The 61,743-nt window shown below is 39.0% G+C and overlaps 1 protein-coding gene across 4 annotated transcripts; it reads left to right on the top strand.

The window, feature by feature from the left end:
- Positions 1-20,318: 20,318 nt before the first annotated feature.
- Positions 20,319-45,056, top strand: RIMKLB (ribosomal modification protein rimK like family member B). 4 transcript variants are annotated; one of them, XM_081127141.1, is made up of 7 exons: positions 20,319-20,397; positions 20,598-20,679; positions 33,400-33,631; positions 37,105-37,335; positions 39,224-39,310; positions 40,086-40,289; positions 43,703-45,056. In XM_081127141.1, exons 3-7 carry the CDS (start codon positions 33,457-33,459, stop codon positions 44,164-44,166), a joined length of 1,161 nt encoding a protein of 386 aa, XP_080983267.1. In that variant the 5' UTR covers positions 20,319-20,397; positions 20,598-20,679; positions 33,400-33,456; the 3' UTR covers positions 44,167-45,056. The 4 variants fall into 4 exon arrangements, with proteins under 4 accessions (XP_080983267.1, XP_080983269.1, XP_080983268.1 ...); XM_081127143.1 differs by lacking the exon at positions 20,319-20,397 and having other exon boundaries at positions 20,488-20,679; positions 33,404-33,631; XM_081127142.1 differs by lacking the exon at positions 20,319-20,397 and having other exon boundaries at positions 20,590-20,679.
- Positions 45,057-61,743: the final 16,687 nt, after the last annotated feature.

Below are 61,743 nucleotides of genomic sequence, written 5' to 3'. Positions count from 1 at the left end.
TATGGGGCCATAACCCCATCATAAGTTGAGGAGCATCTGTATTCAATAAGTTTCTGAAATCTGGAGGGATTAGGCAAACAAAAGTAAATGTTTCAATTCTGTTTACAAAGATTCACATTACAAAATCGATGAGAGTCACAGATAGCTTAAGAGGGAAAAAAAAAAGTTTTCTTAAATTTGGAAAATAAAACATTAAGGAACCAGAAATATTTCCAAAAAAAAAAAAAATATTGTAAAAATAATCATCATCCCCATTAGTTCATTCAATCCTATGTTATAAATTTAGGTTCTTCTTGAGTCCAGTTTTTCCATTTGTTCTAGAAATTCTTACCCAGGTTAGTGATATGATCTTAAAGTTACCAGAACTTTGCATTCTAGAGCACTTGTCAGAATCCTTTCCGTGAATCTCTCTGAATAGGAAGCTACTTTTGCAATAGCATCAGAGTAAAACAACTGTCTATAAGTGACAAATAGACTTAAACAACAACAAAAAAAGCTATGGTTAAAGATCTGTTGAGAGCTCATTTGATAAGGAAACGTGGCATATAACAATTTAAGATAATAATTGAACAATGAGAGTGCTGACAAATTTCTATGAACTTCACTTTCTGGACTATCCATATCAATAATGTAGACCCCCACACATATAAACTAAGGTTCACCACCACATATCCAACAATGCTTCCCACTTAATTTACATACCAAATAAACCTAATTAGTTCAATATCTCCCCTACATGAGGTGAGAGACAAATCCTTTGATATTCCAGGGACCCTCTGGGATATTTCAATGTTAGTTTTAGGTCAAAACGACTCCATTTAGAATTTGATTCTTGGAATTTATCAAAAACATCAAAAGATTTGAACATTTGATTAACTAGAATCCCAAATCATTATGAAATAATACTTCATTTTCTATTTAAGTGAAGGGATAATACAAGATTTTAAAGACAAACTGTTAACATAAGAAACATTCAAATCTGTGAAGAATTTTTGTGAGTTTATTTGAGCAAAACTGTCAACATAAGCTGAGAAGCAGAATCTAAACGGATTGAGATAAAGCTCCAGGGAATGGCAGTTTTCATTTTGTTTCATGCATTACAATCAAAAGGGGAGATGTAAGTGGGTTACATGAAATCCACTGGAGATAAATTAGGGAGGAGGGAGAAAGCAAAGTGGGGAAACCTCTTGAATTGGATAAAAAGTAAAATGATGGACATACACTTTTTTTACTTAGGTGGGTGCAGGATAGTTAAATACTCAGAAACCTAAGCATATACGTTCTTTTTTACAGGCAAAAGGAAAGAAACCATTATGTGTACAGTTGATCCTGGAAAATATATGGAGTTTGTATGATGCTTGTCTTTTAAATGCCGTCTTTTAAAGGTTAACAGTCAACAATGAACTCAATAACAATGAGGCAATTTGTGGTCTCGGAAGAGCAGTGCCTGTGCTTTGAGGGGTCAGGAAAAAGGAAAATTACTTTGACATTCCAACGATATGTTATCGTAGATGCAAAAAGACAATGGACAGGCTTAGTTAAGGTAAAGATTGACTTTTGTCAGGGAAGATAGACCTTTGTCAGCCTAAGACATGACTACCCACCATGAACTGCTTTTTAGTTAAAAAGTTTTAATTTCAAAGCATCCTTTGTGGTTATTTTAGGTCTCTGAGTTTGCAAGGCTGCCACACAGGCCTACCTCGAGCTGGTCAAGTTAGCATGTGGTTCCTTTTCGTCCACACATATAGAAGGTTACATGGTTGTGAACAAAACTCAGCTCTTCTAATATTGAGAAGACTCAGTTCTCCCAAGTAATCAAAGTCCTAAAAAGATACAAAATCTTTGCTTTCTAGCCGAATTACTTAAAAGGTAAGATTACTTTCAAAATCTCTTATCAAGAGCAGATCAATAGTCCAAATAGCATTTGTCCTTTTAACAGAAAAAATTAAAATCTAATTTTTATTAGTGTACTTTTAAAAAATATATATCTTTTTTTAAAAAAAAAAAGCCCGGCTGGGCGTGGCTCAGCGGTTGAGTGTCGACCTAGGATCCAGGCAATCGGGGTTCGATTCCCGGTCGAACATGCCCGGGTTGCGGGCTGCAGCCGATCAATGACTCTCTCATCATTGATGTTTCTGTCTGTCTGTCTCTCCCTCTCCTTTCCTCTCTCTGAAATCAATAAAGATATATTTAAAAAAAAAAGTCTTTATTGATTTCAGAGAGAGGAAGGGAGAGAGAGAGGAGAGAGAAACATCACTGATGAGAAAGTCACTGATCGGCTGCCTCCTGCACAGCCCACACTGGGAATCGAGCCTGCAACCCGGGCATGTGCCCTGACCGGGAATCGAACCCTGATCTCCTGGATCCTAGGTCGATGCTCAACCACTGAGCCATTCCCGGCCAGGCAATTTATTCCAGTTTTAGCCAGCTTGACAACACATAAAATTCCTTTCCTAACCTAATGAACAAAATAAATGAGCAAAATAGGAAAACACTCATAGGAAGATCAGACTGACAGCTGTCAGAGGGGAGGGGTTAGGGTGCTGAGTGAAAAAGGTGAAGGGATTAAGGAAAGTAACAACCCCACAAGCTGATAGACACAACAATATGGTGATCACCAGAGGTAAATGGGGTGGGAGCAGGTAGAAGAGGGTGAGGGGGGATAAATGGTGACAGCCAGAGACTTGACTTTGGGCGGTGAACACACAATACAATATACAGTTGATGTTTTATAGAATTGTATGCTTGAAACCTATATAATTTAATTAACCAATGTCTCTCCAATAAATTCAATATTTTTTTTTCCTAAAGATTTTGTTTGACAAATCTTATACAACTTTTTTATACCAATTCCGTTTTTGTCCTATACTTTTTTTATTTCCCATTCTGGAACAACCAGTCATTCAACTTATAGACAAAATTACTCTTTTCCCTTAACAAACACATGTCCTTTGTACTTTTCCTTATTAAAAAAACAAAAAACCAACACACATTTTACTTTCCTTACCTATTTTTCCTACACAGTTTTTTTTCAGCCTTATTATTTGTAGTAGTTTAAATTACATATATTGAGCCCGGTTGGCGTGGCTCAGTGGTTGAGCATCAACCTAGGATCCAGGAGATCACAGTTCGATTCCCAGTCAGGGCACATGCCGGGGCTGCAGGCTTGATCCCCTGTTGGGAGTGTGCAGGAGGCAGCCAGGCAGTGACTCTCTCATCATTGATGTTTTTCTCTCTCTCTCTCTCCCTTCCTCTCTCTGAAATCAATAAAGACATATTAAAAAAAATTACGTACGTTGATTATAATTCTTAACCCTTAAAAACCCTAATTTCTTGTGAAAACTAAGTAAACAACTGTGGAATGTTTGTTAGACTAGGATTCTGTGGATTGGATACATTTCATAATTTCTATATGTATATTTTTCTTCCTGATGAATTTTTCAATGTGGCACAAGACCTGTTTACTGATAAACCCAAATATCTTTAGTTTCTTTGTAATAAGAAGCCAAAAGTAAGCAAACTCATATTTAATAATTGTTTCAGTATTTTATCTTATTTAAAATGACCTACTCAACGAATATCTATCATTTAACTTAGTATAATTTTAAGGTTTCAAGTTACCAAAAAATTTTGGAAACTATTTTTAAGTAGACATACCATAAAACATAAATATTGCTGAAAAATTTATTTATAAACTTATATCTTATTTACATCTAATTTACCTGTTCTTAACAATTATATTTAGCTTACTCATGAAGATTTCATGAGACTATTAAACAGCTAAACATCATCTCATGTTATTTTCCTTGTTGACAAATTTTGGTAACGTGAATTTATGACTAGTACTCTCAGGTAGACTAAAAGTTGTACGTCTGTATTATATTTAGTGCTGAAAACTATGAAGACATTGTTATCGGACTAAAGGAGTTAGTTTGGCTGCATGCATCAAAGCCCAGTAAGATAAGAAGTGGAGCTTGCAACAAAGAAAGTAAGGGTTTATTAGCTGAGGAAGTGGCACCATGCCCAGAGTCACAGGTGAATTAGTGCACAAAGATGTGGCTCCACCATGGCTTCCTGGGATTGGGTTATATAGGGGGGAAATCATTAATCATGGTGACTAAGGGAGTTAGGGCGTGGTCTCTATTGATTGGTTAGTGCTAGGGTAACCATCTGGTCCTGATGTCAGCAATGGCATCATTCTATCTGGTTTTGCAAGGATTTGGTCGGTAGGATGTTCCATTTGCCCGGGTTCAGAACTGAAACACAACCGAGGCCTAGATGTTATCTTCCTCTGTGGTTACTAGACACTAGGCTTTGTTTGTAAGATTGTTTGACGCTGACCAGGCTTCATTGTTTCTAACCAGGGCTTAATGATTAAGGGAATGAACATGCAAGGGAGGCAGGTAAGTCAGGGTGCTGGATGAGGCCGGTTTGAATCAAAAGAAAAGAAAGGAGAAAAGATCATATTCAAGAAATGAAGTTTATGAATGGATACAACATGTGTGCTTTATTTTTAAATTAAAAAAAAAAATTTATTTATTGATAAAAGAGAGGAAGGGAGGGGGGAGAGAGAGAGAGATTAATTTGTTGTTCCACTTAACCCTTAACCCTTAAAAGCCTTTAGGATGGAGGACCTAGCTTGGCTTTCTCTCTTGAGCATGCCATGTCTTTCCCCATCCTCTGCCCACAGGCGAATTTTCCTTGCCTCTCTTTCCTAAGCATCAATGAACCTTCTTTTGCCTCTGTAACTTTTTTCCTGAGCCCATTTCTTCTATGGCTCACAGCTTCTACCTCTGTGACTTTGTAAATAAACTTTCTCTTATAGTTTGAGTCTTGCCTCTGAATTCTTTCTTAGCCAGAACTCAAGTACCGAGGTTGCTGAACAGAGGTCCTGTCTGACTCCACTGGTCTAACACCTGATGCTGTTTCACAGCCAACAATACTACTCTCCCAAAATCCAGAGCTTCTCCCAAAGCCAATCAAAAGAAAGACTTAGACAACTCCCTCGAGAGCTGGCAACAGTCCGTGGCGCTGCAGTCATAAATGGAGTGCAACCCACATGTTGTCCAGCCATATCTAGTCATAAATGTGGTGCAACTCACACCTCTGTTCAATTCAGACTCTTGTGAATTTGGTTTTGGAGTACCCATTGATTACTGATTCTTTATCTCCCTGGGACAGCTACTGCCTTCTTGTTTTTCTTATTTGAGTCCTGAGAACTTAGCTTGGCTTTCTGCCTGCTTCGGTCATGCAGGTTATTAATTCTTGTGTGTACAGGCAACTGACAAGACAGAGATGTGAGAGGAAGAAACTTTCCTCCACCCTTGAAGGTTCTTTTAGCTGGTCTAATAATTAAATCTTCATGAGACAAATTAAAAGGAGAAAATAACCAAATTTAATTACATACATATATGTATGGAAACCCCACAGAGAGAGTCAGAGATCCCCCTCCCCCATACATGAGAGATTCAGGGACTGAAAGTTAAAACGAGGTATATATGGCATTTTGCATGAAGGATGAGGTGAGTCGCCTTGGGGCTTCAGAGAGGAGGAAGGTCATTGCAGGAAGAGTAGATGTTCATTTGTCCTGCCCAATAGACAAGTAAAAAAGTTTATCTCTGATAATCTCTTAGTGCAGGGCCCCTCATTTAAAATTTTTTTCGGTAGCTGGGGGCCAGTGGGAGTGGGGTGGGAGGCAGAAGTTTCTCTGCAGGCCACATACCACAGAGGCACATCTTGTGACTTGTTCTGAACATCTACAGAAAGGGCAACATGAAATTTTACCTTCTTCTCTCAACCAGGCAACACAGATAAAGATCTGAGAGAGATGACTTTGGTAAGAACTCTCACCCTTTGCCAGCTTCTGCATGTTCTCAGGGTCCCATCTGCAGGCCCTAAAGAAAACAGGGTGTCCCAGTGGGTCTTGTTTTGCCACTAGAAACTGTAGAGGAGAAAAAATAATTTCCCCTCTACTTTTTATAGTGAGTTCTTAGCTAATACCCCTTTTTCTTTAAGGCACCTAAAAAATGGATCCAGGTTAAAAGTTTCCCACTGTGGCCACTGTAATTCAAGGCTATCTTTTGTAAGGTTAACCTACTTGCTTGGCCCTAAAACAGAATTTTATTCACCTGAGGCCTCACCCTGGACCCAATCCAGTTTAAGTCCGACGCAGTCTGACCCCCAACCTAGTTGGGTTTCTAAGTTGGACACTGTCCAACTCTGGCTGGTTTCTGGACTCAGCCTGGAAAAAGAAATGCTCAAATAAAGTCACACAACTCATAACACTAAAGTTAGAGAGCTAGGATCTGAGAGGGGCTTACCCACAACCACCAGACAGCAAAAAAGCAGGGAGCTCACTGGGCTCAGTGGGTACCTACACCTGGTTGCTTGTTGCTCCTGAGGGTCATTCAGGGTCTCCTTTGGTTCCTTCTTCTGATACTAGAACTGTTAAAAGATAAACTTAGGTATGTTAAAAATTTTAAGAGTTTACTTGAACAAAAATAGATTCAAATTGGGCAGCACCAAACTGGAAGTGTTTAGGAACCCTCTACCCATAGGCGCTCTGAGAGACTTCTACAGAGAAAAGGTGAAAGCAAGGAAATTATTGATTTAAGCCTAGCTGTCTGTCCTTAGCTTTTTAAAAAAAATATGTTTTTATTGATTTCAGAGAGAGGATGGAAGGATAGAGAGATAGAAACATCAATGATGGGAGAGTCATTGATCAGCTGCCTCCTACACGCCTCCCACTGGGGATCCAGCCCACAATCCAGGCATGTGCCCTGACCTGGAATCAAACCATGACCTCCTGGTTCATAGGTTGATGCTCAACCACCAAGCCATGCAGGCTGGGCTGTCCTTAGCTTTTGATTTCCTAACCTAGAGTCATTTATAGGCTTCAATTTTGGCTTGCTTACATAAGCCTCCTCAGCGTTAGAGCCATCTCAATCCAATGGCCTTTCATTTAATTGATTTAGCATTTTAAAATGCAGATTTAGGGAGAGTTCCTTGGAAGAATTGTAAGGAAGTCAGTGGTCATCAAAACCATCCAATGCATATCAAAACCATCCAATGCATATCAAATAAAGATTCTTAAGCTCCTTCTTTGGGGATTTCAATTTGGTATGTCTATAGTCAGGGTAAGAATCTCCACTTTGCAACCACCTCCAGGCGGTCTTACTAAATGTGGGCTTTCTTACTTTATACTAGAATTTCTCAAATGTAAGCATGTGTCAGAATCTCCCAAGGACATGATTGCCAGATAAAATACCAAATAAATATGAGTTTCAGATAAAGAACAGATAAATTGTCAGTATATTTCAAATACTGCAATATCTGAGACAAATCATCTGTTGTTCTAACTGAAAGTCAAACATATTTTCTCTCCAAGCATCACAAAATACAAATTAGTAGTTTAAATCTTCCTTGTTGCAGATATTTGAGATAATTGTCTATTTTGTCTTTTTAGGAAATTTCAAAATATACAATCTATCAGAAGAATATTCTTTTTATCACTGATTCTCCTATTAATCTTCTCCAAGAATGTTCTGTCCTACTTTTAGGGTCACCTTGGTAACTTACTGCTTAAAAAAAAGCTCAAGAAACTGTTATAACTAACTTTTCATACTTTTGTCTTGTTTCTTTGTTTCTCTTTTTCGTTTGACACTTACTGCTCTATTTCCTCTCCCCTCCTCTGCTCTCCACTATTTCCTGCTGAGGTCTGTTTCTCTGTTTTTATCCAAATTGTCTCCACTGAAATTTTTACCAGGGTTTCCTCTCTTCCCCTTTCTTCTCTCTTTTTTCTGTTTTCCTTTTTCTCTTCCTTTTTTCCTTCCTCCCTGCCCTCTCCCCAAGCCTTCCATGTCAAAATTATAATCCGTAGAATCAAGTCAGGGCACTAGGGAACAGCCTACAGTATTGTGTTCCAGAAGGAGAGCCCGTTCTGACAGTCCTTTGGCTACAGCAAGTTCCCAGTCAGGAGGAAAGAGAGCGTCACAAAACAATTGCTTTGCCCGAGGAGCTGTTGGGAGGGTGATGGATGGCACTGCAGTTACTTCAAGAACTGCAGGAAGAGGAGGGGAGCCATTGCCAGGCAGCATGAGGGGAGGAGGGTGCTGCGAGAAAGAGCCAGTCAGGAACAGTTTATGCAAGGGGTGGAGAATGCAGCCTGTGTGTGCTGCCTGCAAGGCCTTTCTGCAGATACTGTGTCTTTGTGAGCTGATGGCAGAGGCCATGTGCATGCGGAATGTATGCGGATGCGTGTGTTGCTGATTTCGGATCATGGGTCTTTGTGGACTGCTGACTGCAAGAAACGGGAATGTATTGTTGAAAGGATTTTGCAGTCAGAGTGCTTGTTTGTGGTTGTGTGGTATGTGTGACTGACTTTTTGCCAAATGCGCTGTTCCAATTCCAGCTCTGAAAGTTTAGTAAAAGTCTGGCTGACTAAGCCAAGACACAACACGGTCAGAAAGAAATAAAGAGAGAAGCTGTTGCAACAACAGAAAAGAAAAAGGAGATTTGGAGAAAGGGGGAATGAGAAAACAGAAGATGAACAATAGAAATTCCTTCCTTAGAGAAGGGACAGATTTGAGGGGGGGGGAGAACAAAAACATTGTTCTGGAGATAGGCCCTCTAGACCCTAGTTCTTCTGGTGCCCTGAGATAAGGTAGTTCCTAGTGTTTATCCCGTATCTCCTTCTAGACATGGTTTATCCTAACATATATATTGCAGGTGTAATTTTGTTATACCCAGGATATTTAAACACTTAACGATTACCCAGAAAGGAGCATTAAAGGTTCTTAGATGAGAAAAAAGAGGGTTTTTGTGGTTGCTGTTGTTAGGCAGGAGAGCTAGTGGATGTCATGGAAAGACATTCAATTTTGATCAGAGATTAATTCAACGGAATTTGAGAATTTCTTTTTGGTGATTAAAATAATATGTGCAGAGTATGACATATTTCAAAAGTAGGGGTGTTGAAATACGCTCTATCTCCACCCACATTTCAAGGATAGTTATTGATATTACTATGATTATTAGCAAAATTTAACAGGGACCACCTATACCTGGAGTGAAGATTTAACTTAGTGGGACTTCTGGTCAAGGTGGGGATGTAGGTGACTACGGTACTTGCTTCCTCCCACAACCACATCAAAATTACAACTAAAAGTTACAGAACAACCATCATTCAGAACCACCTGAAATCTGACTGAATGGAAGTCTGACAACGAGGGAATTAAACAAGAAGCCACACTCAGACTGGTAGGAGGGGTGGGGACACAGACTGGGGACACACCACATGTGGCAGATAAAAATTGGGAGGCATATCTTGGCTACAGAGGTACTCTCTGGGGAGGAAGGGGTCCCAGCCCCACACTAGGCCCTTCAGCCCAGGGTTCTAGTGCCGGGAAGAGAAGTCCCCATAACTTCTGGCTGTAAAAACCAGCGGGGATTGAGGCTGAGGGAGAAGGAGGGCTGCTGGAGTCCCAGGCAGCTCCTCTTAAATGGCTCATGCACAGACTTCCTCGGATTCTCTTCCTGTGAGCTCCAGCACTGGGGCAACAGCTTGAAAGAAACCAGAGACATATCAGGAGGAACTGAAGTATCTGATTTTAGGGCAAGGGCTGGAGGGACAGCTTTCTCTCAGACAGAAGTGCTGGCAGAGGCCATTGTTCCTTTGGTGGGCCCTCCTCCCACAGAACTAAGCTGGTGCTATTTACCTCCACTTTGATATTCAGTCTCCTGGAACATAAAGTACAATATATCCAAACTAAAGACAAAAGAAGAAGCATTTTATGATCAAGGGATATTAACACTATGAGAATCTGGCAAAGATACATGGGGAAATTGACACAGGTAAAAGTTTGCATGACCCCTGCTCAGCAGAGGGTGAATAATACCTAACCTATCCCTCAATCCTACTCACTGTCAAGGAACCCAATTCATGGTAGCTGTACATCAGAAAAAGCAGGTTGTATTGGTGAAATTGTGGATAGAGAATGTTAGACTATTCACTTATAGGCCACTTGCCTGTTAAAAAAATGCTACCATTCAATTCAAGGAACTGTCACTATGTGCCAGACACATCCTTAAAAATTCATAATGCAGCCCTGACCCGTGTGGCTCAGTTGGTTGAGTGTGGTCCTGTGCATCAAAGTGTTGCAGTTCGATTCCCGGTCAGGGCACATGCCCAGGTTTCAGGCTTGATCCTGCAGGAGGTGTGCAGGAAGCAGCTGATCTATGATTCTCTCTCCCTCTCCCTTCCTCTCTCTAAAAATCAATTAAAAAAAAAAAAAATTCATACTGCATACAACATTCTTTTAAGGAAAAAAAGAACTATGTTGTGTGTGTGTGTTTTTTTAAAAAAGCCAATAATATTGCTTAGATTATTATATAAGAAAGTAGTTACATGAATAATGATCACATTTATACTTCATATGTTTATATGAAGCAATGAGGAAGCAGAAATTATTTTTGGCACTTTCATAATGAGAAAGCAAGGCCCAAAAGGCAGTTTCTTAGATTCAATCATAGTCTTTGTTTCATGGTTGATATATTTAGACAGGTATGGATGCACATCTCCTTTGGATAGCAGTGTATCCTTAGAAGTATTTTAAGTAGCTTGTCTTGGCTTAATCATGCAACATTCATTTTTTAAAAAATATGTCTTTCAGAGAGAGGACGGGAGAGGGAGAGAGAGAGAGAGGAACATCAGTGATGAGAGAGTCATTGACCGGCTGCCTACTGCACGCCCCCTACTGGGGATCGGGCCCTCAACCCAGGGATGTGCCCTGTCCTGGAATCCAACGGCACTCTCCTGGATCATAGGTTGATGCTCAACCGCTGAGCCACACCAGCCAGGCACACCACTCATTTTTCACTAGTAAATTAAAATTCTGCTGGAGGCTTTGGGGTCAGTTGAATTTCTTGGGAAGACATTATTATAAGTAACCTAGCATTTCTGGAGTCAGGTGAATCTGATTTGAAATCGCAGCTTTATTTTCTAGTGGCAGGGTCTTGTTGCTTAACCTCTATAAGCCTCAGTGTTCTCATCAACAAGATGGAAATTAAGGACTTCGTTAAGTTACAAGAATTAATGAGGTAACTCACATAGAATGCACTACATAATAAGTGCTCAATAAACAGTGGCTGTTACAATATAAGGCTTAATAACCAAAATAGTCAAATATCAATGTTTAGATATGTGTGGTAATAGTACCAAGAGTTATAAATATTTACTGCATATCCCTATGAGTGTGAGACCAACCCTATGGTGAGTAATATCTTTGAGATGAAATTAAAGTGCATTCTTTGCCTAAACCAAAACACCTCCAGATTTTTGCTCTCATGCCTAGACACATTAGGATCAAGGGAGAGCTTTTAAAACTGCTTCAAGCAGAAAATCTGGAATTGGGATCCAGGCATTAATATTTTTTAAAGCACTCCAGAGAATTCTAATGTGCAGGCAAACTGAAGACCAAGGTTTAGACAACAGAGATATAAGAATTAGCTATATATGACCCTACTGAAATGTACATGTGATCTAGACATTTCAGTTAACCAGTCAGATTACCTTGTTAGCATATGATAGATTTGCAGCAAGAAGCATTTTTTTAAAAATCCTCACTTGATATGTTTTTATTAATTTTGAGAGAGAGAGGGAAAGAGAGAGGGGGGAGGGGAGGAAGGGAGACAGAGAGAGAGAGACATGGATTGGTTGCTTCCCATTTGCACCCTGACCAGGGATCGAACCATCAACTTTTCGGTGTACAGGACAGCGTTCCAACCAACTGAGCTACCTGGCCAGGGCAAGAAGCATTTAAAAAATTTATTGGTGATGATATTAGGGGAATATGAAGATATTAGGAGAAAAGTGAAGGTTTGATGAAAACAAATCTCCCAGATCCAATCAGTTCTGTGTCTCTGATTCTACTTGTTCTGCATTGGTGTGTATCTACATCAACCAGAAAAGCGTAACTCGCCTATTATCTAGAGTGCATGTCAAGCAGAAATCTCTAAGTCCCCCTGTAGACACACCATCTGATGCAAATCTTTACCTCCTGGGTTTAAAGACACAGAAACAAGCCAGGAATTGATCAGAACTAAAAGTATAAAGAAAGAATTGTAAAGAGGAATGAATCCAGGATTGTTACCAGTACCTAGAATAGTGTTCTTTATGGGGGACCTAATGTGATTACTGTAAAATGTAAGTGGCTGGAGGAAGGGTAGTGGGTGTCTTATATCGGACCCTACACTAGCAGATAAGGGACAGTAGGGGCAGCTGCAGTAGATCCAGCTCGCCCCACGGCTTCCTCTCCCGGAGCCAGCCGGCTAGAACCAGCCCGACAACAAGTCTTCACAGTCGGAATAGCTAAACACCGATCTAGCCTTTCTCCACCCACATCCCTCCTCCTTTCCCTCCGCTCCATTTCTGCACGTTCAACCCAGCACCTCTCTACTATGCTAAGAAAATGCCAATGCCAGACGCAAAGGAGGATGGTGTGGGGAAGGGAGGAAAGGCAGCATATTGGCTGAATCAGAGAAGGAAGGGATGTGGGAAAAGAAGACTGAGAAAGAGTGACGTAGGTTTTCCTCCTCCTTTAGTTGTACTTTATTGTTAGCAATATTTCTTTTTCTCTACTACAGAGGAATAACCTGGGACGCGAGTTTAAAATGTAGCTTCCTTAGCCCTCACCCCTGACCTTTTGAATCAGCCTGTGTATTTGCCTTTTTTAAAATATATATCTTTATTGATTTCAGAGAGAGGAAGAGAGAGATAGAAACATCAATGATGAGACAGTCGTCATTGACCGGCTGCCTCCTGCCTCCTGCATGGCCCTGGACTGGGGATTGAGCCCACAGCCCAGGCATGTGTCCTGGCCGGGAATCGAACCGTGATCTCCTGGATCCTAGGTCAATGCTCAACCTCTGAGCCACGCCCGGCTGGGCTGTATATACATTTTTGAGCCGAAGTCAAAGCTTATACCATCAGCCATAAGTCTGCGTATTTAATAAGCATACCAAGTGATTCTTAAGTACAGGAAAGTTTAAAAATAGCATATTTAAAAAATGTTCTTTGATTTTTTTTTAGTTATAGTTGACATTCAGTATTATATTAGTTTTAGGTGTACAGCATAGTAGTTAGACATCTATATAACTGACAAAGTGATCCCCCGATAAGTCTAGTACCCACCTGGCACCATACATAGTTATTACAATATTATTGACTATATTTCCTATGCTGTAGAGAATAGTGTCTTAAAGGGACAAATAACCATTTGTAAAAATGTTCTTGATTTAAAATACTCATAATTGATAAGCTCATTTTGGCCTCAAACCTTTTAAGGTTGAGCAGATATTGTTAATCCCTTCTGACAGAAGAGAAAATTGAGCCTATAAAATAAAATCATTGGTGGTGATTTCCTAGTCTCCTGCTCTCTCATCCAGTGGAATGCCTTAAATGTATGTCAATCTGGGAAGACTGGAAGAAAAGAGCATGGAATAAATAAATGTGGAAAGGCAGTGTATTCTCTCTAAAGATCAAAGGAACCATTAAGCAATAACGAGAAAAAAGAAAACAAGAACACCCTCCCCCCCACACTCGGTGCAGGGAAATATGACTGAATTGGTAGGCATTTCAACCACAGAAATGATGGTATTTAAACCACACAAGGGCTGTGAGGATCTGTCACACATCTGTCACCAGCAGCACCCTGAGTGATTAACAACATTGACAGGCTAAATGATGGAAGAATTCTGGAAGCATCCTAATGGCCTATACCACTATGATCGTCCTGGTTCTCTCTGCTGTCTTTTGCATGTTGGGGAGTTAGACTAGGGAGCACTGTTCACTAGTCCAAGTTCATTTAGTTATCTTCAGTGCCAAGAAACAGTGCAATTTGCATCTGTTCTGTCCCATTCTTATAGTCCCTATTTTTTCATTCTGTTTTCAAATCATTTTTGCTTTGTTGGTTTTTAAACCCATATTGGTCACTGAGCTAGAATTTCTTTTAATCTTCCTTGCTTTTCCTGTTACCTTTCTTCTATCAGCTCTACCTGAATCCCCAAACTAACTCTTCTCTTGATTTTTCTTCTCTCCCTTAATGCCTTTCAGTTCAGGTGTCATCCTAACCGCATGGCATAAAATCAAAAGAGACAGTAAAAAGAAAGAAAGAAAAATGTGGAAAAAAAAATCTATGTTGAGTGACACAATGGAATTACTAAGCAAATCTCTAATATATTTGTTTCTATCCTTTGTGGTTGTTTCCATGAATTTTTCTGGACACCTTAGACCAGACAATTTAGGCCAAGATAAAGGATTTGTAACACTGGCTTGCGTAGTAAATAAATGGTGAATGAGGAAATTGCCATAGAAATATTTGAAACATATAGTTGTATATCTGCCCCCAATCTTATAAAGCAATAACACGTCTTAGAACATAGAACCTTCTCAGAGCTTTTACATAATTAAAGTTTAATACTCTTGATAACTCTCCTGGGTTTGAGAATCTTCTATTTGCAAATGAGCAAACTGAGGAACAGAGAGGCTGAGTAACTTGTCCAAATTCGTAGCCAGCAAGTGGCAAAACCATGATTTGAGTCCAAGCATCGAAGTACATGCTCTTAACCACTTCTTTGCCTGTTTCCCCCTCCCCCACTTCTTAGTATGTAAAGTTTTGTTTAGATATCAATGCCTGCTGTTTTTGCTGTGTCTCCAGTATCACATACAAACATTTGAAAAATAATGGTACATATATAGTAGAATTTGTCACAAAGGATCTAAGAGCTCATTAACCAAGCATGCCTATAAAGATCGAACACAAAATTATTACTAATATGTGTGTTCTCCAAATATGTACACATTCTATTGTAATTAACGAAGCACAAACCCAGTTAAATCATAAATGAATTTGCTAAAGTCGTAGAAAACTTTTTTTATGGTATGCTTTTTCTCACACTTGCAACACTCACAATACAACTACTATCTTGTGGGAGGCTGAAATGTTTTGAGGTTTGAAAAAGGATCCACTGACATGCTGGACAAAAAGGGTTTAGCAGAGAAAACAAGGCTGAGTGCCTAATAGAAAGGGCGAAAGTAGGTCAGTGGCCCCTGGCAGCCACAGCTGGTAGAGAGTGATGTCACTGAGAAATGGGGGTGGGCATAGGCAGTGGGATTTAAGGTAGGGAAGCAGAGGCGCAGAGATGAGGAATTTACAGAGGCCGGCTTAAGTCGGCCTTTTACGGGCTGACTGCAGAAACAGCTGAAGCACCATTCCCCCCTCGCCTCCTGCTTTCTCCCAGGCCTCCTCCCCTTCCTCGGCATCCCCAGCAGACCCCCTCTGCTGGAGACAAAGACACCCTAGAAAGGAATGAGGAGAAAAATAAGCCTGGGAAAGAACTGTTTCCACAACAGGAGAGAGTGGTGAAGAAAAAACTGAAGGAGAATTTTAATCAAAGCCAGGGAAACATGATGGAGAGGGAGAAATAACAAAGAAGGAAGGGAGATAAAAAAAAAACACAGTAGAAAGGACTTGGGGTGGTGAACACAAGATGTACAGATGATAAATTATAGAACTGTACACCTGAAACCTATATAATTTTATTAACAAATGTCACCCCAATAAATTTTTTAAAAAGTAGAAGAAATGGAGGAAAAGATGGCTAAATGAAACAAAAGACATCCATGAATGGAGCAAAAGTAGTACTAGAAATATAATTCTAGTAATTTCTAATTACTTAGGTTTAAAAATGAACTGAGCAAAGAGCTGAGAAAGGGGTCATAATGGCTGCAATGTGAAATAATAAAAAATATGTAGTGCTGCCCGGCCGGGCGTGGCTCAGCGGTGGAGCGTCGACCTAGGATCCAGGCGATCGGGGTTCGACTCCCGGTCAGGGCACATGCCCGGGTTGCGGGCTGCAGCCGATCAGTGACTCTCTCATCACTGATGTTTCTATCTCTCTCTCTCCCTCTCCCTCTCCTTTTCTCTCTCTGAAATCAATAAAGATATATTCAATAAAAAAAAAAAAAGGAGTGCTGTGACAACAAAGCAAAATGGAGATGCTCTTGGCTAAGACTTTGGCCCCAGCCCACACCCAAGGTCAGAGAGACGCTGCCTCTGTCTTTATCTATCTAGCTCTAGAAGAAGTTCCCGTGACTAAGTTAAATCTCATTTTCATTTTATTTTTTTAGGTTTACAGTTCTGTTTCAGTCACTCAGGGTCAGAGACTTCAGCTCCATGCGTGTCATGCTGGGCTTGAAGCAGTGTTTGGCATCTTTCACGAGAGAGCTGTTGACAATACCATACTTGTCATATTTCAAAGTCCAAATCCTTCCGTGTTTCAACACTTAGGCAACCAGGGTAAGTCCATGGCACTAACAGTTGGTGTCAGCCTCTCTCACACTTTCGGCATCCTTTTCAGCTTGTAGCTGGAAGGAGGCAGAAAGTTCACTCTCCCCGTAGCATTTTGCATCATCTTGAAATGCTGAGTGGTTTTTTTAGTGGGAGTCTTGGTCAGGATACCATGACCTCTCTATGCTCTATGCTACCTTTGCTGAAGAATGAGGGAGGAGCTCAAGGAGGGTAAATTCAGGGACAGCTCTTCTCGGGGGCGTTACAAAATGTGCCTCTAGCTGTGCAAAGTTGGTGCAGGGCAAAGAATGGAGCCTTGTAGTCAGGAGATCAGAATTCCAGATGCAGCTCCACCTTTATTGTGGGACCTCTGTCCCTCTGAGCCTCACTTTCCTCTCTGCTTAGGAAAAAGTGCTTAAAAAATACTGCCTTGCCTTATGCCCTGAGGTGCCTAAAATGAGGATCAAAATGAGAGTAAAGTGCTTAACAAACTGAAAAGTACCAGATGAACATGTTGATATGGACATAGCACTCGTGGACTTTCTTGTATTCAGTATGAACTGTCTTTGAACTGCCCGTAGCAGGCAACAGCCTGAGGGGCCCATCCTACCAAAGATGTCAAATATTCAAGGTAGTACCAGACTAGAGGATAACTGGAATTCTAGAGCTGGGTGGGGTGAGGTTCTACAAAGCTGTATGGCCTTCAAATGGGAAGCTTCCTGGCAGTAGAATCTGGAATAGAAATACTGCTCCTCTTTCTAGCATACTGCTTCTCTCTTTTTAAAAAAATTAATTTTTTATTTTTCAATTACAGTTGACATATGGCATTATATTAGTTTCAGGTGTACATCCAGAGATTAGACATGAAATAACATACTAATGATTATCCTGAAGAGTCTCTCACCCATCTGACACCATACAGTTATTAGAATATTATTGACTATATTTCTCATGCTGTACTAGTCTGTAACAACCAATTTGTACTTCTTAATCCCATCACCTTTTTTGGCCCATCTTCCCAATCCCCCTCCCAGCTGGCGGCTGCCAAAATTTTCTCTGTATCTCTGTTTTTGCTCTGCTTCTTTGTTTTTTAGATTCAATTGTTAATACATATGTAACTGTCTTTCTCTTGCTGCTTTTAAGATTCTCTCTTTATCTTTAACCTTTGGCATTTTAGTTATGATGTGTCTTGGTGTGAGCCTCTTTGGGTTCCTCTTGTTTGGGCCTTCTGCACTTTCTGGACTTGTATGGGCCTCTCTGCACTTTCTGGACTTGTATGTCTATTTCCTTCACCAAGTTAGGGAAGTTTTCTGTCATTATGCTTTCACATAGGTTTTCAACTTCTAGCTGTCTCTAATCCTTCTGGCACCCCTATGATGTGAATGTTGGTATGCTTATGTCCCAGAGGCTCCTTACACTATGCTCGTTTTTAAAAATTCTTTTTCTTTTTGCTGTTCTGACTGGGTATAATTCACTTCCTTACATTCCAAATCGCTGATTTGATTCTCAGCTTTATCTGCTCTACTGTTGGTTTCCCGTATCGTTCATTTCTGACTAGTCCTTTTGCAGGCTGTTGCCGTTCTCACTAAGTTCCTTGAGCGTCCTTACAACCAGTGTTTTGGACTCTGCATCTAGTAGATTACTCGTCTCCATTTTTGTTTAGCTCTTTTTCTGGAGTTTTGTCCTGTTCTTTCCTTTGGGACATGTTTGTCTCCTCATTTTGGCAGCTTCCTTGTGTTTGTTTCTATGTATCAGGTAGAGCTGCTCTGTCTCCCAGACTTGGTAGAGTGGCCTAATGTAGTAGGTGACCTGTAGGGTCCAGTGGTATAGCCGCCCTGATCACCCAACCTGGGACCTCAAGGTGTGCACTCGCCCCGCCCCCACCCCACCCTGTGGGCTGTGTACACCCTCCTCTTATAGTTGAGCCTTGGTTGCTGTTGGCATGGCAATGGGAGGAATTTACCCCCAAGCCAGTCACCTGCAAGGAATGGTTGCGACCACTGATCTCCAGTTACCAACAGCCCACAACTGTGGAGGATCAGTGGTGCAGGGGCCCACCCCACAGAGCAAGACTTACTTCAGCGGGGCTCTGGTGCCTGCCGGGTCTTCCCCGTGTGTTGCTTGTGGAGGTGGTCAGGTGGTGGTGCTTTGAAGTGTCCTGAAGCTGTCCATTGGGTTCGCTGGCTCTGAGGTCTCCAGGGAGGTGCAGGCCAAGGTCAGTCATTGCCTGTGTCCTTCCTGGGACCACCTACCATGAGCTACAAAGCCATCTGCAGATGGCTGCTACCTGGGCTGGGCTTGGAGGTGCCCAGGGGAGGCCAAGCTGTGCGCCAAGGCCGGCTGCTGCTAGTGCTGGGCCTGGGGCCCCTTAGAGAGAGGTATATAAGGTATGGGGCTTGCTGAGGCCAGACGACGCTTGTTTGATTTTAGGAAAATCTGAAGCATGAGCCAAGATGGGCCATTTGTATAGAAAAGCCACTGGAAACCCATTGGGCGAGCCCTCACGTTGGAGCAGGGCCTCAGGGAATCGGTCACCAGGGCAGAGCAAACAGTGGGAGCCAGGCTGACGGAATCTCAGCTGTGGTGCCAGCATCAATCGCTATGTACTCTCACTCATTTACCCCTTATAACAACTCAAGAAGCGGGTAACTATTTTTATAAAGTATTTTTAAACTTTTATAGTTGAGCAGGTTAAGATACTGAGAAGTTGCTTCCGAAGATCAGGTAAGGTTAAGTGGAACTTGAGATCTGACCCAGTCTGGCAGTTTCACCCTAGTTTTCCTGAGGAAAATCATCAGAAGCAGCACACCCAAAAGGCTGGGAAGGGAGCACTGGGGAAAATCTGCCGCTAAGGCGACCGAGAAGGGAGCTGTGACCTGCGAGAAGGCAGACTGCGAGGGCACCGTTTTGTCTCCTAGCCGGCACCTCTGACGGGAATGAATGGCAGGTTGTTTGGAAATGAATCCCATGCGAAGCAGCACAGTCCTGTTACCTTCGGCTTCATTCTTTATGGCATAGAAAAATTACAAGAGTAGTAATGTAGTTGAACATAATCATATTCTCAACCTTTTATTTTTATTTAGTTTGAGAATTTACAAAACGCTCTTAAATAGATCATCTCATTCCCTCTCACCCAGCCTTGGAATATGCGCTCATCTTTTCAAGGCGCAGAGGAAGTTAAGGGACCCATCTCCCCGCGGCGATTTCGGTTTCCAGGCCGGCGGCACCCCGCACCCTGCCTGTGTCCTTACAGCGTGCATCTTGAAAGCTCGGAAGACGGGCGATGGAGCCTAAACATCTGCCTCACAACACACAGAGGCATTGTCTTTACTCCGTGCAGGCACGAGGACCTTAGCGATAGCCATGATTTTTGTCCCCAGATCTTTGCCTCTCGGTGCCAGGCAGAGGCCGTCAGAAAGGCTGCGAGGGAGGCGGGCAGGGCAGGGCAGGCAGGGCAGGGCTGGGCAGCGGGCAGAAGCGCCCACTCGCGTCCCGGCGGCTCGGGGGGCTCGCGTCAGGGTTCAGTGTGGATGACCGCGGCCGGAGAAGGGACTGCGAAGGCGGGAGGGCGTACAACGGAAGGGATTCATCTCGCGGTGTGTTCTCCAGTCAGGAACAAACCTCGCTCCCCCACCCGTTTTCCTTCCTCCGTGAGGACGGTTTGGGGCGGGTGGGAGAGCGCGTCCTCGAAGCGCTCTCGTGCTCCCGTGTCCCTCTCGCGCGCGCTCCTGCGCCTCGCCGCATCCCCGGAGGTCGGCGATGGCCGCCCGCGGGGACCAGCGGCCCGGAGGGCGGGTCCCGGCGCAGGTGCTAGAGCCGCCGGGCGGCCGGGCCGCCGGCCTGGCCGAGAGCCCGCCGGCCGCTGTCCCCCGCCCGCCGCGCCGCCGAGCCCGGAGGGCGGGGCCGGGGCGCGCGCGGGGCTCTGCACGCGGCTCCTCCGTCTGGGGCAGCGCGGGGCAGCCTCCGCCGGCGTCGCGCGCGCAGTGTGAGCGGGGTCGCGCGCGCGCGCGCACGCCGGCGAGTGAGGGAGCGAGGAGCGGCTGGGTGCGAGTGTGTGAGTGTGTGTGGGTGTGTGTGGGGGTGGGTGGGACGGGGTGTGTGTGGGAGTGGGGGTGAGGGCGAGCCCGAGCGACCGCGAGGCTGTGAGAAAGTGGGGAGTGTGCGGGAGGGCGCCCGGCCTGGCTGCGGGAGCCGCGGTGGCGGAGAGAAAAGAGGCGGCTCCCGACCCCCTCCCCCTTCTCCTCGGACCTTCAGCCCGCCCGGCAGCCCGCGCTTCCCTCCGAGGCCCCTGCCCGGCTCCTCTGGCCAAGATCAAGGGAGGCGCCGCCGGAACCAGGTGAGCGGTCCCGGCGCTTCCCTCCGCCGGCGCCGGGCTGAGGTGGAGGCGCGCCCGCCCCGCGTCCCTCTGCCTCAGTGGCGAGCTCGGCCCGTGGACTCGGCGGCGAGCGGGGGGCGGGCGGGCTCGGCCGCGGCGGGGACCGGGCTGTGCGCGCCCGCCGGGGCCCGGGGCTGGTGAAGGCCGGGGTCGATTCGGACGGAGCCGGAGGCGGTGGGGAACGAGGTAGAACCTGGGACTGCGCTGCCGGGAGGGGCTCGGTGATGGGTGTGCGTGCGGCTGGGACGACCGCGCCGGAGGGGCGGCGACCTCGGGCGTGAAGTATGGTTTCCCTGCGGTGAGGGGGTGTGGTGACCCTGGGAATGCGCTGTGCTAACCTGTCCCCCGGGTGGTCGTCTCTGCTGCCCTGCTTTCATCAGACGAATTCCTGTGGTGTGACCGGAGGAGGAGGATGTGGCGTTCCTCCTGCAGCCCTCATGTTTTTAAATCCGTGCTTTCTTCCTTACGTGTACATTTCAGAGAGCGTGACAGGCATTCCTCTTTCCTTTGATGGCCCCGGTATAAGAATGGGAGGACAAAATAGTTGCTTGTTTTGGTTGATTTTTATTTTTATTTTTTTAAGCATCTGACCATGATGCAATTCTTAACATTTCCTGCTCCCCTTTTTTAAAAAAAAAGCCAAAATAGTTAGGGGATAATTTCGTATTTACTTTCCTATGTCTGATAGAAGATTTGTAATCCCAGTATTTAATCCTATTTGTGTTTATGAATAGAGATGGGGCGTTAATTATATTCTGTGAGTGGGGTTATTATACTAACCGTGTTGAATGTAACTTCGATGTAAATTCTTTCAGTGTGCTGTTATTTTTCCCATTAATTATGAAATTGTTCCCACATCTTTGGGGAGTTGGGTTAAACTCTGAAATCTGTGTGGAAAGTAAATGGGCATCTTAGTATGGAAGATAGTCCTTTTTTTGTGGGCATGTTATTGACAGATGTTTTTAATAGCTGTAACCATTAAAATTTAAATGTCATTTAAATCTCATTTTAAGTCTTTCACAACATTGGGTAGGTTAAAGGTCATTTCCCCCCGTTTTTTAAAAACAATTCATTGTCAAAATAAAGGCATGCCAAGATATTCATTTGGAATAAAACTCGTCTGAAATTCTAACCATGGAGATTTAACCTTTATTTCCTAACTTTAGAATGAAAACCTCTAATTTAAAAAATTAAGTTATAGTTAAATTTTTTCTGTTGGTTACTGTGTGTTATTTGGTTAGCGTGTCAAAGGGGAGGAGGCCTATTTTGTTTTGAGGCGATCTTTTGTTTATTGTTTTGTATCTAGGTTAGTGCTATTAATTTCCTTCTTTCATGTCATAGGTTTAGTTGTTAGTTTGGCAACATGGCTGTTGATGCTTTTATCTTTTTCTGTCTCCCTTTTTTCTCTGTCTTCTCTTACCCCCACCAGGTGCTGGAGTCTGCTTGTCAGGGAGGGGGGCAGTCTGTGATTCTGAGAACAGAGAGCCAAGAAGGGGACAGCAAGTTCAGTCACATACAATCCTCCACTCAGTCAAGAGCCACTTTTTCTTCCCACCTTTCCCCCTGCAGGGGGTAAGGAGCTGCATATCTAACCTTTAGACTTTTGGCTACCAGCTAAAATTCCACTTAGTTTCTGTGCAGATAGCTTTAAAATTTTTTCTCATGTTTCCTTAGAGTCCCAAATGATAGCATCTGGGGGTGTAGGGAACAGTGAAATCAAGACTGTCCTTTTTTTTCTTTTCTCTTCTCACTCAGTTCCTTTTTCCTCTCCAGAGGGAAATTACCAGCAACGTCTTATAAATCCCCTACCCCTTTTCAGCCATATTGTGAAGAAACATACTAAAGTGAACACTTTTTTTCCTTCTGACCAATGAACACCAACCAAGGTTCAGGCATTAGTTTGTTGGGGCACAGGATGAACCAGATCATTTAAAATACCTCCTAATTCTTCCTTTGCCCAATTTGTATCCACCTGGGATTTGCTACTGGGGCAACTCACTAGACTGATTTCTCAAAGCTTCTCCCCATTTTGTGAGCTGAAAGACTGGACACCATGAACCCTGGAAGGGGTCGGGGGAAGGGGACAGAGCAGAGCGAGGTGTTCCACACGTTGGGAAGTAGCTTTTATCATCTTCCCTTGGGGAGCAGGCATAGAGACCTAAACTGAGTGGAAATGGGTGGAGGAAGAACTTCTATACCCACGAACAACATGTGAAGAGTGAGAGAAAACCAAACATAAAATAAGGAGGGTGAGTTTTATTGTATGTTGCTTACTGACAACTGTTTTTGGGGGGGTACTTTAGTGATGTGGATTTGTAGAGAATTTATGGCAGGTTAGTTTAAAAAGAGTATTCTCTGCAAGTGGGACTAAGTTATAAGCATATGAGAAAAGGGCCTTTAGAAATTGTAATAGTTACATTATTTTAAAATCTGAGGTAGTAGATTGTGATAGGAAGAATGAAAAAAGTATTATTTTTTAAATGTTAGCTGTACTGGCATGTACAGTTGTTTCTAGAGAGGTTGAATAGGGGAGATGAGGTACAGATGTTGGGGAAATTGTCTTTCATTACTTGGGAATTTTCTTGCTTGTCATATTAAGGATTGTTAAGAAATAATAAAGTACCTCCAAAAATATCTGTACATAATGTATCTGTGTACATGTTAGGTTTGCAGAAAAGAAGTAATGCCTTTCTGGCTTCATAGTAACTAATGCCATGGTGTTATTTTCAATGTTTTCTTTTCCAGTTTTTTTTTTCTTTCCTTTTAAAATTGGCTTGGAGGACAAAAGCCACAAAACTCTTCAGCTCTACTCCCTTAGAGCCAGGGTCTGCACGGAACCCATCTGCTTATCTCTGTTTTCCTCCTCTTACTGAAATTGTGGCCCACTCCCCCCAATTTAATTGTTAACAAAGCTAATTATTTCCGGATTAGTTGTATAGTGATGATGTCTTGGGCAATTGTTTTGTTTTATTCTGAGAAATATCAGTTTTTGACAGCTTCATTTAGATGGTATGGGGTACACATCTGCCTGGTATTTTATATTGAAAATACCTATGGTTTTTTTTATACCCCTTTATGATTCAATTTAGCAAACTCCTTTAAAATAACTCCTAACCTTTAACTTTTGCTTGTCATACGAGGTTCTGTGTTGCCTACTGGGGATAATAGCAGAGAATAAAACAGGGATCCTGTCTTTATGGAGTTTATAGTCCAATTTCATGATCATCTGTCATTCTGTTCCCCCAGCAATGTCTGGAGGAGTCTACTACATTCTTATATAAAATGTGTACCAGTTTGTGAATTGATGAATTAGCAAAACAAATTCGTGTAAACATTGATATGCCTGATTCATTTTTACTACCTTTTTTTAAAAAAAATATGTCTTTATTAATTTTCGGGAGAGGAAGGGAGAGGAAGAGAGAGAGAAACATCAGTGTTGAGAGAGTCATTGATCAGCTGCCTCCTGCATGCCCCTGACTGGGGATTGAGCCCACAACCCAGGCATGTGCCCTGACTGGGAATTCGAACCTCGATCTCCTGAATCATAGGTTGATGCTCAACCACTGAGCCACGCCGGCAGGTCTTTACTACCTTCCTAAAGTGGCAGCACATTACTAAGTTGTGACCAAAAAAAAATAAAAAAATCCAAACCTCCTTATTTAAATGTTTTTAATCTATTCAGCCAATGCCTTACATATTTCCTTTTCTCTTCTTCTTCCCCCTTCTGATACCAGCTCTTGGCTTCATGTACTTAGTAATAAGGTCTCCAAAATAGAATATGGAGTTGCTATGTGAGACCAGATCTCTTACTGTTCTGCTGTTCCATGTTTGATAGCATGTTAGACTTTGATAAATCTTTTTTTTTTTTTTTTAAGTCCTCACACGAGGATATTTTTTCCACTGCTTTTCAGAGAGTGGAAGGATGGGGGCAGGAAGGGAGAGAGACATCGATGTGAGGGAGACACATCGGTTGGTTGCCTTCCTCACGAGCCCCGACCAGGTTGAGCCTGCAACAGAGATACGTGCCCTTGGCCGGAATCAAATCTGGGAACCTTTAGTCTCTGGGCCTATGCTCTAACCATTGTGCAAAACTGCCTAGGGCAGACTTTGATAAACCTTGAGAACTACATCTTGAAAATTCATGCAGGTTTACCCAAATAGCAATTTTGGAATTCCCTGATGCTTTGGAGTTACTAGTTATTAGCCATATGTATAAAGCCTTCAGCGTGAGTATATTAATACCTTTCCAATTCCCTTTTCAAAGTAATGTCCAAATGATCAAAGAATATTTGGCTGAACATTTAACATGTCAGATGTAATGAACTTGAAGCTATACTGTGCATTGTGTCTCAGGAACATTTTTCAAATCTTGTGCCATGTTCCAGAGATACTTTGATAAAACATTCCTATATTAAGTGAAGACATCATAAATTTTCATTCCAGAGAAAACTACTTTTTTAACTTTAATAGGTTTTATATACCACAGACTATTTTGGGAATTTTAGTAACTAAGCTACAGGTAAATTAAGTAACATTTTTCTCACCCTTTAGTTGGAAATGCATAGAAATTTGCTGGTTAATTTGCTCAAGACATCTTTATTTCCTTTCCCAATTTTCCTTTTATTATGGTAATATACAAGATGTAATTTACCGTCTTAACCATTTTTAAGTACACAGGTTAGTGGTTAAGTACATTTGTATTGTTGTGCATCCATCACCATATCCATCTCTGGAACTCTTTTCGTTTTTGCAAAACTGAAACTCTATACCTGTAAAACATTAGCTCCCCATTCCCCCAAACGCCCAGCCCCTGGCAACCACCATTCTACTTCTTGTCTCTGTGAATTTGAATACTTTAGATACCAGAACATAATGTCCTCAGGGTTCATCATGTTGTAGCATGCATCAGAATTTAACTTCTTTTTAGGGCATACTATGTATATACTACATTTTGCTTATTTATTCACCTGTTGATGGACACTTGGGTGGCTCCCACCTTTTACGTGATGTGAATAATACTACTGTGAACATGTGTGTACAAATACCTCTTTGAGACTCTGCTTTCAATTCTTTTGGGTATATACCTAAAAGTGGACTTGCTGGATCATGTGGTAATTCTATTTTTAATTTTTTGAGATACCGCCATACTGTTTTCTATAGCAGCTGCACCATTTTATTACATTCCCATGGACAGTTTACAAGGCTTCCAGTTTTTCCACATCCTTCCCAACACTTATTTTCTGTTTTGTTTTGTAGTCATCCTACTATTGTGAAGTCATTTCATGGTTTTGATTTGCATTTTTGTAATGTTTAGTGATGTTGAGCATCTTTTCTTATTTATGACATTTCTACATCAGATCATTTTTAGCTCTATGAGGGCTGGGACTATTTTTTGTTTACTATGGTATTTTTAGGTAGAGTGCATTTCAAATATTAATTGAATGTACTAATTGAACGCTTAGTTTTTTGTGTTTACAACTACTTTTTGGCTTTGAACACTTTGCTTTTTAGGGGGAAGGAATATAGAAATACTTCTCTAGGGATGTTGTGAAAAGGAGTTTAAAAGTTAAATGATCAAATATAAAATGATCTTATTAGTGTAAAAAGAAAGTCCAACTTATAAACAGTACCACTGCTTGCTGACACACAAACCTTGATGTCAAGGGAATAATTCTCTTTAGCTTTTGAGCAAGGTATGGTAGAGTATATTTGTTAAGGTACTGCTCAGTGGCCTATAATAGAGAATCCCCAAATATCAATGACATAAACAGGATAGCAGTTTCTTTCTTTCTCATGCAAAAGAGTAAGTAGGCAGTCCAAGGCCATGACATACACAGTTGTTAGGGATTCAAGTTCTTCTAACATGTTGTGCTAACATGTTGTGCTTTTCCTAGGGTTGACTCCTGTCCTCATAGTCCAGATGATTGTTAGAGTGGTAGCCATAACATCCACATTCCAGGTAGCAGAATGGAGCAAGGACCAAGGACAAGTGCTCCTCTTAAGTAGGCTTTCTGGAAGTTTAAGTACAGTATTTTCACTTAGTTCTCCTTGGCCAAAATTTAGTTCAAATGACCACATCTAGTTGCAGTTAAGCCCAGGGAATAGTCTTTAGTTATACGGTATTATAGTCAGCTTAATATCAGATTTGTTACTACTTGAGGTAAGTAGAAAATGGATATTGTGAGGCAAGTGGGAATCTTTGCCATAGAGTGTATGGAATTTGAAGCACTCTGGGCTTTACCACTTTCTAATTGTATGAATTTAGACATGTTAACTAATATCTCTGCTAGAATAGCTTCACTTGCCAAATGAAGACAATGTGAAAAAAGGAATAGTTATGAGAATTAAATGAGACAGTACAAATAAACTGCTTAACAGTATGAATGCTGAGTATGAACATATATATTCACTCAAAATGTCTAATTTTTTTTAATTCCTAAGTGGAGGATATTCCCCCCCACACTGATTTTTAGAGAAAGTGAAAGGGAGAGAGGGAAGGGGAAAGAGAGAAAGTAAGAGAGAGAAAGAGAAACATTGATAGGTTGCCCCTTACACACGCCCTGACCGGTGGCTGGGGATCAACCCAGATACGTTCCCTTGACCGGGAATCGAACCTGAGATCCTTCTGTCTCCAGGCTGATGCTCTAACCATTGAGCGAAACCTGCTAGGGCTCAATTTATTTTCTTATCCAAATTTCCTTTAATTTCTTTAGGAAGAGTAGAAAAGAGTACAAAAAAATTGGAAAATCTGACTCTCTGTCATACCTCTACTATTGTGATATCTTGGACAGGCAATTTCATTAAAATGGGACAATATATGTCTGTGTTCCTCACAGAATTATATGAGATTAAATGAGAAAATACATGTGGAAAGTATTTTGTGAACCATAAATGGAGAATGTATTTAACCTTATTTGTATGCATTGTTTTGCCTTTGTCCTGCACATATTTCTTTGTGTGACGAAAGGGAATTTATAGGTATATGTCCTCATAGTCCAAAGTGTTGCCAGTCTTTACCTTCATGGCCTTTTCTGTTTCTGTGTAAACATTCATGTTTTACCATTATTTTTCTTTAGTATATTGAGAACAGGACCATATTGAGTTTGGTTAGGAAAATTATTATACTCTCATTTTTTATCCATAATCGTGTATATAGCTTTTTAAAAAGGGTATCATAGTTTAAAGAGCTATAAGAAGGAGAGAATATGAGTGAATGGAAATTTTGGGAAGTTAGATGTTTGTTCCATTCTTGGGATATTACTCTTGAGTATAAGATGGGTATCTTGGGGACTGTCATACATCTCTTTTTTGTCACCAGTAAAGTAAATTTTGATTAATACCTGGCCTCCTGCTCCTACTTTCATAACGCTCCAGTCTACTTTCAAGTTAATGTAGTAAAAAAATGACATTTTATGAACTTAAAATACCTAAACAGTGATATTATTTTATAAGTGGCATCTTATCTAAAGGATGTGTTTATATAGGACATTCTTTTGTGATCATTTATTGATGAACATTATTAGTGAGTAATGGGGAACTGGACTAACACTATTAGTTGGGTGTTCTGAGACTCTTCTGAGCTTTTCATTTTATCAGTTATATATTTTCTGTACCTTTAGTATCTATGAAAATCATTGCTCTCCTCAAATGGGGTGGTTTTCCCTTTCCCCCATCTTTTTTCTTAGTGCGTTTGTCTCTGTACCACTTATTCCCATTCTTTCTCATTTCTAAGAGCAATTCAGATCTACTTCTGATGGACTTTTGGATAGAATAAAGGAAAGGAAAGAGGATAACATTTTTAATATGTGTAATATATTTCAAATATATTTTGTTTTGTTTGGAGCTGGGTTGAAAAGAATTGGAGACATTAGAACTCATTGAGAAAAAGCCTTGATAAACAACAGACCTTGGTTCAAACCTGAGGCATCACAAACTTGGCATTAAAAGGTACAATTTTATTATTAAGTTGCATGACAGAGAGAGATTGAGCGAGCAAGACAGAGAAAGATTAATTTTAAGGAATTGGCTCATGTGATTGTGGGGCTGGCCAATTCTCAATCTGTAGGGATGGCCATTAGGCTGGAAACTCAGGGAGGATTTCTGTGTTTAGTCTTGATGCAGAGTTTCTCTGGGAAATTTCAGTTTTGCTCTTTAGTCTTTCAATTGATTAGATGAGGCCTACCCACATTATAGAGGGTAATCTCCTTTACTCAAAGTCAGCTGATTGTAGATGTTAATCACATTTACAAAATACTTTGACAGCAACATGTATACTAGCATTTGACCAAACAATTGGGCACTGTTGCGTGGTTGGGGAGAGAGATTTAGTAGGTCAATGATATATTCAGGTTTCAATGGTAATACAGTAGTTGAAACCTGGCTGAGGATGACATTTCTAGAGAAAGAAGGGAAAGTTTTAAGAATGAAGCCCTGAGGGTTATGTATAGGAGGAGAGCTGTCAGGAAAAAAGGGTCACAAAAAAGGAGACTGAGGGAGTGCCTACAACTCAAGATGCACATATTTATATTTTTCTCTACAGTCTGATCCAGTTTCACATCCGAGACAGAATGATGTCATTGAAAGCACATCTGTAGTAATTGCCAAATGGAGTAAATTTTAATTTGTATATTAGTATTCATTTTTTTCTTCTCTAATTTTATTCTTTTTCATTCTTTTGGTTCTGGGTTCATATGCGGTGTCTTATCCAAAATAAAGAATTTTCCTAATAATAGTAAGCGATGCCTTAATGTCTTTAGATGATAGATTGTGATTTTGCTTTTCCCCTACCAGAATAATTACCATTGGAAAGGGACCTTACAGGAAAAATGAATGAATCACTTTATTTATGATTCCCATTTAATTAGCTTTGCCTAGACTGTTTGAAGATGACAGTGACTTTTTAAAAGTGCTGTGCCTATCCAGAAGTTTGCATGAGAAAGCTGTCTCTAATAGAAAAGTAAATTCTCTTTGAATTTCTTTTTATTCAGAACTACTTTAGCAGTTTATCAGTAGCATTTATTTGATATCTGATATTGATATGTACATTGTTTTTCTTGATACTCTAAGGGAAATAAAGAAATAGAGGATGGAAATTAGTTGATCTGAGTTTATATTCTAAGAGGAGAGATATTATATTCTTGTGTATATATGGACATTTGCAAATGCCGTGATTCTCTTACACTGTTGGAGAGTAAACTATTTTCTTACAAATATTTTATTGGGTAGCCAAAGGTACTCCTTTAAATGTTAGAGGGGGGGAAAACCCCCACTTTATTTTCCACTCTTTTCTGTATTTTAAAATAGTGAATATAATTTGAACAACATTTTTTTTAAGACTCAGGACTATACTTTTTTTGGTGTAGTTTTGGGCTCCTGGACTGTGTAAATTTACTGTTATTATGCTTTTGACTTCTTACAGGATTTGTTGTTTTTTCTTTTTCCGTGATGTTAATGGATGGGAAAAATAGGAAAGTAGATGTTTTTAAATAATGGTTAGGGGGGAGGATGAGGCCATTGGTGGGGGTGCCAACCCACTGGTCCCTGTCTGGCCCACAGGAAGGCATTGGTGGCCAGGCCACGGGGGTGGGGGTGGGGATTATGAACCTCTGCTATTGGGGTTGGAGAGTCTTCACTTGAGAATTTCTTGGGTGTGGTTAGATATGAATTCCCAATGGAGTAGCCTTAAAGTGGAAGCCCGGCTGGTATGGCTCAGTGGTTGAGCAATGACCCATGCACCAAGAGGTCAATGGTTCGATTCTCACTCAGGGCTCAGTCCCCAGTAGGGGGCATGCAGGAGGGAGCCGATTGATGTTTTTCTCTCATGGATGTTTCTCTCTCCCTCTCTCTTTAAAAATCAATAAAAAACTTTATTATTTTTTTTAAAGACAAGCAGCCTCTGCAGCAGCAACCCTGGGCACCAAGAATGGCCAGCTGCTCATCCTGTGGAAACAGGAGTGGGCCGTTGGGTGGAGGAGAGGTTGTGCCCTTTTATTCCCTGACAATAAACTTGTCTCTGGAGATCACTAAAATTATCGTGGTTAAAAAATCTGGACAGGTGTCACTTGATGATACCAGCACCAGTGGAACTGTAATTAATAAGCTGAAGGTTAAGAAGTAGATGTGATCTTTATAAACTGGGGATGCCATCTACTTGGTGTACAGGAATAAAGAGTTGGAATACAGTCTGGCATACCTCTACAAATCTTTACATGAAAAGTAAGGCATAACATAAGAATCTTTTGAAGCTGATAAAGGAAATGTGTTCCACATGACCAAAGATACCTCAGTTTCTAGTTCCTGCCATTTTGTCTGCTACTTAGGCAGGCTAATGAGAAACTACAGTCATTCACACTGATGTTGGACCTCTTCAACACAGCCTCTACCTCTTTCATAGAGTCATCTTTTGTACGGTGAGAGTATTCTTTCAGTTCCAAATTCCAGGGTGCAGGCATCCCTTCTGAAAGGATGTTGTCTAGTTGTAGCAAATGAAATGATATCTTTAGCTTTGCTTAAACTCTCCCAACAGGGAGGGAATGTCATTTTCTTTGTTAGAATCCCAGGATCAGGATAATTTGAGCCCATTAAAAAGAAAATGAAAGGAGATAAAGAGCCTAATCTGAACTTATTTGTTGCATATCAATATAGAAACACCCAAAGTTTATGTGGCAGTGAAGCCAGACGAGATGGGACACTCATGTGTGTCATCTGTCGGGTTGTTGCACGACTGTGTGAGATTGCAGTCCTGGAGTGCTTTTACTGTCTGACTGTAGAATCACTGAAAACACCATGTATGTTACCGTTGCAGCCTGGGCATTTTCTGAGAGCTGACATATCAAAATCGTCAGAATGTTCCTGCTTCCCAGTTCTCGTGGCTGTAACATCCCATCCAATTTCTCTTGGGACCACAACTGCTGTGCAGTTTTATACAATGAAATTCAACCATATGGGTGAACAGACGATGTTAAAGAACTAAATGTGAGGGGAGGCACAGAGATGGCTTTAGAGTTTCCTGGTCAAGGGCAGGGTGTTTCAAAAACTACCCAATATAAATATTTTAAGCGCATTTTTTACAGTTTCCCTCTCAAGGGAAAATGGGATCTCTATATTAGGTACTCTGGTGTGACTTTCTTTTGTGGACCTTCTGAGTGAGACCCTCCCTAGTGGCCTGGGAGGCTCCATAAAGCCACATCTTGTCTTCCTAGTGTGTAAATTGAGTTATTACCATATCTTACCTAGGGCTCTTGTGGGTATGTTCTCGATCACAGCTATGGAAGAAGGGCACAGAGGGCCAGGGGGCTCTGGACATGAGGCATCCCCTTTGCTGGTTACTTGGGTCTTGGCTTGATGTATCACCACAGCTGAGAGCTCCTCCCTTCCTTGCTTTTCCACAGCTACAAGTCTCTTTTTTCTGTGTATCTCCCACATTATTTTATTCCTTCCCTGCTTTCCAGTGACTGATGCCTTTGAGGCCACAGGTCATGGGCAGGCATGGCAGGCCAAGGTTCGTGTGTGTGTGTGTGTGTGTGTGTGTGTGTGTAGTGCAGTGTGTAGTGCGTCTTTCCCACCCTGTTCTGGTCTTAATCATGTGTGCATCTGTGGAGCAGGCCTTTCTGACTGAGACCCTGGAGAGTGTGTGATGGTGCATGAGGGACCAGTTCCAGCTGCTGGGATGCTGGAAGCCATCTATCGTATGGCCATTGCTTCTTCTAGTCCTTGCCCTTTTTTCTTTCTTTGTGTGTTACGTTTGCCTTGTCATCTGTGATAATGCTAGAAATTTTATTTTTGAAAAAGAAAGTTTTCTTTTGTTGAAATGACTGGTTACATTTGTTAGTAAAACTTACAACTTTTTGTTTCTCAGGAAAACGATTTTCAACTGTTGTCTTCCTCGTGATATAAACTCTGAGAAGCAAAACTCTATTTATAGAAGAAAGTCCTTTTTTGCATTCTAGTAAACAAGTTCTGTTTATTTTTAAAAGTTCTATTTAAAGAATGAATAAAAACACTAAGTAAAAGCATGCTGTCCCAATGGAAATAAACACATTTTAGTGAATGGACTTTGGCATTTATTTTGTTTTTTTAACTTTTTTCACATTCTCAAATTTCTGTGTAAATTACTAAAATGTTGATGTGAATCCAGTAATGTTGGTGCTACTATCTTATTTTTTTACATGCCTATAAATATGTTTATAATAAAATATACATGCATATAACAAAATAAGGGAAGAAAATTAAATAAAAAACTACAGATACATGAATATACATGACTGAAGTTTGTAGTGATAGAGCTATGGAATATATTATTGATGAACTGCAGTCTCATATCAAGAAGGGATTTGCATTTTGGGGGAGGGGATAAATCAGGTGATCAAATTAAAGTATATCTTAGACAATATATAATATGGGGAATGGCATTGAAAGTTTCTGATAAGTGACCTGCTGTAATTATAAAACTGCAATGCTAGCTTCCCCAGTGGAAAAAGGAGAAATCTTATTTCAGGGGAGGTTGTCAGTTTCCATATTTCTAGTGGTATAAAAAATTTTAATTTGAATGAAAGGGGGAAAGTAATAATATTACCCTATTATTTTGTTTGTATAGTTAGTATGTAATCACTACATTTATTGTGTGAATCCAGAAATTAAGTAGATTTTTTGATTTGTATGTTTATTCTCTCTTCTATCTAGAAAGATTTTATATTCAGGAGGAAATAATCCAGGAAAAGGAAGAATAAGCAGATCAAGATGTGTAGCTCTGTGGCTGCCAAGTTGTGGTTTTTGACAGATCGTCGAATTAGGGAAGACTATCCCCAAAAAGAGATCTTACGAGCATTAAAGGCCAAGTGTTGTGAGGAAGAACTGGACTTTAGGGCCGTGGTGATGGATGAGATAGTGCTGACCATCGAGCAAGGAAACCTGGGTAAGTCTGTATTAAGTAATTTTTTTGATTTTTACTTAGAATATGGTGACTCTGCATGTCTCAGGAATAATTAGGACAAAGGCATCTGTAATAGCCTTAGCATACTAAGTATTATCTAATCTTAAAATCTAGTATATTTTCTGGAAGAAATAGAAACACTGATATTTATTAAACCCCTTATTATTTAGGAAATGGTTGGGAGAGAAATTAAAGATAACCTCCTAGGTTTCTTCTGTTATTGCTGTCTTTTAGTTTTTGTTTGTTTGTTTTTTAAGATTTTTATTGACTTTTTAGGGAGAGAGGAAGGGGGAGAGAGAAACATTAATGTGAGAGCAGAACATTAATTGGCTGCCTCTTGTACGCCCCCTACTGCAACATGTGCCTTGACCTGAATCCAACCAGCAACCTTTCAGTGTACAGGAGGATGCACAACCATCTGAGCCACACCAGCCAAGGCTGTCTTCTGGTTTTAAAATACCTTGTAATCCATGGCGAGGTCCTTGTAGTAAATTAATCAAAATCTATGTGTGATTCTTTCTTTTTAAAAATGTTATTATTGATTTTGAGATTGAGAGGCAGAGAGAGAGAGAGAAGAGAAACATTGATGTGAGAATGAAACAGCTGCTTCCTGCACACACCCTACAGGGGCTTGAGCCTGAAGCCAGGGCATGTGCCCCAACTGGGAATCGAACTGGCAACCTTTCGGTGCACTGGATGACACCCAGCCAACTGAGCCACACCAGCCAGGGCCCTTTTTTCTTTATAAAATACTTTATACATGTGGTATAAAATACTAATACAGTTTTTTTAATGTACAAGTGTCCTAATATTTGACTCAGTTGATGATAAGTATTCCTAGTATTTCATATTTGTTTTGGGATTATAGGGGAAGATATCTTGGAAACATACAGAAATTCTTTAGGACTAACTTTCAGGAATCTTTACATCTTTGCTTTGGAAAGTTATGACTTGTTAAACAGAGCTAAATTGATCATTTCTGTTAGGGAACATTATGTGGTGGCATATAAGTGGCATATTTGACAAACTTCTGGAAAATACTTTATGGTTTAGTGATAGTATTGGTTAAGGATATAAGAAAAACAAATACATTTTAGATCATTTGCTTGCTTTGTTGTTGGAATGATAACGAAGGCATGTGTTTTAATTTCCTTATCAATAAAATGGAGAGAGAGGGTTATTGTGAAAATAATATGCAAAGTACAAATCTGCTATTTGTATTTTAATTTTTTTGTTGCAGTGGTAAATGGGATTTTTTTAAAAATTTCTCTTCCTGAGAGTTTATTATTGGTGTATAAAAATGCCATTGATTTCTGGATGTTAATTTTGTATCCTGCTACTTTGCTGAATTAATTTATTAAATCTAGCAGTTTTTTGGTGGAGTCTTCAGGGTTTCTATGTACAGAATCGTGTCTTCTGCAAAAAGTGACACTTTTACTTCTTCCTTCCCGATTTGGATGCCGTTTATCTCTTTCTTTTGCCTTATTGGTCTGGCTAGGACTTCCAGAACTATGTTAAATAAGAGTGGTGAGAATAGGCATCCTTGTCTTGTTCTTTTTTTTTAAATAGATCTTTATTGATTTCAGAGAGAGGAAAGGAGAGGGAGAGAGAGATAGAAACATCAATGATGAGAGAGTCATTGATCAAGCCCGCAACCAGGTATGTGCCCTGACCGGGAATCGAACCCCGATTGCCTGGATCCTAGGTCGACGCTCAACCGCTGAGCCACGCCCGGCCGGGCTCTTGTTCTCGATTTTAGGAGAAAAGCTTTCCGTTTTTCTCCATTAAGTGTAATATTGGCTGAGAGTTTGTCATATATGGCCTTTATTATGCTGAGGTACTTTCCTTCTATTCCTATTTTGTTGAGTGTTTTAATCCTGCATGGATGTTGTGTCTTATCAAACGCTTTTTCTACATCTATTGATAAGATCATATGACTTTTATCCTGTCTTTTGTTAATGCAGTTTATTACATTGATTGATTTGTACATATTGAACCATCCTTGTACCCCTGGAATGAACCCCACCTGATTGTAATGTATTGTTGTATTTGATTTGCTAGTATTTTGTTCATGGAATAGTCTCTCCTCCACAAGACAGTACCTTGTCTACCTTATTTACCAATCTATTCCCAACTTTTAGAAAAGCATGTGACATGTAGTAATTGCTTAGTATTTATTGAATGAACGAATGAATGTTCATGAGTAAAGGATGGATCATATGGCATATTTATAAAATATAATTCCAATCAGCCCCCTAAATAAAAGAAGCAAATGAAACTATATATGCACTAACATAAAAAAAATGCGATGTAATTTTAAGTAATGATAGAAAGTGACATAATACAAAAACTTCATTATTCTAAAAATTATCTATGATTCTATGCTAAGATTAACAGTGGGGAAAATATGTACTGTTAACACTAAGTACCTACCATGTTGGATGGGAAATGAGTATGTTATATACAGGCATGGGCAAAAGTAGGTTTACAGTTATGAGTATGCGAAAGTGTTATTCTTGTATTATTTTCCATATGAACTGTAAACTTACTTTTCCCCACCTCTGTATTTTTCTTTTTTTTTTAATATATCTTTATTGATTTCAGAGAGAGGAGAGGAGAGGAGAGGGAGAGAGAGAGATAGAAACATCAATGATGAGAGAGTCATTGATCGAGCCCGCAACCCAGGTATGTGCCCTGAACGGGAATCGAACCCTGATCACCTGGATCCTAGGTTGACGCTTAACCACTGAGCCACGCCCGGCCAGGCACCTCTGTATTTTTCTACTTGAATGTTTTAAACAAGTATATGTACTGTTCGTTTTTTTTTAAATAGTTATTTTTTTAAAAATGAAAATAGGTTTTAAGGAGAAACTCATAAATACTTTATTATTTGGCACCTCATTAAATAAAATGGTACTGGATAAAATTCAAGAAACGTATCTTAAAAAAAAATTTTTTCATTATAAAAGCATTCATCTCACTTAAAGAACATGAAGAATATAGAGAATTACATGGAGTAAAATGTTCAAGTTCCCTATTCTACCTTCCTCTTCCTGCCTTGCCATCCACTCACACTCAGAGAGAGCCATTTATATAATTTATCCTTTCATTTTCTATGCATATGCAAACACAGGTAAAACTTATTCTCAGATTTTTAAAAGAAATCAATATCTGGACATTTTTCTATTTCTGAACATGATTGTGACATTCTTTTTAATGGCTATGTTGTATTTCGTTGTATTGACAACTACAGTTATTTAGCCAGTGAAGAAGTTTTTCTCATTAAATTTTTCTTACAAAGAAATATAATTTAAGGAGGGTTGTCTCTTTGTCCCAATGAAATATTAACAACATAGTACATTTAGTTTTGTGACTCAAGCTTTGGTATATTTCTTTTCCTGTATTTTATTGTGTATTTCATTTGAATGGTTTTGGCCTGTTTTTGTATATTTCAGGTTTGCGGATCAATGGGGAACTAATTACTGCCTACCCCCAGGTGGTGGTAGTGAGAGTACCAACCCCTTGGGTGCAAAGTGATAGTGACATAACTGTTTTGCGCCATCTAGAGAAGATGGGATGCCGGTTGATGAACCGACCTCAAGCTATCCTGAACTGTGTTAACAAGTTCTGGACCTTTCAAGAGTTGGCTGGCCATGGTGTTCCTCTGCCAGATACTTTCTCTTATGGTGAGTTCATTAATAAGAATTTATAGCCTAAATTTTAGAGAACTGATAGTTTTGAAAGCCATACTAAACTAATAGTGTTATGTGATATAAGGAAATTTGTAAACATGAAATAACTTCTTATAGAAGTAACTTTCAGTTTTAATAAACTGGGCAGGAGAATTATGAATCATGTCTTAAGATTTAGTTCCATGATATGGGTAGAACAGACTCAGCAAACTCTTCTTATAAAGGGCCAAATAGTAAGTATTTTGGGCTTTCCAGGCTTTACGTTCTCTCTTATGACCCTCAGTAATGCTCTTGTAGTGTGAAGGCTGCTATAGAAAATGCTTAAGCAAATGACTGTAGCTGTGTTCCAGTAAAACTTTTATTACTGAAAAAAGCAGTAGGCTATACCTGTCCCATAGGCCTTAGTTTGCCAGCCCCTGTGGTAAAAGATAATAGAATTTAATGCCATTTCTGTTTAATTTCCGATTATCTTAATTACCATTTTCATGATAATTCTTCATAAATATTTTCTTATTTCTTAATTCAGAAAATGACACTATACCAGGAATGCTTTAAACCAGTGCTTCTAAAACTCTCTGTGGTATAGGATTTTTTTTTTTTTAAAGACCAATCTGTTATCAGTACTCTTATAAAGTACAATAAAAATATCATAGCGATGCCAAATTGCTATAAAAGCTTCTAGTGTTTACTCTTTTTATATTTATCTGGTCACCTATCAAATAGCAAAGAAGTCAGAAATGGGCACAGGTTAGTAGGCCACACTGTGAGTAGCACTGCTGTAAACAATATTGTTAATAGAGTTTCTTTTCAGTCCTTCTAGTTTAGGAAGGATAAGATTTACTATAAATCAGTATTGTTTTTCATAAAGATATTTCTCTAAATAAATGTCCAGTAGAATGCTAGGAGATTTAATGAAGCTTTAAAAAGAAATCCCTGTTCTCTTATTTTTAATATTTTAAAGAAGTGTGTATTTTTCAAGTCTATATGATGTGATACAGTTGCTGTTTTTTAGCAATTGCACCAGAAAAGGCAATATGAATAGTATGAGAATTCTATCTTCCTGATGTTTATATCATGGCCCAATTCTGATTTTAAGAGAATGGAAAGGAGGAAAACATAAATATTACCTATGCTCTGATGTTGAAGGCTTCACATTTGGTGACTGATCATCTTAATTTCTCTAAGCTGCTAATTTATGATATTGCAATTAATGAACTTCTTCCTGGTTTAGTTATTCTATATCATCATGTTATTTTTTTATAACTGCAGTCCATTTATTTGCTCTAATCTTGTTGCTATATCATTTGTCTCTAGGCAATAAAAACCATAAGAAGCCAGACTTAGCATGTTGGTACTGAGTAGTTCAGTGTAGAAAGAACTCTGATTAATAATAGAGATAAAAATTAATTTGTGTGTTTGAGGCAGAGAGTTGGTATACATATGCATGCAGCATCTTCAACCTTGGATAAGTCTTCTCTACTCATTCTTCTGTTTCTTAATTGAAACAGGGAATTGAATATACTAAAGTAGGTCTTGAGGCTTCCATTATTTGTATGGTGGAAAAATAAGGGATAAAAAATATGAAAAGTGGTGTAGAATTAGGAAACATTGTTTGAGCTGAAGTATACTTAATTTCTTTAGGTTGGATATTAGAATATTTATAGTTTAAGATAGCTTTTGTTTATTTAAAAATGTGTGGTTGTTTTAAACTGACATTTAACTGCACTTTCAACTTTTATTCATTACTTTCTCCAAGAAAAACAAAATCATGAAGTTCTTACCTTCTATCTACCTTGTGTTGCTGTCATCAGTGAAGATAAAATTTATCACAAACCACCTCTATTGATGTTTTAAAAAAAAATTTTTTCCTCCCTCAAATCAGGTGGTCATGAAAATTTTTCTAAAATGATTGATGAAGCAGAAGTACTGGAGTTTCCAATGGTAGTGAAGAACACACGCGGTCATAGAGGTGAGTGTGAGTTGTTGCTGTGCTACATAATTTTGAAACCTACTTTTGAGAATGAATAAGGGTGATTATACAGTATAGATTTTTTTCTCAGATCAAAGCAATTATTTTCTTTGTATTTGCTCATGGTTACTGACTAGACAGCAGGGTTGTCAATTGAAATTTACAGTGTTTGAAGCAGGGCTTCTGGAGAAAAATTAGAGGGAAATCGTTAGGTGCATGTTACCTCAAACTTAGAGAAGGCTACTGTGAGTTGTTCAGTTTGGCTTGAAGCTGTTTCTGTTCATTTAAGTGATTACCCTAGAGATTTTAAGATACATACTTAATTTAGACTGAGTCCCAAGTTAATACTTTTATCTTCCTCTTCAACAGAAGAGGATGTATCTTCCTTACATCACTGATTCCAGTCATTCCCCCTCCCAATTTATATAGCTTGAAGATTTAAATGAATGAAGGAAATGTTTTGCCAATAAGTGACTCTGCCATTATTGGCTAACCTGGAGGAATACAAATTTTAGATCCCTACCTCAAAACATATACTGAAATAAGTATTAGATTACTGTAAGAATTTCAATATTGAGAGACTCCTAGAAGGCAATTATTAACTGTTTTAGGTATAATTCTTGCATTTTCTTACTAATTCTAACTATATTACTTTGGTTAAAAAGTAATTGGTTCTGAAAGAACAGATTGGGACTCAAGAAGATGGAGGCAATAGATATCAACCTACCCACAGATTGATGACTTAAACATATTTTTTATTCTTTTTCAATCACAGGCAAAGCTGTTTTCTTGGCTCGAGATAAGCACCATTTGGCTGATCTAAGCCATCTTATTCGCCATGAAGCTCCATACCTGTTCCAGAAGTATGTTAAAGAGTCTCATGGACGGGATGTACGTGTCATTGTTGTGGGAGGCCGTGTGGTTGGCACCATGTTACGTTGTTCAACAGATGGGAGGATGCAAAGCAACTGCTCACTAGGTAAAAATGATGCTGGTGTCTTTCTGGTATATAAAGTAATGTTATAGCTTGTCCAATGAGTATTTGTATATAACTACATTTTTACTTAATAAGCTGGGAAACACATTATCTTTCACATGTAAATATGATTAATAGACTTACCATGAATATAATAAATACACTTTTGAGGAGTTTTTTTTCCAGTAATGAAATTGGATTTCTCTGAATCATGAATTTACTTTCACCCAGGCTCAATCTGTAATTCATTTCACACATGTATGAACTGTCTGACTAGAGTTAAAGATACCCTTTTTGTTGATATACTTATTTTGTGTATAATTGGAATTCATTTAAGGTAGAGTGTTCTAGCTAGTTTATCCATTGGTTCAAACAAGATTGCTCATTTTGATTTATCTAAATGTGTGTTTTCTGTGATCTCTTATTATTGAAATGCCACAGAGCTTAGTCTGTTTTTTTTTTCTTCTCTGTTTATTTCACTTTCTTAATAATCTTATCTAGCTCATGACTTTAAATGCCATCTATATGTTAATATTTTCAAATTTATGTATCCAATTTAGGCTTTCTCTTTGAACTCCAGGCACATATAAATAACTGCCTACTCAATATCTGTGTGTAGATGTCTAATAGACATTTATTTTAATTTTAACATGTCTAGAACTGAACTGCTGTTTTAACTTGCCCTCTTAATGTGTTCTACACCCACAGTTTTCTCTTTATCATTTAATGGCAATTCTACCTTTCCAGTTTAGACCAATATCCTTAGTTACCTTGATCCCTTTCTTCGCCTTTTTCTGTTTTCCAAATGAATAGTAACTGGTTTTTCCAGCACTCTGTATTGAATAGTCTGTTTATTATGATTTGTAATGCCATCTTTTTTTTTTTTTTAATGATGTTTCTAATTTTATTGTGAAGCCATCTTTTTTATGTATTGAATTTCTATATATGTATTGGTTTGTTTAAGGGTCCCATCGTCTGTTACTATTCTTTCGCTGTATGAATATCAATCTTAATTCCTTTGGCATTATGCCTGGATATCTGATAGAGCAAGAGCGCCCCTTTATCTTGTTCTTCAGAATTGAGTGCCCTCATTACTCTATCCCCCGAGAGGCCTTTTTATGATGAATAGTTGCCCATATTCAGTATTAACTGTTGTAGCTGTATTTTATATATAGCAGCGAACAAAACAGACCAAAATCCCTGCTTTCATAGGCTTTACATTCCAGTGTTTTGCTGAAATTATTTAATAGTTTTAGTCTAAGTCTATATTAGAATTACTCTTATGTTTCAAAAGTCCTTATATAGCACTTACATGATCTATTCCTAGGCAGTCTTTTAAAAAATCCATTTAGAGTTAATTATACCTGTATTGCAAGAATCATTACTCACCACTGTTTACTCCCTGACTGTTATCTTCCCATATCTTGAGGTCTCTTTTCTTAGTTATTTGCTGTTATGTTAGTATCTTTTCCTGATTATTTTCCCTGGATGGGGATGTGTGAGTGGTAGATACCCTCAGATATCTTTCATTTTTATTGGCTGAGATTAGATTCTTACATTATTAGAATCAAGCTTCAATTCTACTGCCTCACGGGTTGCATTGCTAAGTGAATGTCCAATTCTTTCTTTTTTTTAGCTCAGATTTTTTTCAGGATATTTTTAGATACGTGTCTTTCCTCAATCAGCCCAACTTGGATTTTAGTAAGGTGTTTCTATCAGCAGACTCAGTTTTTCTAGTTTCAGGAAAATTTATTTTTTAGTTATTACCTCTCCTCTGTCTTTGTTTTTCTCCTGGAGCAGTTTTTTTTCAAGTCAGTCCTCCATATTTCTTGTCTTTTTTGTGTGGTTTTACCTCAAGTCTTTTGTATGTGCTTTGAAATATTTCTTACACTTGACTTCCCAAGTTATGACTCCCAAAAGTGACTGTGCTTTCCTTCAATTCCTCTATTGAAGTTTTCAGTTAATTATGTTTTTGTTTTAGCTTTAGAAAGTCTTTTCTGTGCTGAACTTGAATCTCCTTAAAGTGTTCTTATTTCTTCCATTCAAGTCGTAAATGGCTTGTTTTATGTTTTTGTTTTTAATCCTTGCCTGAGTATATGTTTTTACTGATTCTTTTAGAGACAGGGGTGGGAGAGGGCGAGAGAGAAACATTGTTTGGCAGCCTCCCATACATGCCCCGCACCCCGGCTATGTGCCATGACTGGGAATAGAACCCGTGACCCCTCAGTGCATAGAACAGTGCTCTAACCAACTGGGCCACACCAGCCAGGGCAGTGGCTTGTTATTTTTTTGTTCTCACATCATGGCTCTGCTTTTGCTGTTTGGAGCATGCCAGATGGCCTTAGTCCTACAGAAGCTGAGAAGCAGTCATTTAATTCATGGGCTAGTTTGCCAGACTCCTGCTGAGGTACTTAAAGAAGCCTTCCTGTTTCCTGGACTCCCCTCCCTGCTCTTCCAGCTTCAGTGGTAGGGAAGACTCAGCTCACCTATGCAGTTACCTTTTGGCCTTTTTGAGGTCAAAGACAGGCGTATTCATATAATGCTTATGTCAGTTTTCCTCCTGTGGATACACAGAGCTCTTTGAGCCAAGCTCTTCTCAGAATTCTTTGCTTTCTAGTCCTTATTTCAGAGCTTCCTGAAGCTAGTCTCCAAATGAGAAAGTCTAGTTCTGATTCCTTTCTCTCAGGTACCAGCAAACCTTAAGACTTCACCTATATTCAGTCAGCTCCCTTAAGCCCCAGAATTCTTTTGGCTGAGGAATGGCAGGTAAATGGGAGTGGGGACTATAGAAGAAGAGAGCCATGCTTAGGTCCCCTTGTTTCAAAATTCTGTCCTACCCTGTCTCCATATTACGCATCTCTGTTATTTTTGTCATAACTGTATTTATGCAAGAGTTTCTTCTGCTTGGTCTGTATTACTGCAAGTAAGGTAGGCTTCAGTGAAAATTTAATGTCTTCTTCAGAATAAATATAGCATATTGAAAAAGTACAGCCCAGCCGGGCGTGGCTCAGCGGTTGAGCGTTGACCTAGGATCCAGGCGATCAGGGTTCGATTCCCGGTCAGGGCACATGCCCGGGTTGCGGGCTCCATCCCCAGTCCGGAGCGTGCAGGAGGCAGCCGATCAATGACTCTCTCATCATTGATGTTTCTATCTCTCTCTCTGCCTTTCCTTTCCTCTCTCTGAAATCAATAAAGATATAAGGGGGAAAAAAAAGTACAAAGTTATTGAGACTGGGTTGGAAGGTGATTCCCTAATGAAGGAAACTTAGACTTCGAAGTCCCAATTTTACACTAGAATAGCACCTTTGTTTTCACTACTGATTTACAAGAAAGGGTTAGCCTCAGAGGCCGGCTTTAGTTTTACTCCAGAAATTTATCGTTTTGGTTAACTTCTTATTTTGTTTCTTCTTTTGCAGGTGGTGTGGGGATGATGTGCTCATTGAGTGAACAAGGGAAGCAGCTAGCTATCCAGGTGTCTAATATCCTGGGGATGGATGTGTGTGGCATTGACCTGTTGATGAAAGATGACGGCTCCTTCTGTGTCTGCGAGGCCAATGCAAATGTAGGTTTCATCGCCTTTGATAAGGCTTGTAATCTAGATGTAGCTGGTATCATAGCGGACTATGCCGCCTCCCTTCTGCCCTCTGGCCGGCTCACCCGGCGTATGTCCCTGCTCTCTGTGGTGTCCACGGCCAGTGAAACTAGTGAGCCGGAGCTGGGTCCCCCAGCCAGCACTGCTGTTGACAACATGAGCGCAAGTTCCAGCTCTGTTGACAGCGACCCTGAAAGCACCGAGCGAGAACTGCTCACCAAGCTCCCAGGGGGCCTATTCAACATGAACCAGCTGCTAGCCAATGAAATTGAACTCCTGGTGGAGTGATTCCACTGGTAAATAATTAACCAACAAAACCCTGTAAAACTTTCTTTTTCTTTTTTTTTTCTTTATTATTATTTTTTAACCAACTTGCAATGCTGTTCATGGAATATGCTCAGGAAGATGAGAGAAAATTGGGTAGTGTTAGTTAGAAGAGAAGAAAGAGGGAGATAGATAAGACCTCTGCTATTAAGATGTTACTGACTTTCATTTACAAATTATACAGATAGACTAGGCAGAAGAGGGTAGATACAGAAGAATGTCAGGTTGTTCTCAGGCCATAAAGAACATACAAAATTTTTTAATGGTTCCTTGCTTTTGTTTTTGTATAATTGGTATACATTTCGGAGTAGCATAACTTTACATTGTATGGCAAACATTTATAATGGGTGAAGAAAACATCTTTCTAAATTATAGGAATTTTTTATACAAATTGAAAATTCTGCCTTTACCATATTAACTAGCAGCTTTATATTCATAGTTTATGAAGTCTTGAAGGGCCTCTTATTGGGATTTATTATTTTTCTGTTTTTAGTTTTTCCTTAATTTGAGTGGGAGGGCAATGTGAATATGACCCAATAAAGGCTTTTTTAATGACAAAATTGGCATGTTTGCATGATGAAAGGGAAATGAACAGTATTGCAATGTCTGGTACACAAAATAACATTTACTCCAATGTAGATAAAATTACACTAGTTTAAAATATGTGCATTGACTTGTATTTGTTAGTGTTTTAGTCTTTTTTGAAAGATATATTCTCTGTTAATGTTGCATTTTCTAAAACATGATAGTCTAACATTCCCCAATCTATGCCTGCATCTTTAACAATGGCCAAAGTGAAGAAAATGCTACCTTTTTTGTTGAGACACTGACTTGAAACATGTGCATTTAAAGCTTTTTATTTTTATTTTATTTTTTCTTTTGGTGGTTGGGCATTTAAAGAATAAGAACAAGGAAAATATTTTGGGGGGCAAATCAAGGGCCTATAAGTTCTTAAACATAAGCCGATGTGATTTCTAATTTCAGCATTATATATTTGCCTTCACATTTTAAGAGGGAGTATATGTATGTGTGTGCACGCATGCATGTGTATGTGTTTAGCTTTTTGTTTACACCAACCAGTCAAAAAGTATAGATACTAGAAATTGGAGCATGATAGGAAACACTTTTTTACTTTAAAAAGCAGATTAGTTGTTTTCATAACTAGTCTCCACTGGGTAGAGGTACTCACCTGAAGACATAAGGAAAATAGATGCTTCTTAGGCCTTTTTGTGTATATGTTGTTGTTTGTTTTTTTTCTTTGTTTCTGGACTGTTCAGTGTATGATTTATTCAAGGCTACATGCTTTTCTTCAATGCTTCTGGCTGTGTGTTTTCTCCTATTACACATAGGTTTTGGAGTGGGGTAGACTGGGCGCTTTTGTTTGGGGACTTAGCAGTATTGAGTCTCTTGTAGCCCTGCTCTGAAACCTTCAGTACTCTCCACTGTTTATATTCCTTTACTTTCTGGATTTATAAAAGCCCCCAAACTGCATATAATATGAGCTTTTACAACATGGGGAAAACTATGCCAGTGATGGTTTTGAAGGTGTGTTAAGAAATGGAGATGCTCCAGAGCTCAACATAATTTTTTTTTTTTAAACAGCAAGTTCCATCTCCCTACAATCCTCTGAAGCTTTTACCCAAGTCCTTTCTTGCCTCTCCAGTGCTTTTTTTCCTTCAGATGGACCTTAATCTTAATTTCTTGGACACTACTAGAGAGACTTCGAGGCAATAATAAAAGATCAGTATTAACCAGCTCTAACAGAGGTTTGATCATGCTTACTTGTACAGTTTTTCCCCCCGTTTTAAAAAGGAATGTAATAAAATTTGTTTTTTCCATAGAATTAAATAATATTAAAATGGAATGAAAGGTTGATTGTTGACAAATAGAATAGTACTTCTAATCTGTGCAGTGTTTCATTTCACCTGAAAAAAAAAATACATAAAAGGAGTTTCTAATTTATTTTAGGATATTCTTATCTCATCTAAAAGAATTTGACTTGCACAGCGTTATTGTGGGACTTTCATACATAAGTACCTCTGACTCATTAACAGAAAGAAATACTTGGTACTTCTTTCACTGAATGGCCATAGTTTGGAGGATATATAGTATTTGGGATAGAGAAATGAGGGAGAAAGAACTGCTTAATTAAATCATCATTCATATGTTTCTGTAGAGACCATCTGGTTGCCACCTAAATTATGTTACATATACTTTGAATAGTTATATATCACATGTATATAGATTAATGAATTTTGAAACACATACCCTCTCTATTTGATACAGAACTCAAGGTTTGTGTTGGGTGGGATAAGGCACCAGGAAAAATGTAGGCAGCATTTTAAAATTTTTTACCAAATTATAAGAAATATCAGGTTTCACCTTTAGTTTTATTCGGTATCCATCTTTAGTGCATTCACATTATATTAAAGCATAGCTCTACCAACCTATTTCTAGATCACACACTCACGTTTTAGAATGAAAAGGGAAGAACTGGTCATCTTAGACTTTAAAAACATGAATATTTTCTTGAATTTCTTCAAAAATTAAGGTAAAGATTATGAACAGATCATTCTGGAAGAGCCCAAATGAAACAGCCCAGATATTTAAGTGAAAGTTAAATATATTTTCATGTTGTTTAATAACTTCTGTTTAATCTTTATTGCTATTGAGAGGTAAAATGTATTTATTAAATATGTATAATCATCATGCCAAAATCTGAATTACTGTAAAATTGTGCTTGTTAAAATTGTAATTCTGAATTGTATTTTAAAAGTAATTCTTTCTGATATTGTTTTTATGTCACTCATGATGAAAACTGGACTATATATACATACACACACATATATAAATATGAACTATTCCATTTAAAATTTTTAATAGTTTTTTTTTTTGTGCCTAAAATTGATCGGTCCTTTCTGCTGGCTTTTACTCTACTGAACTTTAAAACCTTTCTGTATATGCTATCAATAAGAAAATATCCTGGAACATTATGCATATCCATCAAGAGACTTGCTTTCATCAAGCACTTTATCAGACTTTTGAGAAATTATCGAAAGCATCGAAAGAAGTAATTGACTTTCAAAATCATCTCTTCTTTTTCTCAAGAAGAAAATGGAAAAACAAATCCTCTTCATTCAGTGAGTCCCCAGTTTGGGGTCTGGGGAGCCTAGAGACATTGTGAAGTCAAATCTTATGTTATTTTCTCCTGGCTCACTCTTTTTGAGAAGGTTAATGGGCTATATGGCTGGTGAGACACGATCCCCTCCTAAGAAAATGTAGGTGCTCAGACAGGTAACCTCTGCTGCTACTGTTTTTATTTGTTTGTTTGTTTAATTTCATTTAAAATTTGTTTTTGTTGTACTAGGATATTTTTAAATGTAATATATTGCAGGATTTATAACCAGGTTTATTGCTTTCTTTCTTTTTATTCTTAAAAAACAACAAAGTTTTATTTAAGATACATTTAGGCGCCTTTGAAGCTTGGATTTTGGAATGTTTCAGTAGTGGACAGAAATCTGCTGTTGGAATCTTCTAGTCTTCCAGGTTTAATTTGAAGTTTTTAGTTTTGTTTTGAATTTTTGTGTGGTATTTTATTTCCTTTATACCAATGCCCTCTTGCCATGATGTTTTGGGGTGGCTGCCTAACTCTAGTGAAAACTCTTTCTATATTAACGAAAGTTTGGTGTTTGAAATTCCTTAATGTTTTGCATTTTTAAAATTGTTTTTAAAGAAATATTCTAACTGCTTTTACTGTTACTGTTCTTTGCCAGCCTTTTCAGGAGACAAAAAACCAAAAACAAACAAACAAAAACACTTTCCTTCTTCCCCCTTCCTGATGATGAGTGAGAAGTATTGAGAACTTTCGGGGTCAGTGCCCTTCTAAACCCCCCTTCCCCCAATAATGCAGCTGTATAATGAATGGTAAATGCAGCGGTTTGGATTCAGGCACAGCCCCAGCCTGCTTGCAGGTAATTTGACTCTTTATACTTTCTTTCCATCACAAGGCTAACTATTTTCCTTTAAAAAAAATTCTTTATGTACTTTAAAGGTACCCATGGGTTTGTAATAGCTCTCATTAAAAAAAATAATGCATACCTGTATCAAGCAAATAATTTGATTAAGGAAGAACATTTGGGGATAAAGTTTGAATTGGTTGGGATGAACTCAGGACTTTCATTGGGGATGTGCTTAAACCATACAGATAACTCCATTCCTTGCATATATGTTGTAATGATTTCAGAGTGTGACTTTTTGGCTTTGTTTTTGTTTTGGGTTTGTTTGTTTCTTCCATTGTGCTACTCTGGCTTAAGCTTTTTCAGGGGTTGGTGTTCCGAGTACACAGTGAGCTCACAGTATAAAGACATCAATTAGGAGTTGACAGGTATGGAAAACTAGTTTTGAAAAAGTAAACTTAGGTTATAGGTTATATATATGGTAAAAACTCACCATAGCATTCAGTTGACTTTAGTGCTTCTCTTTCTATGACATCATAAAAGTGAAAGGGAATGATGGGACAAAGAGAGCAAAAAACATGAGCAGCATGATTTCAGAACTAATTACTTTAGCATTTCAGACACTAGTGCTAACAAAAATAGATATGAATAGTTTGAGATTATCATGAAGTGATGGTTCAAACATTTAAAAATTGCAGGTTTTAACAGATTGGAAGGCATTTCTGAAGCACAAGCTTGTTAAGCAGATTAACGAGGTTAGTGGCAGGAATAGGAATACAACTTTTCCATTTTAATAGCTTTCTTGTTTGTTAATATACTATCCCCTTTGTGTACCCCAGTCCAATTACCTTTTCCTTCTTTTTCCTGTTCTTCCTAAAGTTTTAGCTCTGATATGAGTTATCATTTTTGGAGATAATCATCTTTTAATAGGTGGAATTTTAGTGATAGTAGTCAGGACCTTTTCAAGATACACTTATGCATAATTTTATCCTGTGGCTTTAAATGTCCTATCCAAAGAGACTGTAAATCCAATAAATCACTAGTTAGTAGGAGATCCTGGCTTATAATGCTATTCCTACAGCTGAAGGCATAACATAAATCATTAACCTGTTTTGTGCTTTATTTCACTTAAATAAGATAGGAACAGAAACTTAAGCACTTTAAGACAAAAATACTTATCTGTTGAACAGAAATTTACTAACAAAAGAGTCCCAGCTGTACTCCTATAGGAATTTATGATGTATACTAAAAAAGGCTTGTACAGGAGAACCTTGTTCTCTTGTTGATAAGAATGGCCAGCTTTAGAATGTGTGGGCTATGTGATTGCATGGAACATGGAGAATTTAGCAGCCTCCATTCTGCTGCCCCCATGAAGATCACTGACTTGATAAGAATGATCTTGCTTTTAGATTTTACCATAATCACTTATTAGGTGGGCCTTATATAGCATATATACTTGGCTGCTATTGTGGGGTTTGGGAACATGAGGGGTGGGGTGAATTGTTGTTGTTTTAGGTTTCAGTCAGACAGACATCCCTGTGCCCCAGTTCCCAGAAGCACAGCAGGCCTCTAGGATCATCCGTGGGAACGGCGCAGTCCTGACATCACCAACTCTCCTGCTCAGGCTCATCCCATATACAGAGGTCAAAGGGTGGGGTTTGAGATGGGGGAAGGAATAGAAAGTAGAAACAATGTCACTGCAGTGCTCTGTTGATTAGCCTTCCGTGCTTATGTCAGTGTTTGTTTTATTTTTTAAGTTAACAAAACTGTACATATTTTTATTTTGGGGTGAAGGTAGTGGGAGGTTGGAAGAATAACAAGCCTTTACTATTATTACTAATTCATTATTGAATACTGTTCTTTAGTAGCTAATACAGAATAAATTTGAAACCTAGACCCCCAGTGACAAAGAGAAGGGGAATAAAAATGAATTTCAGGATTTTAACGAACAGAAAACATTAATGTGGTGTTAGTTTCCAGTTCTACAACTGCTGTTACATTTGTCATTCTGTCATGCTTTTTTGCCCTAATTCTTTTATATATGTATACAATTTGAGGAAATGTGCATTTTTGGTCAGTTTTTTTAAAAGGACTTAATGAATTTATTACTCTTTTGCAAAAAATATATCCAGTGCTTATATGGGCATACAAATGCTACCCTATTTTAAATGTAGGTGGCGTATGTGTTCGTGTTTTAATGTATTCAGAGCCATTGGGCAATAAGCAGTCCAGAACATTGAAAACTCAAGCAGGTAAAGCACCTAACACCCTTAGTTTCTAGAAATACTTTAAAAAACTCCCTTATTGCTGCATCTTCCACAATTCTTTTGGTAGTCTCTAAACTTAAAATTTGCAGGAGTTGTAGACTACTAGTTAAAATTTTAAGTTATTTATTTATTCATAAGATTAGAGATAGGTGAAGAAGGAAAGTATAACAGAAAAGAAACGGCTCCTTGAGACGGCAACTGTTGAATGTCTAAATCTTTGCACTTTTTTTTTTAAATTTTCCCAGCTTAGCATGAACATTGACCATACATTGCTTGATTTTCAGTGATTGGGATTTTTGTCTTGCATTTTGGCGGGGAGGTATTGGGAGAGAAACAGTGAGGAAGCTTGCACATGTGAAAATGTGAAATGTTTAATAAAGGAATGTTTCTATTTAATCTGAATAGTAAGCAAGAACTTTTTCTGTATACCCTTCTGCTGCAGCAGAGAAATAAACTGTTAGGTGGCAGCAGAAGAAGGAATTCTTCAGATTGATGGCTACTTACAGTATTGGCATAAAAGAGATAGAGCATGCCGTACCAAGTGAAGTAAAGGTGGCAAAAAGTGGAAACTGGACTAAGATTTCTAATTTTGACTCTAAATGGTAAGTTACTTTCAATTAAGAATGTGTTTTCAATGCTGGTGTTATACAAGTCACTGTGATGTGTAATCATAAATGCCAACAGGTCGCCTTAGGATGAATTTCTTCTAACTACTTTGGAAAAAAAATTTGTTGTATGTAAAACGAGGGATTTATCTCTAGTAAATTGATATATGTGAACCTTTTTTTCCGCTTTATTGAATATAATTGATAAATTTTAAAGATATTTAACGAGTATAATGTGATGATTTGACATTTGTATATATTGTGAAAGGATTCACCTATTGAGTTAGCACAGTCAATATATGAACCTTAATGTTGGCAAAAATTATGCTATCCAAGTTTTGAAACAGTAAATCTGAATTTTTAGAAATCTGCAAGGTAAATGAAATATGCATTGTTAACCATTTTGTAAAAATAAAAGTCTGTTCCCTTTTTAGTGAGAACATTGGGGAGGTGACAAAAGTATGTAGTTCGAAAAAATTATGGGGTAAAAGTGACCTTTTCTTTAACTGACTATCTCTTTTCTGTCTAGTCCCATTTCCTTGTCACTGTCTCTGCTCATTAGTTCCACTCTGCTCTCCTTTCTGTCTTGCCTATATTTGTTTCTACTCTTCCTCTTTCTTTGGTTGTGCTTCTCCCTCTGTTTCTTTATCTCTCTCTCTTACCTTAGTCTCTCTGTATGCTTCTCTCTCATTCATTCTCTCTCAGTTTTACTTTTCCAGTGTTGCCATTTTTCTTCTTTGCCTGCCTGCTTTGCTTTGTGTGTGGTATGTGTCTCATCTTTTCATTTGCATTCTTTATGTCTGTATCTGCCCAATAAACAGATTAATTTCCTTTGCATTGACAGCTGCCCTCAAAAATATGAATCAGAGTAGCAACATTGTGATTCTGTACATTTTAGAATTTCATGAGGCTGAGCAGAAATTAAATGACATTTTGAAGTCTGTAGAACTAAAGCATATAAATTTTAATTCTTAAATTTATAATAAGATACAGACCTGTTGACTCACTGAACTACTTATTTAACTGTAGTATCTTTATTATTTCTGGCAACCAAACTGTTTAAGATCACTTAGAAAGAAGAGGCATATGGTTCTTAACCTTATCTGAACTTTTAACTTCAAATTGACTGATTTTTTTATTGAGTTATAATTGACATATAACGTTATACTGGTTTCAGGTGTACTGCATAATGATTCAGTATTTATATACATTGCAAAATGATCACCACAGTAAGTCTAGTTAACATCCATCACCATACACAGTTACACAATTTGTTTTTTCTTTTTTTAAAAAACGTATCTTTAATTTCAGAGAGAGGAAGGGAGAGGGAGAGAGAGAGAGAAACATCAATGATGAGAGAGTCATTGATCCGCTGCCTCCTTCATGCCCCCCTACTGGGGATCGAGCCCACAGCCCTGGCATGTGCCCTGACCAGGAATTGAACCTCAATCTCCTGGATGGTAGGTCGATGCTCAAATGCTGAGCCATGCTGGCCGGGCCACAATTTATTTTCTTATGGTAAGGACTTTTAAGATACACTCCCTTCAATTTTCAAATATGCAGTATAGTATTACTAACTTCAGTCACTGTGCTGTACATTATATTCCCATGACTTATTTATTTTGTAACTGGAGTGAAGAATCAATTTTTAGTCTTTCAGATGAAAGGTAAAAGTAACTTGATCTAAATATTTTTTCTAGGATATATCTGTGAATATTTTAGAATTATTTTTATTAGCTTTTTAAAAACATATTTTTATTGATTTCAGAGAGGAAGGGGGAGAGAGGGAGAGAGAGAGACATCAGTATGAGAGAGAAACATCTACCTGCTGCCTCCTGCACGCCCCCTACTCGGGATTGAGCCTGCAACCCCGGCATCAAACTCGTGTGGTTCAGTTGGTTGGGCATCGACCTGGGCACACCAAAAGGTTGCTGGTTTGATTCCTGGTCAGGGCACATTTCCAGTTGCGGGCTTGATCCCCAGTAGGGGCCATGCAGGAGGCAGTGGATCAATGTCTTGTTCTCACATTGATGTTTCTCTCTCTCTAAAATTCAATAAAAAATATATTTTAAAAAGAATGAACCAATGAATGCATAAATAAGTGGAACAACAAATCAGTGTTTCCCCCTTCTTTCCCCCCTCCCCAGTTCCTCTCTCGGTATCTAAAAATCAATTAAAAAAAAAAAAAGCTATGGGCATGAATCTGCAGGAGCTGAGCAGGGCTGTTGGGGACAGGACGTTGTGGATGTCACTCATTCGTAGGGTCACCAAGAGTCAGAGGTGACTCAGTGGCACATAACACGCAGGTAGAATTAATGAGAACACTTCTTACAGGGTTTGATAATAAAAGGTGTCCCTTGTTAAGACAAGATGCAGAGAAGCCTTCAGGTTTTTTGCAATTTTTGGTCCAGGGGCAAGAGGAATGTATTCCTTAGATCTAGAACACCATTAATCCTCTACCTCTCCTCTTGACTACCTTTTATTTTCCTGTTCTGGAAAATTAGTCAGTCTACCACAAGATAAAACTTTATATTGTTCTGAAATTTCTTTTCTTTCTTGCAGATTCGTAGGCTAGCAGTGGGGGAAATGGATAAATGGGATGATTGTGTATACTGGGAATGATAGGATGAATAGTAACAGGAAGCTAGAATAACATCATGCCTAATTATAAGCTGAATATTTAATTTATTTTTTAATGTTTTTATTGATTTCAGATAGAGAAAGGGAGGGGGGAGAGAGAGAGAGAGAAACATCAGTGATAAGAGTGATTGATTGGCCGCCTCCTGCACGGCTCCTAGTAGGAATCAAGCCCGAAACCCGGGCATGTGCCCTGACTGGGAATCAAACGTTGATCTCCTGGATCATAGGTTGATGCTCAGCTGTTGAGCCATGCCGGCTGGGCTGATTCTTTTTTTAAAAAAAGTGTAAAAATAAGTCACCTTCTATTCCAAAAATTGTTCATCCTCATGCTAAGTAACATTATGTATATTAGTTGAAACATAAGAATATACAACCTCAGTTAATATGGTTAGAATTTTTAAAAGAATTTTTTTTTTTTTGTCCTCACCCAAGGACGTTTTTTATTGATTTCAGAGAAAGAGGAAAGGGGGTGAGAAAGAGAGAAACATCATTGGTTGCCTGCTACACACATGCCCTGCCTCGGAATCCAACCCGTAACCTTATGGTGGACACGATGATGCTCCAACCCACTAAGCCACACTGACCAGGGCAGAATTTCTCCATTTTTAAAAACAGTTTTACCTTAATCACCAGTTTTGGTTAGTATATAGAGATATCAATGCTTTAGATCTGAAAAAAAGATGGCAAACTTGGCCCGGCTGCTGTGGCTCAGCCATTGAGCATCAACCTAGGATTCAGGAGATCGAGGCTCGATTCCTAGTCAGGGCACATGCCGGGTTGCGGGCTCGATCCCTAGCGGGGGGCATGCATGAGGCAGCTGATTAGTGACTCTCTCATCATTGATGTTTCTGTCTCTTTCTCCCTCTCCCTTCCTCTCACTGGGGAAAAAAGAAAAAGATGACCAACTTGAATCTTAATCTGAATAAAAATTTATTGCTCATTGTATCATTTATTGAAAATGTAGCCTAGAGCATTTAAGTTATAATTTTGTTTAGACATTTCGGTATTATTATTTTATGTTTTATTTTGTGTGATGTACAAGAATTGTTCTTGCCTCAATTTTTTCCTCTTGGTACAGTTTATTTTTGACTAAAACAAAACACAGTTATCTATAGTATAGGGTTGTTAAGGAGTAATAGTACTGACATCTTTATGTGATTATATTTTTAATATGAAATTCTGTCTAAAATTGGGTTGATTTTTATAAAATAAAAATTGTCTCTATAGTGTAGTGTAAATTAATCGCTAAGAAAAAAGTGTTGGCTATTGTGTTGGCAACATCTTAATGAAGTAGACAATATAATGGACCTATAAAGTGAACTATTAATTTTTCACACACTAAAGAGAACAAATTCCAGGGAGTTAGAATAGTTTCTCCTGAAGAAAGGTCAAGTAAATTTGGAAAGTAAGGTTGCTCTTTTAAACCAACCATAGGTTTAAGCTTTAAATTTTTTTAAAAATTGATATTTAGAGAGAAGAAGGGAGGGAGGCAGGGAGGGAGGAGGGCAGAGAGAAACATTGATCAGTTGCCTCCTGCGTGCGCCCTGACTGGGAATCAAACCCACAAATCAGGAATCAAACCTGCCACCTTTTGGTGTATGGGATGATGCTCTAACACACTGAACCACACCAGCCAGGGCAAGCTTTTAATTTTTAATGATAAGAACATTAAATATCTTCCAACTCAGAATCAGAGTACACCTTAGTATACCTTTTCCAGCTGAGGATCACCAAAGTAAAGTGTGGTAATAAAAAAAAAAAAGGTTATTTTATTTTTTTGTAATCTAGACATTTTGTAATATTGTCACATTAGTTAACTTTTTATCTTTACTTTTTTTCTCATCCTAGCAATAGAGATTGTTTAAATCTGATTTAAGTGAGCTGTATGTGTTTTTCTCCCTAGGTTCTTTTGAAGTAACCAGTGGTCCTTTTTGCTTATTACTTCATTCACAGAATTGACGAAGATACATTTGACTGTGTTTTTTCAAATGGAGGATAATACACAGAACAAGGAAGCAATAGCTCTAACCTCTTGATTCGTTGTGTTTTCAAAAATAAAAACACCAGAACTGGAAATGAAGTAACATGGAGTACGATTTGTTTTTGTTTTTGGCAGTTATTTCTGTGCTCTATCTCACACGAATTCACTTCAGTCCATATGAAGTCTACACTTGAAGTCTAGCTCCACATATATCATTTTCTTTATTTTTTTCTTTTCTTCACTTTTTGCAAGATGAAACTCCTTTGGTTTTTGATAGACTGATCTCTCTATAATGTGTTTTAAAACAATTACTTCTCCTTTTGGCACATAGATATGTATCACGTGGATTTTGTCCTGCTTCTTTCATCAGTCCATGCTGAATAACTGTTGCTTTTTTTTTTAATCTGAAGAAGTGCAGGCTTTTTTCTATTTCATTTTCACAAGGCTTTGGCGCACACTTGTCACAACACCACACACTATGTTTTAATCTTGTAACTAGAGACCATGTCTGACCTAGTATATTTGAAATGTAGGGGATCACATACACAGTGTGTGTATACAGAGGCAGCCCTAGTACTTTCAACAAAGAATGGGCTTTATAGTCAAATATTGATCCAGTTCTAACTCCATCATGTACTAGTAGGCCTTTAGACAAGTCAACCTCTTCAAGCCATTTGTAACAAATGGAAATAACTACTTTCCTAGCTTGATGTGTGAGGATTAACTATGCTGTAATACATGAATAGTGCTTAGCAGGTAATTGATTAATAAATACTAACTGTCCTTTTAGTTCTGTAAATTTTGGTTATCGATATCCTACTTAAGAGCTACTGGATCTTTTCATCTCAAAATTGGAGTCCGTAAGTCTTTCTTGATCTCAGTTTTCTGACTCTAACTCCTTTCACGAATTCTTGTGGTTGGAACACTGTGTTTGGGGACCATTTCTCCCTATCTAGGCTGATTATTATCTCCACACTTCATTGGCTAAGAAATTTTGTATAAGAAAAAAACCTGTATCTCATTTTATTCTCCAGATTATTTTTCCTATCATCTCATAACAAAAATATTTTTTCTGTAAACCAGGAAAATTAAGGAATGTTCATATTATGTAGCATAAGTAGTAATTTAGGGTAGTATTACTTGTTTCCCAAAACATGATTTGAGGTGACATACCAGATGCATTAAAACAAATGGAAAAGAATGGGATAAAGCCAAAATAGAGGGGGGAAAAGAGGGTGAAACAGTTTTTAAATCATGCAAATACCATACTATCAGATCTTGTACATTAGCTCAGAGGTAGAACAAAATTGACAAAGAGCAGAAGATAATTAGAAGATTCATGGTAACCATAAGATAGAAGAAAGTTTATTGCACAGGAAAAGCAGTATTCCCTGGTCCTGAGATGTCCCCACAGTTCAGACGTATCTTGACACTGAAATACAGTCCAATAAAGGTAATGCAATAAGAAGTACTGATGCAATGGTAAAAGTTAACATTTTCTCAAAGTAACCTAGAACCATTCACATCATACTAACTTGGGTTGTTTATTTAAAATATAGATTCTAGCCCATCCGGGCGTGGCTCAGCGGTGGAGCATCGACTTAGGATCCAGGAGATTGAGGTTCGAATTCCGGTAAGGGCACATGCCCAGGTTGTGGGCTCCATCCCCAGTCGGGGGCGTGCAGGAGGCAGCTGATCAGTGATGACTCTGTCATCATTGATGTTTCTGTCTCTTTCCCTTCCTCTCTGAAATCAATAAAGATATATTAAAAAATATACACACACACATATATATATATGTATGTATATATATACATACATATATATATATATTTTCTAGGGCCCTAGGCATGAACTTTTGGGTTGCCAGGAATCTGCATTTTGACAAACTCAAGTAACTTATTCATACTATGTTTGAGAACTTGCCCTAAATTTTGTCAGCACTGGTCCCTGAGAAATACTGCTCTGGAACAGGGATTGGCAAACTCACTCTGAAAGAACAACTAGTAAATATTTTAGGCGTTGCCACTTACATATTGGTCTCTGTTGCTTTTTATTCTTTAATTTTTAAAAAATCACCCTTTAAAAATGTAAAAACCATTCTTACCTTAGGTTGTACAATCCAGGCTGACCCTTCCTCTGGAGGAATGAGTGGATTGAATGTGCCATAGGCCATGATTCATGAATTGTACTAAGTCAAAGCTTTGTTAAAGTAGAGCTTGAGATAACTTGCTGTGATAGGACAATAGATGTATTGAAATTCTATCAAGTGAACCAAGAATCGCCCTTTAGTAGTCAAGGAAAGTGGACAAGTTGATATTCTCATGAAAGTTAGCCTAACTAGAACTACTGAACAGAAAGGTGGGACTTGTAAGACAGGAAAAAGTGCTAAGGCACTGAGTCCTCGGTAAATGACATAACTTCAGTATTACAAACAGATGGCCTTGGTAGATTAATTTTTTTTTAAAGTTTCCTTGTACTCAGGAACTAATTACAAAGGAAGAACCCTTTAAAGGTCATGGCTTTGTGAAGCAGGCTTTAGAAGGGGCCACAGCAGTCCTCAACTATTAACATCTGAAACAACGCAGTATAAATTTGAGAGTATGGGGTTAGGCCATTGAAATTCTGTGTGCTTGAAAGTTGTAGAGTCAAGAGATGTGGATGGTTTGTGATAATTTTTCCCACTTGTTTATTGTAATTTTAAAAGTTCATTGCTTGGATCCTCCAATAGGCAGACACTAAGATGGAGTCAGAAGGAGATGCCTGTGAAGGATACAGGGAGAGGGCATAGTAGGCAGGGAAAGTCTTCAGATTGCAGCGTGAGTCTGACACGTGGGTAAAAAGAGCATCAGATCTAAGCTGCTTGGAGAATGTCTGCCAGCTTGATGGAGAATCTCAAAGAGACTACCCCTTATCGTAGCCCAGCATTGGGCAGATATGATCTGACTGGTATGCTGGGAGCAACCTGGGGAGAAAGCATGGCCTACATGTGAATCCTCCAACCAGCTGGGAGGAATGGCACTTGCAGACTGCATCAGGTTTTCCTTTCCCTCTTTTTTTTTTTTTTTTTTTTTTTTGAGGAAGGAGAGTATTATTTTTTTAAATTTTTTTTAAATGTATCTTTATTGATGTCAGAGAGAGGAAAAGGGAGGGAGAGAGAGAGAGAGACATCAATGATGAGAGAGTCACTGATCGGCTGCCTCCTGCATGCTCCCCACCGGGGATCGAGCCCACAACCCGGGCATGTGCCCTGACCAGGAATCGAACCCCGATCGCCTGGATCCTAGGTCGATGCTCAACCGCTGAGACCCGCCCAGCCAGGCGAGAGTATTATTTTTTAAATATGTTTTTATTGGTTTCAGAGAGAGGAAGGGAGATGGAGAGAGAGAAAGTTACTGATTGGCTGCCTCCTGCAAACCCCTTTTTGGGGATCAAGCCCGCAGCCCTGGCATGTGCCCTGACTGGGAATCGAACCTCTATCACCTGGATCAGACGTCGACCCTCAACCACTGAGCCACACCCAGCTGGTTTTGTGGGTTTTTTCCCCATGTTTTCAAACTTTTTAAAGAGCTTGTCGAGGTCTGTGAAAGCTTCTGCTGAACCCTTCACTGTGAATTTTGCGGGAGGTTCTTCTGCAGTTTCCTTTTCTCTTGGTCTTCAGCTATGCATTCCTGCTCCACTTCCAACATCTCATTAGACAGTTTCTAGGAGCTCCTCCACATCATCCTCATAAAGTTTTTTGCCATCTCAGCCACAGCCTTGTTGATTTTGCAGGCTCCACATCCTTGACCAATCCTTTGAAGTCATGAACAAACCTTCTGAGTATCTTCTTCCAGATGCCATTTATACCCTCCTAATACCACTCCAAGCCCAAGTAAGGTTCCTGATGCAGTCATAGATGTTGTAATCCTTCCAGAACTGCATCACATTCTTCTCAGTGTCTTCCTCAGTTGCAGCAATAGTTTGGGATAAGGTGCTCCTCACAGTAGGCCTTAAAAGCTGTTATAGTTCCTTGATCCTTTGGTTGGATCAAAGAGGTGGTGTTTGGAGGCGAAAACACCACTTTGATATTGGGATGAAGATCACAAATAAAAGGATGATTCTGGGAGCATTATCAACAGGAATCAAAATCTTGAAAGATAGGTTATTCTGTAAGCATACTTCTCCATTTCACTGGCATAGCAATTCAAGAGCTCATCTTGGAAGAGGAGCTGGGCCATCCATGGCTTATTGCTCCTGTAGTACACCGACAGTGTGTGCTTGTTAATAGGCTTGACGGCCTGGGGTCTCACTGTGTCAGATCCCAAGGGTTTCAATTTGTAGTCTGCAACATTGCTCCCAAGCAAGACTGTTGTCCTGTCCTCAAAAGCCTTGAAACCTGGCATTGACTTGGCCTCCTTATAGATCAAAGTCTTTTCAGGCTTGTTTCCAGAATAGGGAGGTTTCATCCATGTTGAATATTTGCTCTGGCAAGTAATTATCTTACACAATCACTTAAGATTTCCAAAAAGTCTTCAGCTGCCTTCACATCAGCACTCACTTTCACATTATGTAATGAGTAACAATTCCTGAATTGTTTAAACCACCCAGAGCTAGCACTAAATTCGTCATCATAGGTCCAACCTTTTGATCTTTCAGCATCACAAACAAATCTTTTGCTTTGGCTATGATCATCATGGTGCTGAGAAGGATACTCTTCTGTGTTTGGTCTTTAATCCAGGTAATTAGAAGTCTTTCTATGCCTGATACAGGTCCTTGTCAAATTTTTTTTTGTTGGTCTTGCTGCCTTCAAGGATCTGAAGCAGATCCTTTAACAGCTTGCATCACTATGTTCTTGATCATAGATATGGTGGAATGGGACATGCCTGACAGGCGAGTAATAGTCATCGCTAACTTTCCACCTTTGTAGTTCTTTTAATTTTGTTTCCAGGTCAATCGCTTGATGTGGCCTCTCACCGGCAATATTCACAGTAGATTTTCTATTCTACAATGTTAAGATGGTTACAATGTCACTAGGTGATAGGAATTTTTCATATGCAGTCTGTCAGTCACCAAAAGTTTGTTATGCGGCACATGATGGTAATGCATTTATGTGATGTTCTATGGAATGTTCAGATTTCCTGTAATTTAGATTATATCATCTAAAGTGCAAGGGCTAACATATCCCTGAAGAAAAACTAAATGAATATTGTCCATTCTACATGTATGTAAACCATTTCTGGTCCTCTATCCTGGTCAAGATAGGAAAAAAAATTATTTGCCAAATCAATGACTATATATTATATACCTGAGACCAAGTTATTGGTCTGTTGTGCAGTCATTGGCTAAAAGTAAACCAGGAAGAGAGTGTCCTTGGTGTGAATTCTGAAGTGGATCCAAAAGACTGGCAGCTGGAGGCTGGCCAATCAACTACATTTCACAGCTAGTTTTAGGAGAGATCTGACTGGCGAACCTCTATGGTTGCCACGGTGTTCGTGTTGAACAAATAGTTCTCAAGAAAAGAATAAACTGGAAAATAAAATCCACTGGTACCCCTTCCCCTCCTCCTGCTCTTAATCCCTGGAAGGAATTACTGTTTTTTGCATATTCTTTCAGAAATTCTAAATTCATTATAAGCATGTGTTCTTTTGCTTAACCCAGTGAGATCCAAACAGTGCTCCATAAGTTCACAGTATATCTTAAATAGCTTGCATACAAGTAGGTATAGTGCTACCTCAATTTTTAAAGCTGCTACATAAAATTCTATTATTTGTATCTACCATAATTTATTACCTTGGCTTAGTTGCATGAAATATCCCAGTATTCTTCCAATAAGTTTTTCCTCTTTGTTTAAATTTGTTACATGCAACCAAAGAATTCTAATATAATACAACAAACGAGACTGAGAACAATAAACATTATTTGACAGATTTTCAATTGAAAATTATTTGAACACAAATTGAGCACTGCTGGAGAGATAGCCCTTTGTGGGAGAAATCTGCATACTAATGGTAAAAAAAAAAATAGTGCCTTGGAAAACTGGAGAAGCTTTCTATAGTTATGTCTAAAGCAAATCTGTAAATTTGGTCATGTGGTTCATTATCAAAGGATGA

This window comes from Miniopterus schreibersii, assembly GCF_964146895.1.
Source record: "Miniopterus schreibersii genome assembly, chromosome: 2".
NCBI lineage: Eukaryota > Metazoa > Chordata > Mammalia > Chiroptera > Miniopteridae > Miniopterus > Miniopterus schreibersii.
This window is presented reverse-complemented; position numbering and strand designations above follow the sequence as displayed.

Excerpts from the sequence above, each read along its gene's own strand:
- RIMKLB (XM_081127141.1), top strand. The coding sequence starts at position 33,457 with ATGTGTAGCTCTGTGGCTGCCAAGTTGTGGTTTTTGACAGATCGTCGA. Across the intron at positions 33,632-37,104 it reads CATCGAGCAAGGAAACCTGG|GTTTGCGGATCAATGGGGAA; the intron begins GTAAGTCTGTAT and ends TGTATATTTCAG. Across the intron at positions 37,336-39,223 it reads GCCAGATACTTTCTCTTATG|GTGGTCATGAAAATTTTTCT; the intron begins GTGAGTTCATTA and ends CCCTCAAATCAG.